Source organism: Sinohyriopsis cumingii, chromosome 16 (assembly GCF_028554795.1).
Source record: "Sinohyriopsis cumingii isolate HCF-2022 chromosome 16, ASM2855479v2, whole genome shotgun sequence".
Lineage (NCBI taxonomy): Eukaryota > Metazoa > Mollusca > Bivalvia > Unionida > Unionidae > Sinohyriopsis > Sinohyriopsis cumingii.
The window spans coordinates 49,327,921-49,400,009 of record NC_142976.1 but is presented as its reverse complement, the minus strand read 5'-3'; the positions used below and the strand labels follow the sequence as shown (position 1 = coordinate 49,400,009).

At 34.9% G+C, this 72,089-nt stretch overlaps 1 protein-coding gene across 1 annotated transcript; it reads right to left on the bottom strand.

Moving 5' to 3' along the window:
* Nucleotides 1-15,281: 15,281 nt before the first annotated feature.
* On the bottom strand, nt 15,282-59,509 carry LOC149780383 (nose resistant to fluoxetine protein 6-like). The gene is made up of 14 exons (XM_089937287.1): nt 58,943-59,509; nt 56,283-56,437; nt 51,881-52,023; nt 49,219-49,460; nt 48,483-48,650; nt 43,591-43,687; nt 39,808-39,906; nt 34,913-35,081; nt 23,349-23,428; nt 21,376-21,489; nt 20,518-20,647; nt 19,472-19,658; nt 18,505-18,647; nt 15,282-15,891 (listed from the first exon to the last, which is right to left on the bottom strand). Exons 1-14 carry the CDS (start codon nt 59,307-59,309, stop codon nt 15,772-15,774), a joined length of 2,214 nt encoding a protein of 737 aa, XP_089793413.1. The 5' UTR covers nt 59,310-59,509; the 3' UTR covers nt 15,282-15,771.
* Nucleotides 59,510-72,089: the final 12,580 nt, after the last annotated feature.

Below are 72,089 nucleotides of genomic sequence, written 5' to 3'. Positions count from 1 at the left end.
CTGATGCTTCTTTATTGGTGGTAAGGTCTGAGGCTTCATTATGCTTAGTCTCATCATTTCCAACTGAGGTGCTTGTCCTAGTTGTTGCCATATATACACGCAACAATTTCCTTTTTGTTTCATTATATACTTCATCTAAAAAATATCTTGAGGAATGGAACATCTGCTAAAGTCACAGATATCAAATGTAAGCTCGTCGAGCTTGACTCGCATTGACTCTCCATGAGGAAATAATATCTTTGATGTTACCAGTAATTTTGTCATTGTAATGTGCAAGTCAAGTTTAGGTTGTCTTGTACCACCACCATTAGCTGTTTTGACCTGCTTATAAGACTCTGTTACTGGATCAAAATCCAACCATCCAACTTCCGTCCTTTTCTGTACCTTCTTTGCATTTATATTACCAATTAATGAAAGATAGCGTCCACGAGACTGATTACGTCTTCACTAGCAACATTACATTTCATTGAAATGAGTCGATCTTTCAACCGCATCAAAAGATTACGCTTTCTGTTTTCACTTGAGCTTACTTTCTTCATGGATCCGTTCAGGAGAAGTAATGACAAGCTTTTCAAAATGGCTACTGACATCAAAATTGCACATGTTCAGTTAGGGCCAATTAGACATGATAAGTGTTTTGGTGAAAACCTCATGTCATTATGACATTCCATTCAGGAGAAGTAATGATACAATTTTTAAGATGGCTGCTGTAGTGGCCATATTGGAAGTCATATCAGCACCATTTGCTTTAAAGACCAACAAGATATCTTAAGAAGTCTTGGTGAAAATCCCATGTTTAAGTGACCATCTATTCAGCAGGATTAGTGACAGTATGGTATCCATATTCTTTTGGATGTCCATGTGGCATGCTTTTAATCAAGACCAACTTGACCATGTAATGAATGTGTGTGTAAAGTTTAATGGCAATCCTTCAAGTAGTGTAGTTGAGTAGCAATAATAAATGTACTAATGGACAGATTGTCATTTAGACGATAGACAACATGCTATCCCATAAGCTCTTCTGGTATATGAACAGTACAACTACAAAACGTTTTAAAATGTGTAAATTGCTACAAGGGTCTGGACATCTAATTGTCATTTACATAAAAATAAAAAAATAAAATATGCCTACCAGATTTTATTCATGAACTTCAAGTGACTTTATGTAAATATGATAACAGTGTCTATTCAAAAATGCCTTTAAAAAAATTAATTTTAGTGAATGTTTAAAAACTTTTAAAATTAGGTCACAGTCACTGGAACCTAATCAGGTCTTGGCATCAAATCAAATTGTTTAAAGGTACAATATGGTCTGACCAAGTTCAGTAGTTTTCTGCTGTCTTGCCTACAACACATTGTGATGGACAGATCTATCCCTCCCATTGTGTGTGATAAACTACCAATCCGGTGTAGCTGATCCATGTAAGCAAATGCAGCTGTTAGATAAACGTTATCTAACTGTTAGGAAGATGTCTGACCTTTTGAACCCCATATCCACAAGAAGTTACATTTACTCCAACGAAACAGAAAAAAATTAAATAAATAAATAAATTCGAACGTTACTCAGTGCAACATAACTAATATTTTTCACTTAGTATTTGGTGCATCTAGCATTCCTTCATCAGACCAAACATGTTTCACTTAGTATTTTGTACAATGTATACATCTCTGTATATTTGGTGTACCTTTATCAGACCAAACATTTTCTACTTAGTATTTGGTACAATGCATACATCTCTTTACATTCAGTGTACCTTCATCATACGAAACATTTTTCACTGAATTTTGGTACAATGCATACACTCTGTACATTTCGTGTACCTTTATCAGACTAAACATTTTTAACTTAGTATTTGGTACAATGCATGCATCTCTGTAAATTTGGCATACCGTCATCAGACCAACATTTGTCACTTAGTATTTATTACAATGGATACACATATGTATATTTGGTATACTTTAATTATAACAAACATTTTCACTTAGTATTTGCTACAATGCATATACTCTGTACATTTGGTGTACCCTTCATCAGACCAAACACTTAGTATGTGATGCAATGCATACATCTCTGTACAATTAGTATTTGGTATAATGCAATGATTACATCTCTGTACAATTAGTATTTGGTATAATGCAATGATTACATCTCTGTACAATTAGTATTTGGTATAATGCAATGATTACATCTCTGTACAATTAGTATTTGGTATAATGCAATGATTACATCTCGGCCTCTTCTGTACATCATTTACATCAATTAATTCCAAGCATGTTGGGGGTTGTCTCTAAAAATCGTGTTTCTTATTTTTGTTGTTGCTTCCCTCATATTTTTGTATGATGTAATATAATCTGATTCAACACATTTATCAGCTACAGCTGAGACAAAACTTCTCACTACATGTACTGATGAAATCAAATTCCCAAAGACTGTTGAATTTTCAATAGAATTTCAGGCTTCAAAGATTTTCTCCCTTGTTTTCCTGACATTTTTAGTGTTTGATATTATCTGAATTGATTTTATGCAAGAAACAAACAAGCAGACACCCTGTCAACTGAGACAATAGAAAAAGGGCTGGTTTAATGTGGACTAGTTTACTGTACTTGTTTACATCACAAGTGTTTGTTTTTTTTTACGTTTATTCTATCAGTGATGTATGTGGCACAATGCGATAATATTAGATTTAATATTTTATTTGTTTCTTTGTTTAAACAAATGTATACATAGAGATAACAATCTTGTAAGTAAAAGAAAAATGTTACAAATGTGCCATATTCGTAGAAAAAAGACTGAAATTTTTTTCGAGTGAAATACATTGATTCTCAGCTTATCTGGGACAATGATGACATGGCTAGCAATACAAGATTTGAATTTGTCAAACATTACTGGTAGCCAATGAAAATTACAGATGAAATGACCCATAACGAATGGGTAAAAAGTATATTGGAAATTATGAACAGTACACATTCATGTTGCCTGAATTTCTAAAACTGACACCATTGGCCATGGCATGATCTACTTTTCTAAGTTACTGAGACACACTCATATGTGCACTGGGGTGAAAGCAAAAATATTTAGTATCCTTGTGGGTGGGCTTAAACAAGTAGGCGAGAGGGTCTGTGGGCATCTGGAAGCTCCTACATTTGAAGCATTTCCAGGACATATTTTTCACCATCTAACTCTTCTTTAAACTTACTCTTGGAAACATTGTGTTTTCTGGACCTCATTTTTATGAGGTATTGGGCCCCCTCCCTAGTACAAACAGAATGCATCGGAACTAACGTTTTTGACTGAAATTGATTTGTATTTGAAATGGCACGTGTACATATCAAACTTCTGACTGTTAAGAAAACAGGAGTAAATTGTCTTGACTTACAAAAATTAACCGGAGCTGGTCTAGACAGGTTTTAAACTCACAACCCACTGACTCTGAGACTAGCTTGCTAACTATGAAGCAACAGTGTCCTATAGTCAACCAAAGTGGATCCATCTAATGGTAAAAATAGTCAGAGCCTCTAACATATCGATAAGAGTAAGAAAATATATGACCATCAGGTCATAGGTAAAATATTTTGCATACGTTATATCATTTGCTGAGGGTTTTAATTACGTAATTATTTGTTCAATAAAAGTCTTTACATAACTTTCTCATGGGGAGTATAAGACGATTCTATATTATTTAGGGTCACCTTCAGTCCAAATTTCTGTTGCTGGCTTCATAATGTTTATTTTCGACTATCTGAATCACAAGTTTTAAAATCGTCCTTGCCAGAATTTTTCTTTCATTCCATTCATATCCATAACACATGTTACTGGATCAGAACTGTAATTTAACCGTTTTCCTTACCGGATGGCATTTTAATCATTGACAAGCTACAGTTTTTATGTAAGCCTATTAAGTATTCTGACTATTCAAGATATGTGCATCACTTATGATCTGACAAAACAGCAGACAAATTCTTCATTTTCCTAGCTATGGATATTTATTCCTTTATTAATTAGAATATCTCTTTCAATCAGCTGTTTGGATATTTCCCCATACATACTGATGACTGTTACACACATTGTTGTTATGAATCACTTAAACTGAACACCTGGCCAGCGCCCTGGCTGCCATGCAATGCTTGGAGTCAAATATCAAGGGTGAAATGCTGATTTACTTCTAGTGAATGGAATCATAGTTTCTATGACAGCAGTTTTTTTATATAAAGGAAATGTAGTTTTTAAGAGTATTAAGTATTGTAATTTGTTGACCTGTTTGCTAAGTAAATAAGCTGCAAGTGATTTGTATCCTTTAAAAGAGAAAAAAATCTGTAATTCGATATACGTAAATAAACATATACATTTAATGACTGTGATGGTACGTTAAGGATTTGCTCTGAAAAAGCCTCAAGTATTACCATGACTGTTACTAGAAAATATAAACTTTTGTGCTAAAAAAAACAAAATTACATATCTAAATTTGGTTTAAATCAGGGGTGGGGGAACTACGGCCCGCTAAGGGCTTTCATGCGATCCGCTAAGGGTTTTCATGCGGCCTAGGAACAAGTCATCATTTGCACTGGCTCTGTTTATGTTACTCCGTTTATCAAATAAACGTGCTTCTTTTGAAGTTTAAGTTTTCAAATATTAACACCATATTAACAACTGAAAATTAATTAGATGTTATTTAGAAAAAACTGTCGTTTTTGCTATTTCAAATATTAATTATTTTACTTAATGAACTATGCGGCCCGCGACAAGGTGTAAATTTGTGTATGCGGCACTTGCACTGGAAAGTTTGCCCACCTCTGATTTAAACTGTTGATAAATCATTATAATATTGAAGATTTAGTCTGCTATAAAGGGATATATGAAAAATTTTGCAAGAACAATTACATGATTTATGCAGGATAGGAAGTTAGGAAAATCAAAAAGCCAGTGTTCGCAGTAGTACTTGTTTTGTGATTGTAAATATAATCCCAATTCATGGGAGAGAGACACACATTGTATTGTTGGAAGTAATAATGGGAGCTCTTGAAACGACAAAAAATAGACAACAAAAGCAAGGTTTGACAAGTGTATCAAGATTTCTTGAAGTAAATGTGTGACAAACCTATATAAATAACATTGGAATATACCAATATAATATTTTATGCAGTTCATTTATCTCGAACACGTTAAAGAGTCTAAGCAAGTCAAATCTTCAAAATGTCTGATGCATGTTTTAACTACTGTCAATGGCTGAAACCAATAAATTGAAGAACAACACAACCCTAACTTTTCTTTTTCCATTTTAGTTGTATTCACACACCTCCCCTTCAGACAATCATATACTAGTAGTTCTCTTCCCTGGATCATGCCTTCCATTTTGGATTGTGTTGAAGAGAAATTTGAATGCTTATTACCATTTCATAATTCAACAAGTCTGTTCAATTGAATGCCGACAGTTTAAAATTGTTGCAATTATCCGTTTTATCTTAGGTACATGTACTTTGCATCAAGAGAGCAATTAAATTAGCAAATAAAATGCATTTTATGCACTCCCTTACAAGTCCCCTCCCTATAAGGAATGGAAATGAAAGAAATTTGTACATGCCATTTCTGGTTTGCTCAATGACTTGTGATTATCATGTTGGCAGAGTACATATTTAGTGCAGATTCAAATATAATTTATGCATATGCAACCGTGCATTGCACATGCACCCAGATCTATCAGGAAGATAAGGTTCAACAGCATTTTTTGAAATTACTGGTTGAACAAACAGTATGGACCCTGCCAGTCCACTAACAACAGTCATATAACTGTTAGCATTTTGGGTGTGGGTAAATACGTGGGTAATTGTGGCAAAGTCGTATCACGCGTAACTGTTCGCATTTGGGTTGGATAAATACATATATAATTATGGCAAAGTCATATCAGCCATAACTGTATTCGGGTGTTGGTAAATACATAGGTAATTACATCAGTCATATCAGGCATAACTTTGTATTTTGGTGTGAGTAAATACATAGGTAATTAGAGCAGGCATAACTTTGCATTTTTGGGTGTGGGTAAATACATAGGTAATTATGGCAGTCATATCAGGCATACCTGTTTTAATTTTTGGGTGTGGATAAATACATGGGTAAATATGGCACAGTCATATCAGGCATAACTGTTGTAATGTTGGGTATAGGTAAATACATAGGTTTGTACCACGGTATTTCTCAACATCCTGCAATATGAACCGTGGTATACCGCAATTATATTAGGTAACAACAGTCCAATGTTCTTGAGCAGAAGTCTGACACCTTTTGTTTAATTCCAGCTTTCAAAAACTGGAAAAAAAATAACTTCCAATTTATAGCAATTAGCAACATATTATTAAGATTTTTTTTAATTATCTTGAGATAAAAGGAAATTAAATTTGTCAACTTGCAAGAAAATCACAGCCTTTCTCCACCCCTACCCCCCAATTAAATGGTCAGACCTTACAGCAGATAAAGTAGTCCGAGTTTCCTCTAACCCTTGCCACCCCATGTTTGATATTTGTACATTTATGCAAGGGTGCAGTGTGCATGTCAATTGCTGTATAAGTTGCAATCAAAAGCTGTAACTACAGTGGGATTATTAAACTTGCACTATTGTTGATACTGGTAAAGACTTAGTGCTGACATTAGACAGCCTATTGACAGAAATAGGAATTGTTGATACTGTGAAGCCAGCTGTTTATTAGCTACGCTATTGAAGTAGCAGGCTGGGAAATTTTGAGTGCGATACCAATTATTATAATAACACACAGGTATAATCATGCATGCTTATACTAACACACAAGTATAATCATGCATGCTTATACTAACACACAAGTATAATCATGCATGCTTATATATCCTGCATGTTAATAATGACACAAAGGTATAATCCTGCATGTTTATAATACGTTAACACATATATAATCCTGCATTGTTATAGTAACACACATGTATTATCCTGCATGTTAATAACACCACAAAGGTATAATCCTGCATGCTTATAATAACACACATGTATAATCTTGCACGCTTATAATTCCTGCATGTTAAAAATAACACAAATGTATAATCCTGCATGCTTATCACAACACGGGAATAATCCTGCACGCTTATAATAACACATGTATAATCCTCCATGCTTATAACAACACATGTATAAACCTGCATACTTATAATAACACACATGCATAATCCTGCATGCTTTATAATTTATGCATGTTAATAACACAAAGGTATAATCCTGCATGCTTTATAATTTATGCATGTTAATAATAGCACGGGTATAATCCTGCATGCTTATAATAACACAGGTATAATCCTGTATGCTTATAATTTATGCATGTTAATAACACAAAGGTATAATCCTGCATGCTTTATAATTTATGCATGTTAATAACACAAAGGTATAATCCTGCATGCTTATAATTTGTGCATGTTAATAATAACACGGGTATAATCATGCATGCTTATAATAACACAGGTATAATTCTGCATGCTTATAGTGTATGAGTGTTAATAATAACACAGGTATAATCCTGCATGTTTATAATAACACGGGTATAATCCTGCATGCTTATAATAACACGGGTATAATCCTGCATGATTATAATTTATGCATGTTAATAATAGCACAAAGGTATAATCCTGCATGCTTATAATAATAAAGTTTTAATTCTGCATGATTATAAAACCACACTAGTATATTCATTAATGTTTACATTAAAATAAATTTTGTCATCTTAATTTCTGATCATATTTTACAATTAGCTAAGGTTGAGTTCTTATTTTATGTTGCTAGTCTAGTTCTTCTTTAGAGCTAATGCTTTCTGATATATATATATATATATATATATATATATATATATATATAATAACATTTTTCAAGTGGTATATTCGACTTGAGTTATAATTTCCTCGAAAGGTAGTGACCCACAGCAAATATTTCATCAAACATTCCCTATTTTGCATCAATAGTTTACAATATATAGCGATTCTCACATAATCTGCCAAAAAGGACACGATTTCGTTCTCCAAATCAAGAGACTATATAATTCATATTTGCATGGTTCTCTTCAGTGCATTTTATCTATTCTATATTACCAAAGTTTGAATTTGAATTTAGTTTCAATTGTTACATTTTGTAGGAAGTTAAATATCTACACATATCTATATTTTGTCTACTGGATGTATCATCGACTTTAGACTACAATTATGTGGGAATGTTTACAAAAGACTTCACATGTTTATTTTCGATAATTAGCTATTTATACTCCTACATTGTATTATTGCGGATTAAATATTATCTCAGCAAACAGGATTTTCCAATTATTTTAGACACATGCCATCTACTTGTTGTTTACAGATGTAAACCTGTAGCCAGTACGGTCGCAAATATCTTATAGCACAATTTTAAGTCATCTAAAATGTCGATATTGGTTATAAGTTAACATTGAAAAAGAATGAACATCACCTTTTTGTAAAGTACTGCATCCAGATTCCGTTGTTCATCATATATAAAACTCCAGTTTAACTTGCTATACCTGCATTGGCTGTCATTACGAAATATATTGTTATACCTGCATTGGCTGTCATTACGAAATATATTGTTATACCTGCATTGGCTGTCATTACGAAATATATTGCTATACCTGCATTGGCTGTCATTACGAAATATATTCAGCATATCGTCTGATGTTTGATGATTATAGGTCATTTACTGATGGTGACATACATGTCCTTAAAGACCACTCAGTTGCCTAGTGTTTAGAGCGTCTGTCTCAGACATGGGAGGTCATGGGTTTGACCCCTGACAGTGTTATCACAGTATAAAATGTTTTGGTCCACAACAGACAGTGTTATGTCAGTATAAAATGTTTTGGTTCACAACTGACAGTGTTATGTCAGTGGTAAATGTTTCGGTCAACAGCTGACAGTGTCAGCAAGCTAAATGTATATATCTTTTTCTCTGGTTGATAGACATAATCTCTGTCAAGATATAGGACGTAATATAGACATAAATATCAATTGAATTAACTAAATTTAGATACGCTATAGCAAAATCATCGAATTATTGATAGTATTCAATTATTAAATCATTCTTTGAACATATTAATTGACAATGTATCATGTTCAAAAGCGTTTCCCCATTTTAAAGAAACGTAGCCTTATCTAAACTGTCAGAGGTCAGAGGTGGGAGGTCAGAGGTCAGAAGTGATCTAGTGTAAAGATCTTTATGCATATGGTTACATGGATAATGAAAACAAGTTTCAAAAAACCATTATCACTACCACAAAGGAATTTTTGTCTGATGGGGAAAGGGAATTCATCGCAAAGGATGACTTTAATTATGCTTGGAACGATTTCAAAACCTTCCATCTATAAAGTCTAGGAGACTACCATAATGTGTGCTTCCAAACAGATTTTGAACGTTCATGTGACGTTGTCGAACAATTTATAAATGGACATTGAGACCAATACAAATAAGGACCTTGTCACTTCTGCAGTTTACCAGGGTTGTTTAGGTTAGCTGATCACCAGTTATAAAAACCACTGGTGTCGTTTTGGAACAAATGTAAGTTACTGATGAGATCTAATTAATATAGACAACAATAGTTACTGCCCTCTAAAACAAGACTTTGATTTTTATAGGAGCTGATTGTTGGCACATTGTTTAACCATATCAAAATCAGTAAATCCTTCAGGTTACAATTAAATAAAGGTACAGAGACGTTTTCGAAACTACAATTACACCTTGTTCTCTATCGTATTGATGTGAATTGTAGGAGCTCAAACAATCTAATCCGTTTTCCTCGTTCTTTGAGCATTGTATTGCAAACATTGGATTTAGGCACACGTCTGAAGCAGATTTGTATCCTTTTCTGTCCGTCATTAAATATAAAATGCTGATTACATTCCTTAGTGTATTCTGTAACAAGCGTCATATTATCATGGAGTCTGCATGAGTAAAACCAAAACCGTACAGGCAGCTTAATTCTCCCCCCTACGTCAATCTGGTCATATTAGAATGTCTTATTAACATGTCATAATTATTGTTTTTGACAAAGGGAGGAAAGTAAATCGATAATCAAAAAATATATACAGATAAAGACGATTATACCGACATTTGTTCCTCTATACCGAAATAATTGACTAAGTAACGGCCATTTGGTTGTATCACACTTTATTACCCCGAGAGAGAGAGATCACTGCCTACACTCCAATTTATCTTTAAACATAAAGGGTTCCTACGATAAGTAAATAGGTGTCATGGAACGCAACTGATAATATAGACTGTACTTACCTGGTGCAAAGCTGGGGTTAAAATTTTGTATATGACACATTTCTTTACCGCTTTTAATGACGGTAAGCATAGTAAAAATACTGTGATATAATGTTAGGTTTCATTTATTATGTCAATATTGAGATTATCTCGGTATTTGGTGCTTTCAAATGCATAGTTTGCATTTGCTTTTGTTGGAACGTAGCTCCATCTATACACTGAAAAATATTTTCTAAGAGCTCATCCTCCGGCTAAGGTCTATCACACAAAGACAGAGACACAAACAGACACACACACACACACAAGTGTGGCAGTTTATTGTTATGTCATGCACTAGGACATCATGCCGCGGACATGCAGTATGATGTCCATCCTAGTCACATTATCCTGACACCAGGCAGACCAGTCCTAACACTAACATCTTACCAAGAAAGGTAGCTGTTAGTACCATTTCTATAAGTCTTTGGTATGACTCGGCCTAGGTACGAACCTGCAACCTTTCGTATCCCATTCTGACGCTCTAGGCTACCAGATAGATAGATGCATAGATAGATAGAACAGACAGACATAGAAAGATAGATACATAGATAGATGATGATGATAGATCGATACCTACCTTCCTACATACATACATACATAGAACAGACATAGATAGATAGATAGAACAGATATAGATGCATAGATAATGATGATAAATGGTTGATATTTTTCACGTGACACATGACAGAATTGTCCATGCGAAAATAACGATGGATTATATATGAATTAAACTGATGACAGACATCCTTGCCGAGACATATTGTTTTATATTCACTCACTGTTAATGAGATAAAACGCCAACAGAGTGGAAACTAATTTTGCCTCCAATTGTGTGGCTGTGGTTGTGATCGCATTCGTGATATGTATAGCCATACATTTCTTTATTCTTTTCTTTTCAGCTGGGAAGGTACCAGAATCTGTAATAGCCAAGTTTGCAGAATCGCAGGACTGTTTCCGTACATAGAAGGCTCTTTATGGACACAAATGAAATGCGTATTTTAAGATCTTCGTTTATAATACAGTAGCTGTTACCTGCACTAAAACACTGGAAAAGAGAGTATTATATCAAATATTTCCTGTTATTTGGTTTTCGAGTATAGAAATACATGTTTGGTTGAGTGATTGCCATCTTCCTGGGAATAATAGTATAGAGGCAGATCGCCATCTGATGAGTGATAAACAAAGATATCTTTAAAAAGGTCATACAGTATTTTGACATTTTTATGTGGACATCTTTGACTCTAGATATAGTTTTCAAATTCAAGAATATGTATCATATTGATCAGATCCATGTGATTTGGCGACTAATGCTTTCTCGTTTTCCTGGTCTGGCCCTATTTTTGTATCTGTTCTCTATTTTCTGTCTGGTTGGACGTGTGCGTCGGAAGATAGTAAACAACAGGACAAGGTGAATATCGCTGCACCAATGTGGAAACCTCAGGTTCCAATAACGGAACTTTCACTACTGAAAACCAGGTTAGTGGCATTCGCTTATCCATAACTCTTCATCGCGTAAAAGCATATCAGGACAAGCTGCTAATTTCATATTCGATTCCTGGAGAGAATGGTCTAGGAAAAAATATTGGACACATCGTAGTAATGGTTGTACTTTTTTGCTGGAAAACACATTGGACCCTTGGACCAACTTGTAAATTCTGCCCTATTGTTCTTAATAGAGCTTTCTGATGCAGGGTTTAGGTACAGCTACATTAACACTGATATATCTGATATATAAATGGTCCAACTGTATGACACACATCGATTTGATACTCCATCTATGATCCATATAGACATCGTGGAGAAAGTCCATCTTAGGTACGTACAAAAAAGCAAACACAGGCATGATGATTGTAATGTATACTCGTTGTGCAGGTGCAAGTCCATTTGGTAATCAAGTGAAATGATAAATGCTTTTTTTTCAGCGGATAAAAAAAATCATATTTGAGGAGCCAATGTGAAGATAAATATGACAATATGCATGTTTGAGGTCAAATGAAGTAAAATTAGAATCTTTCCGAACATCGACTAAATGCTGTGCTTCATTTTGAAATGTTCATGAACAACATGTGCTTTGAAAACTTACAGGTTAAGTACGACCCAGATGCTTCCAACATTTTTTTCTTTAAGGAATATGCTAGACAAATACTTTATACAGGCCAGTGTTATTCTCTCAACTACTCTTTTATTCAGCAGTTTATCAAGTCTTGCAATTAAGATGGATTATTTATCAAAGTGTTTGTCTCTTTTGGAATACAATATATGGACTGGGATGCAATCTAGATTCAGTCTATAATCTTTCAGAGGAGATAGAATTCATGCGTTATATGTTATCTTCTGCCAGTTCTTAGCCCACCGTCTAACCTTACCAGCAAAGAAACTTTCTGGCTTATTGTGCAATAGAACAGGGAACGCAAGTACGGACTAATCAATGTTTAAACTGGTACTTAAATTTTGTTCAAAGAAATTTCACTTCCATTGTTCAAAAATCTTGATGCTGTTGTTAGGTGACCTCTTTCTGAGGTTTTATGTCCCCATTGATATATTAGAGGTTAATTGGGCTGAGACCTGAACTTCATCGTGAATTAAAATAATTGGCTTCTGCTAGTGCATCTTTGTAATTTGGGTTTCTTCCACTATTCGAAGCTAAAAACTTTCCCCTCCATCTTATAAGCATTTGCAATATTCTTGATTTGTGTGACAGGTCTTCTTCAAACAAGAAGTAAGGGACTTTTTTGGGGTGCACATAGATATTGGTAATTATAACGAAGATCGTGTTTAGTCACTTATTTCCTGTTTGAAATATATCACAAGATCAGAAGAATACACGTAACACACTACCATCATCGGCAAGCAGCTCATTTGCATTTGTTGGTGTACCAGCTTACTTGTTGTGCAGTAATTCATCCATGAGCATGAGAAGGGGAACACAAGCTTTTGCATCCGCTCCTGGAAAGCGTTGGAGCTTTGCATCAATTTGTTTGGTAGGTTCTTTGCATTTGCACGAATCTCAGGATTCAGCTTTGGAACACCAACATTTTGTCAATGTTGTACCCTTAAATGTTTTTCACTCAAGTATTTAAATTTATACTGAGATATCTGGGACCAGAAATACCCATCCACAACTTTGTAGAAACTCTCCTGAATGGGTTGTTCAAAACGTTAGTTTTCTTCCGGAGCTGTTTTGGTTCTGCTAAGTTTGCCAACCGTGTCACACCGTAGCTGACACAATTGTCATTAATTCAAGCTGACGGTCTCACATCACTCCCACATGATTGGTGGTCGCTAGTTGTTCGAGCAGATTTTCATCTGGGCGCCGCCATTGATATGCACATGTCACATTGTCTCTTGCAGCTGCTCTCAAGAATTAAATAGAACCTTCACATTGACGTGATACACTTTTCAGTAATGGCGCAGCCAATTTATGCGTAAACTCGAGTTTTCTCCAGATTTTGGCGCCACTTAGGGCTATAACTTTGAAATGTTGTTCCCTGTTGGATAATAATTGCATTCTGGTGCAACAGTGATAAACAAATTATTGCCCTTTTCAACTAAAAGCAACTAGGCTCTGTTTGGCAATATTTCTTGCAATAGTCCATTTCCCTGCAAGTGACACAACAGTTGAAAATCATAAAACATTAAAGTAGTGGAAAAAGTATTAAAACAGTTGAGTTTTCGATGTACGCTATCTGCATCAAATCATAACGGATGTTTTTAAGATGGTATAGAGGAGACAGAAAGTTGAATAAGGAAACCAAAGAGAAAGAAAACAAGTGTAAGAAATATATGGGGTAAATAATTAAAATTAAAAGCAGGTGCCTTCAATTTGATTTTTGTGTCAAACCAAATAACTAGGAATAGACATATAAGTTGCATATGGCACTAATTATTTTGAACAAGGCAAACATTAACTGAATGATGTGTTTTACGTTACAGTTGTGATTTATTTGTCCCTCATTTACGTTATTCATTTACGATATGATATATAGAAAAACATATTCAACTTTTGGCAAAATTTTCTTTTTGTGCTTTTAATTTGACTTTATTTGCAAAAAAACTATGTCAGCCGATATGATGTGGCACATTATTATTGTAATGTTGCAAATCATTTCGCATCATCTATTTGTTTATTCATGATTTTGTTTCTCTTCTTTGCAAACAGCGATTAAATAAACCATGGATGGGATTCCTAGAGTAGCGCAAATATAAATTTATTCACTTTCACCGAAATTAATCTGCACTTTCTGATATGTCACGAAGATATAAATTATCTCTCGTTTTCGATTGTATCTTTCTACAGAAACGTAATGGCCACACATAATCAAGGCAGGTAATACTTGTCTCAAGTAGAGAGTGATTTAACATTTTACACTGAATAACATACACATTTCGCAACATAGATTTTAAAAAAAATAACTTTATCAGTGTACAACCTTCAAACATAAGCTTAATTAGAGACGTAATTGTCTGAGTCATATATGTACTCAATAGAGTGACGTGACTATAAATATTAGGAATTGCAAATCATTACTAGTCGTTTTTTATTTCAGATTGTAAAACTGGCACAGTATCTTTGTATTGCCAAAAAAACACCAGTGAACGACAGCTCCATTTTCAACTTCTTTCGAACGAAAACAGTTGTGAATATAAGAAGAAACTTTGTATGATTATGTGATACTACGAAATGATTGTTTTCTTATACAATAAACAACTCTCATAATATGAAGATGGAACAATATAATACTATTATTAATTCTAATGTTATAATATTGATATTTATTGAACTATAAAATTGTTACAGATCTTTATAATATAGTTAATATCTGTGATTAATGGCTGCAATTCTGATACAGCGTTTATTGTACGATTATTGATCTCCGAAACTTAAAATACAATATATATATATATATATATATATATATATATATATATATATATATATATATATATATATATATATATATATCTGCCAATTAATTAGAAATAATTTTCTGTCCGATTGTTCTACAATCTAAATATTAGAATACATCTAGGTATAGCATTATCTCTTAGACTGATATTGGTTTTGTTTATATGGATGTTTAACGTAAAAGATAAATGAAAATAAAAGCTAGATGAACTTGGCCAATATTCACAGTTGTGTTTATTCTGGATAATTCTTTGTTCATAGTGTATAACGGTCAAGTTTATGCACTTGATAATTAATATTTAGTCTCATATGGCACTTGTTTCAAACAGTAATGAAAGATATTGTGGAATTTACCACTGGAAATTGATTATCCCATTCCGAAATCCTCAAATTTATATCAAGGACAACAGGCTAGAGTAATGTATTCCGTCAAGAAACGTCTTGTTTTAGTTTTGCAATAGTTTGATATTCATGAATAGTCTTAACTTTTCTTCTTTCTGCATAATTGATGTGCGTTGAAAGGTCCTACGCACAACGATGATTTTTGCTTCATTACTTCCGACGCTGTCTGAAGAGAACTTTCTCTAGACCCATCATTGGGGACTCAAACGCCAAGGATATCACAAATGCCACGAGATAGGCGATAACCAAAAAGCCTAGAAAAGTATATACCTGCAAAAAGATAAATTTTCATTTAGTCACGTACTAAGAGATTATTGCAGAATGGACGGTAGGTGGGTATGTTAGAAGGTAGATGATTACATGTATGTAGTTGGGTAGTTAGGCTCGTAGAAGGATGGGTCGGTAGGTAGGTGGGTGGAAGGGTATGTAGGTAGTTAGTTAGGTAAGTAGAAAAGAAGTAGGTGGTATAAAGCTATTTCAGTGAGCTAAGGTACATATAGCCAGCACATAGCCGGTATCAAAAGACGTATGCAGATACAAGAAACGTTGTTGAAATGTATGGAGGTATTCACGCATTTTGTTGAAATTTAGGGAAGTATACACGTATGTTGTTGAAAATTTTGTTGGGTATGCATACGTTTTGCACGCATGTTGTTGAAATTTAGGCTGGTATACACGTATGTTGAAAATTTTGGGAGGTATGCATACGTTGTTGAAATTTAGGGAGGTTGCATGTACGTTGGTGGATTCAAAGGTAGTTGTTAATATCGGTAATGTAGTAGGAACGTTAACATTATTATTTGTAATTTGGCTGGTTGGTACAAAACATTACAAACGTTTTAGTACGTTAGTTGGTACGTACGTTATTGACGGTACGTTGCTACACACGTTTTCAATATTGCAGGTACTTTTGTATGTACCTAGGTTATACACAAATTATCCGTTAGTTGGTGGGCAATACAGTTGTCAATATTATCAATACATTGTTTCATTCGAAAATAATAAATGTCGTCAGTGCTTTGCAAGGTGTTAACCGTATGAATATTGTTGGCACATTGATAAGTGCGTTGATCAATATAATTGTAGTTTGCTAGCGATAAATAGTATCAATACTGTTATCATGTTGGTAGGTACGAACATAATCTTTATTGTCGGTACGTAGGCTGGTATTTATGATATCAATATTTCTGGTATGTTGGTAGGTACGACCGTTATCCAATTATATTTGCATGTTAGTAGGCACGATCGGTATCAGTAATATCATTACTTTGATAGGCACGAATTTTATGGATAATGTCGTTAAGTTGGTAGGTAGGTATGTTGCCAGTATTGTTATACGCTGGTAGGTACGAATGTTATTAATACTTTTGCAACGCTACTAGGTACGACTTATCAATATCATTGGCACGTTGGTAGGTACGACCGTTATCTATATTTGTACGTTAGTAGGTACGAACTTTATCACTTTTGTCGGTAAGTTCATAGGTACGAAGTTTAAGGATATTGTCGTTCAGTTGGTAAGTACGTATACTATCAATATTGTTGCAAATACAAACATGGTCAAAACTATAGGTCCGTTGAAAGGTAACTGGCTTTTATTTGGTAGGTATATACATTGCATGTGCGTTATCAATAGTGAAGCTGCGTTAGTAGCGGCAAACGTTATCAATATTCTTAGGTACCATTCCATAGGTGCTGACATTGTCAGTGCATTCATCTGAATACGGATACCTCTTTCTAAGCATGAGTACTGTGCAATTATTTTCATTGGAACTACAACTGCAAACATATTGGCACTCATAATGTGTCGTAGTATTTCTACCGCAGCCCTCCCATATCATTATAGCATGTATTTCGTTTTTATTTTACCATTCTTTCTGTTGTTTTATTTTGTTTTTTGTTTGAAAAAGAAAAGCATATTGGACAGTATAAATAATTTTATCGTTGTTACGCAGATCTTACTGCATGTTAGCAAATTCAATGGCTTTTTACGAAAGAGAGAGAGAGCAGAAAAAATCAAATATACGAAATTAATTAATGTGTAGAAGCAATTATTAGTACGACTCTATGGTCTTAAACGAAGTAACTATAGAGAATGAATCCATCAAGTTTTGTACAATTCAACATACATTGTAATTTCACTAAAATAGAAAGTGCAAAATATTTAAATAAAGTAAATCATGGTGAGTAAAATCATAAATAGTCCTAATTGTTCTATCAAAAGTAAAAACTGTCGAGTAAACCAACTAATTCCAATGGTAATCCAAACGAAGTTCACTATATAATGTTGATGCTAATTCCAGTGAATAATTCATAATTATTTAAACAAAATCCACTAAGAAGATCACGACTGTTTGACTCTTTCGATACTCGTGTTAATGCAAGGAATAACTAATTTCCAGTAAAACATTTATTATTTCAAAACTGCGACACAAAACACAAAGTAGAATGCGGCTAGCATCAATTATTTCGAAATCACGTTTGTCATTAAATTCAAGTAGTTTCGCAACTAGTCAATCAGCAATTAGGTCAGCTTGACTTCCCTTGTGGGGACTCCAATGACCTGACCTGAACTCATCCGCACGGTGTTTACTAATAGAAGTACAGATCAGGACCATGGACCTACGTATTGTGTCTAGGAATTACTTCATCTAAGAGAACAGAATCACAATCCTAACGAATATTGGTATTTAATGTTATTTAGTAAATGATCATTTTAATCGATGCCATGAAAGTTACAACACATAATATATATCTATATCTATCTATCTATCTATCTATATATATATATATATATATATATATATATATATATATATATATATATATATATATATATATATATAAAGAAGAATAATACAAATAGACAGTGAGACATCTTACCAGTTCAGGAAATGCCAAATATATGGTTGTACGCCGTGTTGTATAGAAATACAAAATTATCACGGGATGCACCAGGTAAGCACAGTAGGTCAGTCGGCTCAAAGGTACGAACGGGGCCCATGACAACAAGGTGTTGATAGGGCCTGAAAAATCCACATGTAGTCAAATAAAATTACGATTTGTGGAAGAGAAACCACCTTTTTTACAGCCTAGGTAAAGGTCATACGTGTTCTACTGCAGTGCTTAAAAAACTATTCCCTTCCCTCTTCTCTCTGATTCTTAATAAACTTCATTGTAATTTTATTTTTTAACACGAATATAAAGGACAATCACATCTCTATCAGGTACGAATCATGCTTTCTTTCATGCAATTAAAAGAAATCATAAATAGTCTAATGGCGGAACCAGAAAAAGGTGCAAGTTTTTTAGTTACTGTCTGTCCTGTTGCAGAAACATAAACATCATTACAAATATCGCAACTGACAAAGATACTTTTTGTCGGTAGTAAATTTAGGCTAGCTTTTGACATGACACTTAGGATGTCAGTGGTCAGATGTCTAAAACCCTATTGATATCCTAATATCGTACGCGTTGCATTCAAACCGTTTGCGGAATAGTTAGGGTTCATGTTTGATTTTTGCACAGACAAGGTCATGTAAACCTTTATGGTGGTTTTGTTGGCAGGGCACTCCATTCCGATTGTCTCTGTACTAAATAATCTTTCATACAGTGAATGAATGAATGAATGAATGAATGAATGAATGAGTGAATGAATTTATGAATGAATGAATGAACCGTTAGTCAGTGAATCAATGAGTCAACCAATGAATCAATGAATCAATCAATGAATTAATCAAGGAATCTATGAATCAGTCAATCAATCAATCAAAAACCGATCTAAGCATGTTCCAGAATTGCAGCGGGGATTGGTCGAGGTGTAAGAAAATGAGGGAGGAAACACCGCTACCTCCATTTCCTGTTGCACATGCGAAGACGACCCAGCATACGCCAATTGCCCAGGCTGTGCGGGCAAGGGCAGTGTAGGCCGCCGATTCCGGTTCGCTTAGGACATGTTTGTTGTCCGGGTTATACAGTCCATACAGAACTGCAATGTTCATACACGCCGCCACCAGCCACCCCAGCAGGTTTAGGGCCTTAATAATAATAATAATAATAATAATAATAATAATAATGAGGCAAATCATGGTACATAAATGTGACGTATCACGTGAACGGGATGACCAAGTATTAGTATAGGTAACTTGCAAAAGGTTTAAATTATATTCTAATTTGTGTAGCAGCAATGCAACTATTTCAAACGAACCAATGATGTCATAAAAAATATGTTATCATCACAAAAGTACGACATTGATAGCTAGATTATATGAAGTGTGTCTAACAACAGTGACTCATTTGTATAAGTGTTAATGCTGCGAGTACTTCGACGCCCGGCAAAACCCTTAAAGTGATCTACAGCTATATTACAGTTGTCATATTTTGCATCACGGAAGGTGTCACAAGCAGAAAACGTTTGAAAGTGTATATCCGAGGCTCGGTTGATACCGTTTAAACTGTTTCTGGCGCTCCAGTATTGTTAAAACTATTTCTGGTGGCCATTGTTAGAGTTCCGACGGAAGCTTGGCTATGGAGTGGTTGCATTAGTTATCCAGTTATGTAGCGAAGGATTTAACAAATTGTAGAAACTGATGACACAAATATGCTAGAGAGAATGCTACTTAATTCCAATCATATTTTAGTTGATGCTATGGTATGGTTATTGGCATTTATTCAAATGTAACCAATAAACCTATAGGATTAAATAGTTCCAGGGTAGTTAAAGAGTAAAATATAGTTTTCATATTTTTGGGATTTGGCGGTGAAATCTTTTTTCATTCTTGGACAGAAAACAGATATGTATGTATGTATGTATGTATGTATGTATGTATATATGTATGTATGAATATATCAATAGGGTTTATTAGCACATTAGCACAAATCTGGCTTTATATTTACCTTGGGTATGTTGACTTGACGTTTGGTCCGGTAAAGAAGGTAACCGGTAATTAATCCAATAAGATAAGGACCCATTCTGCAGTACGGCGTAATATAGACTTTCTCAAAATAATCCACCATAGCTGGGTTTCTGATATATATATATATATATATATATATATATATATATATATATATAGTATCGTCGCTGATTATTATTATTATTATTATTATTATTATTATTATTAGTTCCAAGTCGGTCTAGGCAGAGCTCGTGCTTCACAGTTAAATGAACAGGCTCCATAATGATGGGAGGAGAGAAACACGGACGAACCTCATCAATCACAATATAATGGTTAAAGAGATATAACAAACAAAAACAAACGTAAATACAGAAAATCTTTTAAAAAATCTCAGTTAACAACTATCACATTATCTAGATTGGTAACGTATTATATGACTTAGGATATTTTCATTTAAATACCTAAATTAGGAATGCTATCAAGAAACAACCTTTTTAATTTGTGCATAAAATAAGTATTTTTGTGAATTAATTGTGCTTTCAGTGTCAACTTCTATGGTACATATCATTGCATTGTTTAAGATAGTGAACCGAGATTTACGAATAAACCTATCTGCACTGTTTGTATACAACCACCGTCTAAGAAGGACTTATTTGATGTGAATTTATACTTGCACCTTCTAACAATTACTTATTTAATGTGATTGTATACTTGCACCGTCTAAGAATGATTTATTTAATGCCATTGCGTGCTTGAGGTTTGCCTAGCCTATTGCTAATCAAGGCTTTAAGCAATGCAGGAGGATTTATATATGAAAATAAAGCACCTGGTATAGTATTATCTCCATCATTCTTACCCACTAATGTCAGGGAAAAGGGGACCGTAATGTTTCTGAGCAGCAATTACTCCAGGTGTAACTGTTGTGGCGACCAGAAACATCAGGGACATAATCACACCGGCTGCAGGCGATCTGCAAAAGCAACATGCATACGTAGGAACGTACATATATAGCAGAGTTGTAATGTCGTACTTGTAGTCATGTATTATACTATTAATTTCATTTCACCTTGTCCTCGAACACAAACATGTAATGCCATTTATGCCCCATGTGAATAAAACTGTATATATATATATATATATATATATATATATATATATATATATATATATATATATATATATCACATAGTGAGTACACTTTGTCTAAAGCGTGTGCAGTTTCATATATTTTGATCTTATACATGTGAATATATCACTTTATGTGATTCTGATTGGTCTAAAAAGCCTATGAAATTGTTGTGCAGTGTACTCTTTACTGATTGGCTGCGATCGTGGCAAAACCTTTTAACCCCGCATTTTGTATTTTTTTTTTTTTTGTTTTTGTTTTAATTGAACATTTTTGGCTGCCATTTTCTGATTCGCCTTGCGAAAGGGAATTGGGGGAAAATGGTCTCGTCTGTTTCAATATTGCCAATTTACCCCCACAAGGGTTTATTATATTTAAATGTAAAGTTACTGAAGTAAATAAACAAGCTTTTGTTCACAGAAGAATGTAAACATAACCCGGTCTGACCAACCGACAGAACTTTATACAACAACAGCATATTTACGCGGTAAATATGTGATGCAAGTCCGACTCAAAAAGAGATTTGTTTACGTCTTCTATACAATCAAATGTTCCAAATCAAATCATGCAAATTTCCGGTCACAAATACTTTACAATAACTATGTGTATTTATGCATCTAGTAATCTTTTCACAAAAAATAGCGCAACACTGTAATGTTTGGTTATGATGTGAAATTTCAACATAAACACTTGTCACTGTGTTTTGTAGGCCAACTCAAACCGGTACTGTGCACCGTATTAAAACCTTTGACAACACACGCACTGGAAATTTTGTGGTGACAAATGTTTTGTCCTTTTACAAACGTTCTGTTCATTTTGATTGACGCTTATTCTTTGATTTACAGTTTTCAAAAATGTATAATATACTTTTACTATTTCAGCTTTTTTTGGGTCTATTTTGTATGCACAACAAATGAAAGGTATAACATCTGTCAGAATGAACGAAAATATTTGTTTTTCATTCTATCTAAAACATTCTTACTGAAATTAAACTCTGTGATAAAAAGAATCTCAAATGGGTAAAGATTTAAAATTAAATTTATGAAACTCTTTAAATAATGTCCAGCTTTTCCTCGCCAAGTTTGGTAAAAGCTTGCCATTATTCAGCTTGTCTCAAAACTCAATATTGCATCATTACCCATTTGAGATCATATATATATATATATATATATATATATATATATATATATATATATATATATATATATATATAAGAGAGGGACAAACCAACATAGACAGACATACTGATAGATAGATAGATAGATAAAGAGATATATACATATATAGATACAGATATAGACTTTTATCATATTGTAGTATCAGTCAGAGTTGGAAAACCTTTAGTTCTCCCGTACAGCAACCATCGCTTGAAATGCACTCACACAATGCACTACACCACCCTCTCCCAAAATTTAGACAAAATGAACTGTTCATTAGTTCAGAAAGAAATATTCAAAGAAATCTTACATCTACACTCACACACGAGTATATATATATATATATATATATATATATATATATATATATATATATATATATATATATATATATATATATATATATATATATTAATTGCTGTAGTTATGCTGGTATCCGTTGCCTCGCGCAAGACGAAGAATGACCTTAGTGCAGAACGAAGTAGACAAAGTATCGGAAGAAGACTAAAATGAAGCAGAAGTGGAAAGAAAGAAGTTTACACTTACAAAAAGAATGGAATCAGTATCAGAGGACTTAGGATATAGAACTGCATGTCATTTGCAAGGTACCAACTCCATCCCATACACTGAAAAAGAAAATAAAGGCATGTTATTTGCAAGGTATGATCTTCATCCCATACACTCCATCCATTTGAAGAAAAGATCGTATGCATTTCATTTACAATATGACAAATTCATTCCATACGCTGCAATAAAACGACAACTGCATGACAGTGCAAGATACCATCTCCATCCCAAACACTGGAGAAAAGAAATAACAACTGAGTATAAATTGCAAGGTATCATCTTCATGCCATATACTAAAAAAAGCCAAAAATCCCCAACTGCATATCATTTGCAAGGAATCAATTGCATCCCACACACGGAACGAACGGAAAAAACCAACGACTGAGTATCACTTGGAAAGTACCAACACCCATCATAATGTACACTGAACGAAAATATTATCTACCTATAAAGTTGTCTGGCTTCCAACAATTGAAGAAACTTGCAATTTCTACATTCTAGGAGTGTATATCTATGAATTAAATTAATGAATGGAAAATTTATGTACAGCCTTTGCACAGTTCCATCTTTTCTTATATGTACAAATATGCATACCGCTACGGCTACCACCACTACTACTGCTGGAATATTTTGTCAGAAAACAATGATACAAATAGTAGCACATTAGTTTGCAGTATCCATGGGAACAGCGACATCAGCACGGTATTTAATTATTTTTTTTTTTCTTATAAGCTTAACACTCTAAAGACACTTGCATTAAGTTGATAAAAATGGCTGTTATTCATGTATCGGGAGGAGGGAGGTTTTAATAAAAGCAGATATCCCCGTTCCACTATGTGGTTAAATTTAATCTGTAAATTCTACATATTGTGATCAAATACAATGAAATTATGCTATAGTATATACTGTTATCTTTCATTATTGAATAGGAAGACGAATAAATCTGTAAAGAAACTAGTATTACCCTTGTTTTATGACTGCGTGTCTGGCCTCACCCTCTGATCATAACGTCCGCATGTTTTGAGGTCTTTGACCCCATATTCACCCATATACTTTCCTGACATGAGAAGAAACCTAAATGGGACGTCGATACATTGCATAGGAATGGAGGGTGTGTGTGGATGCGTTTAGAAAGAGTGAAGGTTTCCGTATGGGAAGGGCCGTCTGTTAATACGTACGTACGTTCTTAACCCTATGTATTTACATTTACCTTGTATACACATTCATGACTATTTTGTATAAACTTAATGCTACGTTTGATAGTTGACATTAATGCTTTAGCTTTCAAGTATGAAAATAATTATGGTTCACTTATATAGCATTAAAGTTTACTTTGCTTAGTTTTAACGAATGTATTAAACTTCACCTTTCAAAGTTGTCACAGCTGTTGATGGAAGTGCGTTCATGCCCAAGCGTTCGTACGTGATGAGGAATTTACAAACTTTTAAATTTTGCAAATGATAGGGCCATGGGGTCAAAACTGGCAATGTTTACATATGTAATTTATTGACGTCTCCCAACGGAACCGTGCCTTGCCCATATGGACACTAGAAGACATGCACTGTGTCTTAACTTGGAAACAGTTTATACCCAAAACCGTAATGGAAGACACATACTAACTTGACATGAAATGGGAATGATAGCTAATGCAATCAGCCTTATTTTATGAACGTGAACTTACTTATATGGTATGAGCTTTCGATCATCACGTGGAAAATATATATCCTAATTCTCAACGTGGATAATATTTATCCTAATTCTCAACATGGATAACATGTCCTAATTCTCTAAGTGGATAATGTATTATCTTAATTCTAAACTTGGATAATACATATCTCAATTCTCAACGTGGAAAATATCTATCGTATTTCTCAACGTGGATAAAATCTGTCCTAATTATCGACATGGATAACATATATCCTAATTCTTACCGTGGATAGTATATATCTCAATTCTCAACGTGGATAATATATATCCTAATTCTCAACGTGGATAATATCTATCCTAATTCTCAACGTGGATAATATCTATCCTGCCATAACAAAACTTATAGACCAATAGCTACTAGCAGTAGAATCAGGTGAACTTACTAGTGCAATCTTCACTGATTTTAAAAAAGCATTCGATTTGGTTGACCATTCGGTGCTCATTAAAAAACTTTCAGCCTACAAGTTTTCTCCAAATTCAGTTGCCTGGTTCACGTCGTACCTCACAAACAGACACCAGGTTGTTCGCACGGGTAAACATGTATCCAAACCAAGTCATATCTTAAGTGGTGTTCCTCTAGGATCTATATTAGGGCCTCTTCTTTTTCTACTATTTATCAATGACATGGCCTTGTATCCAGCGCATGCTAACACAGATCTTTTCGCTGACGATTCCATATTGCATTTATTTGATAAATCTCTAGACTACATTAAAAATAAACTTCAAATCGACCTCAATATATCAGTTTGGTGTCATCAAAACAAAATGCATATTAACATCTCTAAAACGAATAGTATGACAATTGGAACAAGGCAGCGTCTTTCTACTAACATGGATTTACTTCTAACTCAAAATGGCTTAGATGTATCTATTGTCAAAAATCATAAACTTCTTGGTATCTACATTGAACAACACCTCAGCTGGAATGCGCATATCGATCACTTATGTGCAATGGTAGTCAAAAGAATAACTATTAAAATCGCTTGCGAAATTTCTACCTCCACAATCACTTGAAATTTATTTTTCGGGTTATATACTACCACTGATAGATTACGGCTCTACCATATGGAGAAACACGTCAAATTATAATCGGTCCAGAATTGATAGACTCCAGAAAAGGGCAGCTCGAATAATACTGAAAAGTCCTGTTGTGACTCCCTCAAATATTTTGTTTTCACGTCTGAAATGGCTACCTATTCAAAAATGTATTCTTTATTTTAAAGGAATCATGACATACAAGTCTTTAAACGGTCTTTCTCCAGATTATATCTCTAACATAACTGAACTAAGATCATCGAATACTGAGCGTAATCTCCGATCGACGACTAACAACGATCTCCAGATTCCTTGGTCGAAAACCAATCATTGCAAAAGCTCATTTGCTGTATCAGCACCTACTGTATGGAATTCCTTACCAATGAGGATACGTAATTCAACTTCTCTTGCTTCTTTTAAAATATCATTAAAGAAATTCCTTCTAGACCAGCTGGAATGACATATTAAAAGCTCTGAATAGAAAACTTTATAATCATATCCATAATTTATATATTTGTATGTTTCCCAGTATAGTCACACATAGTCATTCATGTCAAATATGTACGACTGAGTGTGCGACGATACATGGTAATGTGCATGGTCTTCTATTTTCTTTTTATTACAGAACTTGAGGAAAATATGGCAGATGGGTTAGCCATGACCAAATGTGTTATCCTCGTTAAAGATAGTTTATTACTGTTATTCTTCTTCTTCTTCTTCTTCTTCTTCTTATTATTATTATTATTATTATCCTAATTCTCAACGTGGGTAATATCTAACATAATTCTCAACCTAGATAACATATATCCTAATTCTCTAAGTGGATAATATTTATCCTAATTATCAACGAGGATAAAAGCAATGCTAATTATCAACGTGGATAAAATATAGTCTAATTCTCAACGTGGATAATATCTATCCTCATTCCCAACGTGGACAATATATATCCTAATTTCTAACGTGGATAATACCTATCCTAATTCCCAGTGTAGATAATATGTATTCTAATTCTCAACGTGGATAATATCTATCCCAATTCTCAAAGTGGATAATATCTATCCTAATTCTGAACGTGGATAATATCTATCCTAATTTTCAACGTGGATAATATCTATCCTAATTTTCAAACTGGATAAAATCTATCCTAATTCTCAACGTGGATAATATCTATCCTAATTCTCATCGTAAATAATATCTATCCTAATTCTCAAAGTGGATCATATCTATCCTACTTCTCAACGTGGATAATATATATCCTAATTCTCAACGTGGATAATATATATCCTAATTCTCAATGTGGATACTATCTATCCTAATTCTCATCGTAAATAATATATATCCTAATTCTCAAAGTGGATAATATCTATCCTCATTCCCAACGTGGACAATATATATCCTAATTTCCAACGTGGATAATACCTATCCTAATTCTCAAAGTGGACAATATATATCCTAATTCTCAACGTGGTTAATATATATCCTAATTCTCAACGTGGATATCTATCTTAATTCTCAACGTGGATAGTATATATCCTAATTCTCAACGTGGATAATATATATCCTAATTCTCAACGTGGCTAATATATATCCTAATTCTCAAAGTGGATAATATATATCCTAATTCTCAACGTGGATAATATATATCTTAATTCTCAACGTGGATAATATCTATCCTAATTCTCAAAGTGGATAATATCTATCCTAATTCTCAACGTGGATAATATATATCCTAATTCTCAAAGTGGATAATATATATCCTAATTCTCAACGTGCATAATATATATCCTAATTCTCAACGTGGATAATATCTATCCTAATACTCAACATGGATAATATATATCCTAATTCTCAACGTGGATAATATATATCCTAATTCTCAAAGGGGATAATATATATCCTAATTCTCAACGTGGATAATATATATGCTAATTCTCAACGTGGTTAATATATATCCTAATTCTCAACGTGGATATCTATCTTAATTCTCAACGTGGATAGTATATATCCTAATTCTCAACATGGATAATATATATCCTAATTCTCAACGTGGCTAATATATATCCTAATTCTCAAAGTGGATAATATATATCCTAATTCTCAACGTGGATAATATATATCCTAATTCTCAACGTGGATAATATCTATCCTAATTCTCAAAGTGGATAATATCTATCCTAATTCTCAACGTGGATAATATATATCCTAATTCTCAAAGTGGATAATATATATCCTAATTCTCAACGTGCATAATATATATCCTAATTCTCAACGTGGATAATATCTATCCTAATACTCAACATGGATAATATATATCCTAATTCTCAACGTGGATAATATATATCCTAATTCTCAACGTGGATAATATATATCCTAATTCTCAACGTGGATAATATATATCCTAATTCTCAACGGGGATATCTATCTTAATTCTCAACGTGGATAATATCTATCCTAATTCTCAACGTGGATAATAAATATCCTAATTCTCATCGTGGATAATATATAACCTAATTCTCAACGTGGATAATATCTATTCCAATTCTCAACGTGGATAATATATATCCTAATTTCCAACGTGGATAATACCTATCCTAATTCTCAAAGTGGATAATATATATCCTAATTCTCGACGTGGATAATATATATCCTAATTCTCAACGTGGTTAATATATATCCTAATTCTCAACGTGGATATCTATCTTAATTCTCAACGTGGATAGTATATATCCTAATTCTCAACGTGGATAATATATATCCTAATTCTCAACGTGGCTAATATATATCCTAATTCTCAACGTGGATAATATCTATTCCAATTCTCAACGTGGACAATATATATCCTAATTTCCAACGTGGATAATATATATCCTAATTCTCAAAGTGGATAATATATATCCTAATTCTCGACGTGGATAATATCTATCCTAATTCTCAACGTGGTTAATATATATCCTAATTCTCAACGTGGATATCTATCTTAATTCTCAACGTGGATAGTATATATCCTAATTCTCAACGTGGATAATATATATCCTAATTCTCAACGTGGCTAATATATATCCTAATTCTCAAAGTGGATAATATATATCCTAATTCTCAACGTGGATAATATCTATCCTAAGTCTCAACGTGGATAATATCTATCCTAATTCTCAACGTGGATAATATATATCCTAATTCTCAACGTGGATAATATCTATCCTAATACTCAACATGGAAAATATATATCCTAATTCTCAACGTGGATAATATCTATCCTAATTCTCAAAGTGGATAATATATATCCTAATTCTCAACGTGGATAATATCTATCCTAATTCTCAACGTGGATAATATCTATCCTAATTCTCAACGTGGATAATATATATCCTAATTCTCAACGTGGATAATATCTATCCTAATACTCAACATGGATAATATATATCCTAATTCGCAACGTGGATAATATATATCCTAATTCCCAACGGGGATATCTATCTTAATTCTCAACGTGGATAATATCTATCCTAATTCTCAAAGTGGATAATAAATATCCTAATTCTCATCGTGGATAATATATAACCTAATTCTCAACGTGGATAATATCTATTCCAATTCTCAACGTGGATAATATATATCCTAATTCTCAACGTGGATAACATCTATCCTAATTAGTAACGTGGATAAGATCTATTCTAATTCTCAACGTGGATAATATATATCCTAATTCTCTACGTGGATAATATCTATCCTAATTATCATCGTAAATAATATATATCCTCATTCTCAAAGTGGATACCATCTATCCTAATTCCCAACGTGGATAATATATATCCTAATTCTCAAAATGGATAATATATATCCTATTTCTCAACGTGGATAATATATATCCCAATTCTCAAATTGGATATCATCTACCTAATTGTCATCGTGAATAATATCTATTCCAAATCTCAAAGTGCATAATATATATCGTAATTCTCAACGTGGATAATATACATCCTAATTCTCAACGTGGATAATATCTATCCCAATTATCAAATTGGATAATATCTATCCTAATTATAATCGTGCATAATATCTATCCTAATTCCCAACGTGGATGATATATATCTTAATTCTCAAAGTGGACAACATCTATACTAATTCCCAACGTGGATAATATCTATCCTAATTCTCAAAGTGGATACTATCTATCCTACGTCTCAACGTGGATAATATCTCTCCTAATTTTCAAAATGGATAATATATATCCTAATTTTAAAAGTGGATAAAATCTATCCTAAGTCTCAAAGAGGATAATATCTATCCTAATTGTCAAAGTGGAAAATATATATCCTAATTCTCAAAGTACATAATATCTATCTTAATTCTCAAAGTGGATAATGTCTATCCTAATTCTCAACGTGGATAATAAATATCCTAATTCTCAACGTGGATAATATATATCCTAATTCTCAACGTGGATAATATCTATTCCAATTCTCAACGTGGAAAATATATATCCTTATTCTCGACGTGGATAATATCTATCCTAATTCTGAACCTGGGTAACGTCTATTCTAATTCTCAAAGTGGATAATATCTATCCTAATTCTCAACGTGGATAACATATATCCTATTTCTCAACGTGGATAATATATATCTTAGTTCTCAACGTGGATAATATATATCCTAATTCTCAACGTGGATAATATATATCCTAATTCTAAACATGGATAATATATATTCTAATTCTCAACGTGAATAATATATATCCTAATTCTCAACTGGGAAAATAGATATCCTTATTCTCGACGTGGATAATATCTATCCTAATTCTCAAAGTGGATAACACCTATCCTAATTCTCAAAGTGGATAATATCTTTCCCAATTCTCAACGTGGATAATATATATCTTAGTTCTCAACGTGCATAATATCTATCCTAATTCTTAAAGTGGATAATATATATCCTAATTCTCAACGTGGATATCTGTCTTAATTCTCAACGTGGATAATATCTATCCTAATTCTCAACGTGGATAATATATATTCCAATTCTCAACGTGGATAATATATATCCTAATTCTCAACGTGGAAAATATATATCCTTATTCTCGACGTGGATAATGTCTATCCTAATTCTAAACCTGGGTAACGTCTATTCTAATTCTCAAAGTGGATAATATCTATCCTAATTCTCAACGTGGATAACATATATCGTATTTCTCAACCTGGATAATATATATCTTAGTTCTCAACGTGGATAATATATATCCTAATTCTCAACGTGGATAATATATATCCTAATTCTAAACATGGATAATATATATTCTAATTCTCAACGTGAATAATATATATCCTAATTCTCAACGTGGATAATATCTTTCCTATTTCTCAACGAGGATAATTTATATCATAATTCTCAACGTGGATAATCCATATCCTAATTCTCAACGTGGATAATATATATCCTAATTCTCAACGTGGATAACATCTATCCTAATTCTAAAAGTGGATAATATCTATCCTAAATCTCAACGTGGATAATATATATCTTAGTTCTCAACGTGTATAATATCTTTCCTAATTCTCAACGTAGATAATATATATCCTAATTCTCAACGTGGATAATATATATCTTAGTTCTCACCGTACATAATATCTATGTTAATTCTGAACGTGTATAATATATATCCTAATTCTCAACGTGAATAATATCTATCCTAATTCTCAATGTGGATAACATCTATCCTAATTCTAAAAGTGCATAATATATATCCTAATTCTGAACGTGTATAATATCTGTCCTAATTCTCAACGTAGATAATATATATCCTAATTCTCAACGTGGATAATATATATCCTAATTCTCAACGTGGATAATATATATCCTAATTCTCAACGTGGATAATATATATCCTAATTCTCAACGTGCATAATATATATCCTAATTCTCAACGTGCATAATATATATCTTATTTCTAAACGTGGATAATATCTATCCTAATATTCAACGTGGATAAAATATATCTTAATTCCGAACGTTGATAGTATCTATCTTAATTCTCAACCTCTGTAGTATCTGTCATAATTCTCAACATGGATCATATCTATCCTAATTCTCAACGTCTATAATATCTATCCTAATTCTCAACGCGGATAATATCTATCCTAATTTTCAACCTGTGTAGTATCTATCATAATTCTCAACATCGTTAATATCTATCCTAATTCTCAAAGTGGATAATATCTATCCTAATTCTCAACGTGGATAATTTATGTCCTGATTCTCAACGTGGATAATATTTATCTTAATTCTAAACGTGGATAATATCTATCCTAATTCTCAACGTGGAAAATATATATTCTAATTTTCAACGTGGATAATATCTATCCTAATTCTCAACGTGGATAATATCCATCCTAATTCTGAACGTGGATAATTTATATCGTAATTCTAAACGTGGATAATATCTATCCTAATTCTCAACGTGGATAATATCTTTCTTATTTCTCAACGTGGATAATTTATATCATAATTCTCAACGTGGATAATCCATATCCTAATTCTCAACGTGGATAATATATATCCTAATTCTCAACGTGGATAATATCTATCCTAATTCTCATCCTGGATAATATCTATCCCAATTCTCAACGTGGATGATACATATCATAATTCACATCGTGGATAATATATATCTTAATTCTAAACGTGTATAGTATCTATCCTAATTCTCAACGTGGCTAGTATCTATCCCAATTCTCAACGTGGATAATATATATCCTAATTCTAAACGTGGATAATATCTTTCCTAATTCTCAACGTGGATAATATCTATACTAATTCTCAACGTGGATAATATATATCCTAATTCTGAACATGAATAATATATGTCCTAACTCTCAAAGTCTATATAAATTTTTATTGCAATGATGTAGTTAGAATTGTTTTTGTTCGTCTTATTAAGAACGATTTCATAGCTCAGGTTAATGGAGAGAGAGAGAGAGACAGTGTGTCTGTGTGTGTGTGTGATCAGAATTTTTAACGTATCTTTATCAATGTTCAATCAAATCGATACGATGTATACCATGTGGCAGTTTATAATGATGATTAACACTGAGGCACCATGCCGCAGACAAGTAGCATGATGTCCCACTCAGTCACATTACCCTGACACCAGGCCGACCAGTCCTCACACTAACCTCTTAATGCTGAGCGCCAAGCGAGGCAACTGTATTACCCTTTTAATAAGTCTAATTTGACTCGGCTGTGGTTCGAACCCACGACCTTCCGCCTCTGAGACGAAGGCTCTAACTACTAGGATACTGGTGAGGTCTAATTTAATGTAGATCGAAATAAATATAAATAAATAAATAAATAAATATATATATATATATATATATATATATATATATATATATATATATATTCCTCCACCAGTTATGCGGCCATGCATAGCCTATTTGTGCTGAAAAATAGCGTTTAACCATACAACAACAGCAACTAACACTACTACAATATCAAGCAACAATTAAACTTACTACTACAACTACCAATATTATTATGTGGTACAATACTTTACTTTTTTTTTGCAATTATTACACATGGCTTTAAATTATAAAGAATATCATTAATTAGATTTTGCTTACGTAACCTGAGTATGTTAAGTACGTAAAATTACAAAGGATCTATAAATAGATGCTTGTATGTACAGACAAGTAGTAAAAATGACCTTAAATGGAGATTTTATGCTAATTTGTCGTTGGCTGATGTGGTAGGACGGTTCAATACGAACTATTAATATGGCTATTGTCTGTGCAAGGTCTGGTGAATAGGAAATTTTATAATAAAATGAATATAATGATCTTTCTTATTTCTGGCCATTCCTGCTGAAAGTCTGCAGATGTGTGTTGTATTGTACTTAATTATTATTCAAAAGGACTGTTGTAAATTATTGAAAGGAATTATGGACATTTCCATCTTGACAACGTCACATTTTTTAACGGACAGATATATTTCTGATCTTGAAATTTATACAGAACATCTTTATTTAGGACTTTCATAGAACTTAACAGAATTATTCTGTATTCACTTCAAAATACTGTAAGTTTTTAAAAAAAAAACTTTTTGGTTTTGCTTTATTCTTTTACATAGTTTATGGTCACAGAGTCGTAATAATATCCCTCCTCCTCCTCCTCCTACTACAATGGCGGCCGTGGGTGCCTGAGTGGTCTAAGTCTCTTGTCATTACAGATTAATGTCAGCGTGGATTCGAGTCTCTGCTCGGCGAACTTTGATATGTGAGAAAGGTTGCCATTATCGTCCCTTGTTTTAATTGCTCTTTCCGGATTTAATCTGGATCCTTTTTCCGCTAAATAAACTGGCTGCTATGTATTGTCTATTATATGCTGAACAATGGCGTCAAACAAGTAAGGACATCACGAACTACTACCACTACTACAATCACATGCAGCAATAACCACACTTGCTACTAGTGCAAACAAGGACAACTACAGCTGCTACACTACTACGAATATACTTGTACTACCACTACTGCTATTACTACTACAATTACAATATTACTGGGGCACATGACAATTGAGCAGTCTAATGCACATTTACGATGACTGCCATCTAACCTTTGTCTGCATGGGGGTCAGTCTACTGCTAGGTCTATGTGGGTAAGTGAGAAAGCTTGCCAGTTTTTTCCGGGATTTTCTATCCAAAGTTGTACTGGCCGACATGTATACCTGTCATGTGCTGAAAACAACAACAACAACTACTACCACTACTACTAATATTACTACTACTACTATCAATCCACTAATTGTTACCATTTTATCTGTTTTGACCAGGTTGTTAACATAGAGTAAGTTGGTCCACCAGGATTCTTTACAAATGTCCCAATCCCGATGACTCCCCGGAAACCAGAAAGGTCCATTGCCAAAGTATGGATAGAGAATCGAATAGAAAAAGAGAAATAACATGTACGGTGGAGTCAGTCTGAAACGAGACAGATGGGAATCGTAGTTATTTTACGGTCGATACAAATATGCTCCCGATTGTTATAAAGTGTTCGCGTTTGTTTAGTAACAAATGAATAGCTACAAGTTCTTCTAACATCAATATAAGATATGTGACTTCCATATTGATACCAAATATTGTTAGCAAATATACATAGGCACAATAATAATAATAATAATAATAATAATAATAATAATAATAATAATAAATCTTACGTATATTTGATATAATTTATATTTAATTTAATTTAAGTGTTTGTTTAAAAAAATTATTTTTAATTTCATTATTCGTCAAACAAGAGTAATTTTGTTTACTAGGAACTCGATAATTTTCCAGAAAAATGTTTGACCTTTACTGTTCATTAGTGAACATCTTAAGCTGACCTAGTTTCCGAACTTAATTCATAAATCAGTGAGAGAAGTAAACAACTTTTTATTGTATCTTATTCTTAGAGTACAACGATTGGTTCTTGTCAAGGTCATACATGTTTTTATACGAAAATACTTCACAAAATTTATGGAAAGTCGACCCTCATCCAAAAATTTGCTTTGCGTTTCGGGTTACTGTGTAATCATTGTGAATAAAGATTTTTGTCAGTTTGGCTTCTAAACACTGGTACGTAAAGGTGTGTTTTGTTTGTCATGTCATTTTAGGAATTACATTTTAATGTTTATTCAAAGTATTTGTATTAAAAATGATTAATTATTTTTTCCTGGAAATATATGAGTGCTCATAAAGAATTCTTGGACAAAGACACTTCATTAAATTGTATTGGGAAATTCAAACACCCGATTATTGTTTGTGAATAACACAGAACTGTAGACTTTACAACACCACAAAGGATACGGCATACCTGATCGTCTTCCATTTTGGAATTTTTGTCGGGACTCGAACTTGAGTTCATTACAACATTTCATTATTAGGACTTCCTAACTTTAGGTCGTGGATTATTCTTGGCTTATTTTTTGGATTTGAGTGTTGGATTTGTTAAATATTTCAAAGCTTGTTCTTCTCACTTTTTCTTGTTCTACTGTTTATTGGAGCATGAACAAGTAACATACGATAATGCTAATACTAATAATGCTAATAATAATAATAATAATAATAATAATAATAATAATAATAGTGTTTATTGGTAATAAATTCCACTGATCCATGATATATATTAATACATCATGTGGTAAAAATATATATTATAGTACATAATAAAAGACCATCGTATCAATTGGACGCGATATATATGAAAGTAAAAGTGTTTGCATTTTTCGAATTGGGTGAGAAACAAGTATATATTTTTAAGTAATCACTGTCATGGTATTGAATAAATCATTTTATTTATTAAATACATGTACTCGGGTTTCGTTTTTTGTGTACAACGATACCCGAGGGTAATTTATGTACATTCTACAAAGATGGAAAATTTACATTAACGGACTACATAATCGTGTGATTACGAAATTGCTACAATTTATGGACTACAATAGGTCATTCTTGGTTACGGAAAACAAAACAAACGTACTACGCCACAAACAGGCAATTTAACAGAACACTTACTATTTCTCTACTAATCACAAAGATGCAAGCACCAAACAACCATACACACTATTAGTTACCGTTATTTATTTATTTATTTGTTCTAGAAAATTACTCTCAAAACTGCCCGAATTACATTAGAATTGCCTCGATATTACTCCTAAAATATATATTTGTATATATTTGTTACTGACCACCAGATTTACTATTAATTACCATAACTCGAATTTCCTGAACTAATACCTACATACGGTGTGCAAAACCATAATCCAAATTAATAAATCTCAAAATTCATTTTGAACATACACGCATTGCACATACTATTGGAGCAAGAAAACATATAATCATTTAAATTTCGGCAGTAGGGAGTCTTCACTATGATGGAATCTGAGAAGGACCACACCAGTAAATTTAAGGACTTGCATATCTTCAGCTGTAGAGGTATGTGAGTTATTAATATATGTATATGTATAAGTTACAACTATTGTACTACCACGTTGTGTTTTTATTTTTAAAAAAAATGGGGGGTATTTTTTCTGTGTTGCTTCGGCTTACGTAATATCTTGCAAATGTTTCCTATTCTTGCTTGTGATTTAACAAGAGGTTTATATCAGCAATATATAACGTTGCATTTTTAAGAAAATTTTTGTACCGTAGGATTCTTGTCGGGCGTGGTTAGGTTCACTTCTGAACTTGAGTATTGTTTTGTAATTATTGTGCATATAATGTAATCTGTGTAGCTTACCGTACATAACGTCATTACCTTTTATCGTGTATGACCGTGTCATGCATATTACAAGGTGTTAGATGCATTTACAGCTGACCAGACTGATCGGATGCGCAGCTGTATAGCTGACCAGACTGATGAGAGTTATCGGAGTGATTGGAGTCGACATGGTACCAGCTGCAGCGCTAACCATAGAAGTTGATGATAGCAGCTCTGAAGCTGAACCATAGCAGCCGTAGAGCTGAGTAAACAGTTTCGCTGGTTGAGTTGCAGGTGATTGGGCGCTGCTGACTGAGATTGGTGGGCGCTGTTTGCTTGATTGACCAACCTGCAAAACTTACCGCTTGATTGACCAGCTTAACTGGTAGCCAAGTATACAGGTGATGGAGTGAGCAACTCCATACATTTAATTTTTTAGCCATAGGCTAATCTTTGGGGTTTGTAATAGCCAGCGTGTTTTAGGGACTGTACAGACATTTTGTACACCTGCCCCTTTGTTTTCATCATTTTCACTATTTGAGTGAGTACATTGTTTATATGAGTAAAATACCAGTTATACTATTTTAGTAAAACACATTATTGTTTCGTTGTGAAATCATTGTGAATTATTCACCCCTTGTCTTTGTACTATGTAAGGTCATTTATTTGTAGTTTCATTATTTACTTAGTACATATTATGTTAATTGATTCAATATTTGGATATTATTCGCACGTATTAATCATAATTATTTTCTCATTCAAGTCATTCGCCATTAAACATTGTTTTTGAATCACCATCAAAAGTGTTCTGTTGTAAATCCTAGATCCCACCAGGTTATCTTGTTACAATCACACAAACGAACTTAACGGGAACCATACAATCTGCATGGAGCAAGTATAGTGGTATTGATCTAGAGTATAAGGTGGCTGATAAAACGGTTTATCTAATCTTTATAGGAAACATAGCAAAATCAGTCATCAGAATTTTACCAGCATTATTTGAATAAACTATGTACATTTTTCTAAAGCTGGATTTTTATATACAAAGCTGGGTAAATATTTCATTCGTATTTCTCACGATAACGGACAAGCAGTAATATAATGGAATTCATTTTCAATGTTAACGTTACATATTTGACAGAATACTACTACTAATACTACTATTACTATTACTACTACTACTAATAATAATAATAATAAAATACTACGATGAAAAAGGATGGTTTGATAATTTTTCGTTTCGTACAAAAATGAATCTATATAGTAAAAACAGCATAAAAGCTTTATTTTCTTTGTTTCAAAAAAGATGGTATGCTTATGAATATTTAATTAGAAGAAAACCTTAATAACTGCTAGTTTTTTATCAGTTATTAATTAGTTAGTTAATTAATCTAGTACTAAATATAACAATTAAACGATTAATGATAAGTACAAGTATTCTTGTCTTTTAAATATATGTACATTTTGTGTAATACATTCCTGTTTCAAGATCTTTCTTCACCCCTCATAAAAATGTCAGTAACTGTAAAACTAATACCCATCATGCATATTCTTAGAAATATTTTGTAGATATCTGTGAATGTTTATAAAAACGAACATTCCGTAGTTTTCGTTTCTTCCATTGTTAGATAGAAAATGAAAAGAAGACAAAATTCAGAGAAGTTTGAAAGAAACGAGCTAGATAATGGGAGATTCACCATTTTCGCCGTGTTGTCCGGTAGGTTTTCATAGACGAGGGCAATACAGTATTTGGATTAATTTTAGATATCGTGCCAACATGTTGGCAGAGATTTTACATATGGTTTTGTTCTACAGATATATTAATTACGTTTCTTCACTGTACTTGATAATGCTTGACAATTTGTACACTTTTATGCACTGAAGCAAAGGGGATAATATCGTTCTTGTTGCTCACGTGCTAAATTCTTCGTCAAATATTCCAAAAGAAGTTACCGCTGATACGTATCGAGCAGAAAATAAACACTGTAAAGTACAGACGTTCCAAGTGGGTCCGAGATCGTTCATCTGGATTATGTTTGCATGAAATCAAGAAGGGCCTGCCATTAGCTATTAGTCTGAGATGAAAAATCTGGTTGACAGAATAATACAGATAAATTTCGAAAAAAACATGGTCATGGTCACTTGACATGTCGTTTGATGTGTTTTGGTAATTTTGCTATTTCGCTTTAATAGTAACTGCGGAGATTTCATCACGCTTAATGTGGGAAAAGCCCTTTATAAGATAAACTAGATCTTTATGTGCAATTGGAATTAGATAAATACTAAACTGAATACTGGGAATAGTTAGTTTCTGGTATCTGATCGCAGATCAGTTAATAACTAACATAGAACGTAATCGACTAAATTGTCCCTTGAGTGAAAGTGAGCAATTTTCATAAAGACAAATGTATTAATCGGAACAGCACTAGTTAAAGTAGGCTTACACCCTTGTTTTGGATTACTTACCTCCAAAATCTATGGAAGTAGTACATGATCCAGTTAAATTTCTTGAAGCCGCCGACTTTCTGCATTTCTCGCAAGCTGAGATACGCCACGAGGAGACCACTGCATACAAATCAGACTTGTTAAAGCGATAATGGTTAGGTTTCGTTGTAGTCATTTATGTAAATTTTATGTAGTAACAAAAGTAGCAAACATTCACATAACTGTTGCATACGTAACGTAATAATCATTCCAATACCGTCGAACACCTGTAAAGAAACGACACGGGCTGGTTTACTTGCCTATTGTTCATTTAAAGCAATGACATTTACGTGCCATTTGCATCTAGGAATTCCCAATGCAAGGAAAATTTGATCCATCAAATCTAAGCATTATTATAATTTGGAATTTTGAATACAACATTATAATATGGCATTCTGAATAAAATATAATAATTTGGCATTATGAAAACATCATTACGATTTGGCATTTTGAATATAAAATTATAATTTGGCAATCTGAATATAACATTATAATTTGGGGTTCTAAATATGAGATTAAAATTTAACATTAACGTTATAATTTGGCATTCTGAATAAGACATTATAATTTGGCATTCTGAATATAACCTTATAATTTGGCCTTCTGAATTTGACATCATAACTTGGCATTCTGAATTTGACATCATAACTTGGCATTCTGAATAAGAATTATAATTTGGCATTCTGAATATATCCTTATAATCTGGCCTTCTGAATTTGACATCATAATTTGGCAATCTGAATTTGACATAATTTGGCAATCTGAATTTGACATCATAATTTGGCATTCTGAATTTGACATCATAATTTGGCAATCTGAATTTGACATCATAACTTGGCAGTCTGAAGATGAAAATAGTTTGGCATTCTGAACATCATATTTCTCAGTGACAAGGATTTACTTTTATCAAACAACTTGAGATATTGTAATAAATCTGGAGTAACGCATTTGCTTCTTGCGCTCCGTTTGAAATATTTCTTAGATGTTAGTGATAACTTATTTCGACTATGGGAGATAATCCTCAGACCAAATAATTGGCCAATTACTAGGGGCACAAATCACATAGTGACTTTCCATGATGCTTTGGTTTACTTGTGGTGAATTGAGGTTAGAGCCGCATGAGTGTCCTTGTCGTTCAATAGTCCCTATTATAACCAAGTTGTGTACATTGACTGTGTGACTCCCAATGCAGTATTTATGATTGGTGACTGGTAAATTACGCAATGGAATAAACAAGAAGGGACTGTTCCGTCGTCGGCAGACGCCTTTTCTTGTTGCTATAGTTGTAAATGTGATGTAATTTTGCAGGCAAAATGTGGCTTGAAACCATGATTTGATTGGGTGTGGTAAAACTTTGTTCTTTGTATTAAGGGGAGTTGTATAGTTTACGGCGTGAAATGATGACGCTACGTTACGGAAAGAAAATGAAGAGAAACCATGCAGTTGTGCGATTGCTATACAATTGGGAAGTTGTGAGATGTGTGGTCTTGTATTAGAGTACCATTATTTATAGAATGGACACATTTAACTTTCCACTTTACAACAGTAGTTGTATAGGGGTCTTTGGAATTAAGGGAAATCTAGCGGAATTGCGTTATGGTTTGACATCACTCAGTCAAATAAAACCACTTGGATTGCTATAATACTATAACTGTAATATGTGTTTATGTTTCGGTTTTGTGTGTGTGTGTGTGTGAGAGAGAGAGAGAGAGAGAGAAATGATGAATTGTTGGATTTGTATCGGTTAAAAGGTTTACAAAGAATAGTACGCACCTCCCCGAGACATTACCGCTATCTGTTACGTGACACAAACATATCTTCAGACAAAAAACGAATTCATTTCCGCCCAGAATGTAACTGCCTGTGTGTCCAACTATGGATTATGGTACATTGTATATTGCCATTCAGTATATAAAATGGTTTTGCCAAATTAGCGGTTTAAACCTGATTTGAAACATAACTTCCTTGACAACACTTCCCGGTATATATAAGAGCGTGTGTAGTTTGTATCACATCCCAACGATAAAAATAGATTTTCTTAGATAGGAAGATTAAGTTATATGGAAAGTTAATCAGTGGTCCGATCCTTACATATATAGGGAGCTTTTGGTCATCCATAACAACTATGTGCATATCTGCATTCGCTTCAGTTTCGTTATTTCATTGATGATAATTTGCAATACAGTGAATCATTTTGGGAGGAATTTGGCATACAAAAAGGCAAACATCCAAATAATATTGAAAAATAAGTCTAAGCAAGTTTTACCGCTGCCCCGAAGATATTACAATCTGGGATAATTGTTACAATATTTTAACATCCACGTGAGATTGAAATTTAAATTCTAATAGAACATTTCATTGACCGCGAATTTTCATCACTAATTTTCTTTTAGTGGCACAGCTCACAACGTCCTGACAGGCATAGTGGCAGAGTTTGGTTTTGGTCACAACATTAGTAGCTTTGTTACATTTATTTACCTATTCTACATTGAAAAATTGAAGAGTGGAACGGTGTTTTCACAACTAATAAATTGACTGAATTATTGTACGAATCATTACAACGCATTTCTCAACTATTTTCGCATTATCTTGCAACAGATTCCATTGTATTCTTTGATTTCGGAACTTCCGTACTGTGCAGTGTATGGATGTTTGGTCTTTTTGTACACATACACTCTAGAATATATCATATGTTATGTTCATCAGTGCTCTTAAAATGCCGTAATTTATATCGCATTGACAACTCCTTGTGACAAGTATTGGTCAGAGTGAATATCTCTCTCAACTTTTAACACTGAAATGTGCCCCACCCATTGTGTATATATATATTTGCAAGAAGACGGTACCTTCCCTCCAAATGTATATTATATTGTGCTATTAAGAAATCCTTATTTATATTTTTCTGACTTATTCATCCTTGTTATGATTCAATTTGTGACTGCATTAACTGACATTCTTTAACGGTTTGAATTATAGTCCGTATCATTTATGTTGTTTAAATTATACATTTGCATGAATAATTATTATTATCAGTTTACAGTCTGGCCAGATGTAATTGTTTCATTGTTTGTAGCCCAAAACATTTATATTTTGCGATGCACTCATTGGCTGGACAATGGTTATGATTTTCTGACATTATAAACTCCATAAACTTCAAGCTGTAGACTAAAGCAGACACGCACATATTTACTTTTATTCTGATATTCTGCATTTAATTTCTGTTGTCAAGATAGCGTGTGGAATGTATGTGCGCGGCATTGTTATTGGATGTACAAAAGGACGTCCCGCCCCCACGCCTGCCCATTAGCATAGGTATAAAAAATGCTCGGAATGATCCACTTTTCATGGGTCCAAACATACTCTGGATCCAATGACCAAAAAAGCATGTTTGATTTATGTGCGAATCCAGAGAGAAAAAACATTTACATTTTTAAATATATTAACATAAAGATCTATGGATGATGAATACATGGTCAGGACAGTCTGTCTGGTCGTCAGTCCATATATATATATATATATATATATATATATATATATATATATATATATATATATATATATATACAATCACTTTGTTTATCATTTTCTGAAGGAAATATTTCAAGAACATGCAAATTTTGGCGGTATATGAGCATGTAAGCACACATACACATAGGGATACAAATGGATAATTATATTTCTCTGTCTCTGTCTGTCTGTCTCTCTCTCTCTCTCTCTCTCTCTCTCTCTCTTGTGCTCGGTATCTCTATATCACATGTCACTTACCTGAGCGCGAAGAATGTATCCACTGACACTGTCGCGTTTGATATAGCCATAAATGACCACTCATTGTATGCCTTTGGTACAAATGATCCAGCGTTTGCTGACAAAATAAATGATTAACAAACATTAACGAACTGAAATAAAGAACTGTTAGTGATATAAAGGGTAAGCATAATTATTTACTTGTTTGGTAACCGCTCCATTGGTCTAGTAGTTAGTGCGTCAGCCTCGGATGGAGAGGTCTGGGTTCGATCCCCGTCCTTGTCATACCAAAGACTTATACAAATGGTTGTTCTTGTTGCTTTTGTTGGGTTTAACGCCAATTTTCAGCACACGATAGGTTATATATGTCGGCCAGTATTAATGGTGGAGGAAGAACGCGGGAAAACCCGGGAAGAACCACCGACCCACGAGAAGCTACTGACCAGCTTTCTCACATAACACATTGGCCGAATCCTAGACTCGAACCCACGCAGACAGAGGTGAGATGGCAGTGATCCGTAATGGTACTAACAGCTGCCTCGCTTGGCGCTCAGCATTAAGAGGATAATGTTAGGACTGGTAGGTCTGGTGTCAGGATAATGTGACTGGGTGAAAGATGATGGTACATGCCTGCAGCATGATGCCCCATAGCTATTTCACTATAAACTGCCACACTGCAGACATCGTAGCGATATGACTGAAACATTGTTAATGCTACGTTATACATTCCATATCACACATACACACACACATCACTCTTGTTTCGCAATTCACACTTGTTTTGCAATTCCCTTTCGATTCGTGACTTTTCAAGAAATGTTCACTCATTTTTCCATGTTTGAGCAAAAACAACATCAAAGAACTTAACCACATACATATAAGCTACTATACAATTAATTAATCAACTAAATAATTTGAAATATAAATAAAAACAAAATAAACAAATCAAGCTTTAGCATGCTAGGGTGAACAGATGATTACATAGTGAAATAAATCAAGATATAGCATGCTAGAGTTATCGGATAATTACAACGTGGGGTGTGTGCCAGGTCTGGGCCTGACGTACCGCTCGTTAAAGGAAAGTGAATAGTCCCTCACAGTCTCTCCTTTCCAGGTATAGTGATCTGACTCTGCTGGGCAACAGGTTACTTGCATATTGGTGTCTCCTACACTATTTTGTCCACAGCAGCACTTTCATGCGGGGCCCCTGTTTTCACAGAGCCTGCCGTATGACGCGACCGAGTTCTCGGAGGTAAAACTGGGTTGGCAGACTGGGCTCGTTAGCCTTGGCAGGCAGCCAGTCTAAGAGAAGGAAAACTCTGACTCCTAACCCGATCAGATGGAGGTCGTTAGCCATGTCAGACAGTTTTCGTCTAGGAGAAGGAAACTCTGATTCCAAACCCACCAAGCCCCAACCATTGTATAATGGCTGCACGGCTGTGCTGCCTTGCGGATATCCGTGGGAGAAGGAAAGGCTATGGGGGTAAACCCAGACAGAGAATTCGGAGTGTAGCCCTTAAGGCGGCTGTGTGTCAACTATGACTTCCTTCCGACAGATCCTGTATTTGAAATGGTGAAAATTGTCAGGCTCAGCATTCCTTTGGACCCCACCAGCAAAGACAATAGGGGGATCCTGACGTCTGGGCAGCCCAGGATCTCCATATGCCACGCCCAGAGCTTTGCACCTTACGAGGCCACTTCAGCCTTGCTACTGAGTCAGGAAACAACACGGAAGTTGGCAGTCTACGGGTTACAAGTACCACCCTTTTTGGCGTAATGGGCGCCACGGGTAAACTTTGACACTTGGTGCGATCATCGTGCCCCACTAGCCGACTACCGCCCGCCTCAAGCCGAGCAGCACCGGTCAATAATGTGTTGACCCGCCAGCGTCTGCCTACTAAAGTGGATGTCTGGAGCTCAGTGTGTTGCTCAGCATGACAAGCAGACAGAAATTGCACATCAGACATAAGAAACAAGAAACCATCAAAGAAGACTTCAGCTCTTCGATTCGCAAGCTGAAACGTGAGCACCATGTGCACGGGCATCTCTGACAACCTCGGGGAGGTTGACGACACCAGGAACACGGCCATCATCGATAGAGAACTCACCAGACTAAATGTCAGCATCTGGCCCCGGTTGAGCCTTCCTCAGGTGGCTCTGAGCGTCTCTTGTTTATACGCCTTATAACTGATGCAGGTCCTGTCACTATCCTCAGTGTCTAAGCCCTCCACCAACACGTCTTCAGATGACGCAAAGGAACAGCTATATGGTCAGCTGGATAAACAGATCAAAGGATGCCACAAAGACGAGCCACTATTCCTACTCGGCGACTTTAATGCCAGAGTAGGTGCAGAACACGAGTCATGGTCTATCTAACTCGGACATCATGGCACTGGAAAGACAAACGAAAACGGTCAGAGACTGCTAGAGCTGTGCACCTACCATGACCTGTGTATTGCAAACATCTTTTTAAAGTGAAAGCCACAACACAAAATGTCATGGAAACACCCCAGGTCTCATCGCTGCATCAGCTTGACTTGATCAGTACGAGGGGCTCTGCCCTTAACAGCGTCATCTCCAACATAAGCTACCACAGTGTAGAATGGGACTCCAACCACTCCGTTGTGACCAGCAGGGTGTACATATAGCCAAACACACTACACCGCTCAAAACCAAAAGGTCGCCCTCGCATCAACACTGCGTAGATGTCGGTCCCTTCCAAGGTGGATGAGTATGTGTTCTTCCTGGACCAGGTCTTTGTGACCTGCCAGAGCACGATGCCAAAGTCAAGTGGAATGCAATGAAGGGTTCCATCTACATCACAGCCATGTTCAGGTTTTGCTAGAAGGAGCAGCACAGCCAGGACTGCTTCAACACACACCTTTCAAGAATGGAACCAATAATCGAGGACAAACGAAAAGCCTTCATAGCTTACAAAAAATTCCCCAATGAATGGACGCTTGTTTCCCTCAGAAGTGCCCAAAGCATCAACCAACGCATCGCTACACAGTGCGCGAACGACTACTGTCAGCAACTGCGAAAAGGAATCCAGCGCAGTACCAAGTCTGGAAACATCCAAGGTATGTACAATGGCATCAAGAAGACCCTAGACCCTACAGTGAAAGGGGTCGGTCGCCCCCTCTTGAAATCTCTGACGGGATACAAGATCACAGACCATGAGCAAAGAAACCGCCCATCATGGAGAAGCTCGAGAAAGTGTATACCTTAGGGGAAATCAGCACAGTAATCGACTCCCTCCCAAACGACAAAGCACCAGGTAGCAACAGCACCCCACTCAAAGCTATCAAACGTGAGAAACAAGCATTGCTTCAGTCGCTGAACGAGCTACTATGCCTCTGCTAGAAAGAAGGAGCAGTCCCGCAAGACATGCGTGACTCCACGATTGTGTTACTTTATAAAATCAAGGGCGACCGCATTGACTGTAATAATTACGCAGGGGTCATGCTTCTGAGCATCCATGGCAAAGTGTACGCTTGCATCATACTCAACAGGCTGCAGCTTTTGCCGGACCACGTGTATCCGGAATCCCAGTGCGGCTCAGATCAGGCATGTTGACAACATACATAATCTTCTCCCTCCGCCAACGCCAAGAGAAGAATAGAGATCAAGGTCAGACACTCTACATGATGTTCAACGACCTCACCAAGGCCTTCAACCTGGTCAGCAGGAAGGGCCTATTTGGGCTTCTCAGCGGGACTAACAAAGAGGGTTTAGGAAAACAATGTGCTGACAGTGCACATCAAGATCCAAGTTTACCAGGCATGTGTTTTTAGCATCCTTGTATATAGAAGTGAGACCTGGAGCACCCACATAGTGAAAATCAGCTGACAATACCACGTCCCGCACAGCGAGATCCTGCAGCGTGCAAGTATCCCCATGTACTCCTTGCTTAGCAAACGCCGCCTTGGATTGCTGAGACACATACGACGCATGGAGAATGAGAGGTTGTAAAAGGGCATCCTATATGGACAGCTAGCCACTGGTACCAGACGAGTCGGCCGCCCCTCACTCTGTTTCAAGGATGTGTGCAAGAGGGACATAAAGGCATGCAACATTTCGCCCAACAGCTGGGAAGTGTTGTCCGAGGACCGAAGCACCTGGAGACTGACGGTAAGCATGGACATATCAGACGCTGATGTGAGGAGTGGCCTGCTGGCGGCAGAGAAACGTGAGAGAAAGAAGAGCATGGCAGAAACCTCAACAACACAGACTTCTCAGTATGTCTGCATCAACTGCAGTAGGGACTGTCACTCGCGCATTGACCTGCACAGCCACAGCAGATAATACCAAAACCCCAGAGACAGACAACACTCCAAGGGCACTATTCGCATTGTCTCCAGAGACTGAGCCGCCAATGACAGTGAAAGGTAAGCAAGAATTTGGTAACAGACAAAAGAAAAAAGAAAAATATTTTTAACATACATTCCGAGTAATGCAACATCAACTATTAATCTGGATATACTGCCAAAAAGTTTAATGTAATTGTGACGTTATTACTATCCATTTAATACGAAATAAATCATTTTCTTACAAGTTTCCAACGTAAGTCAGAATCGTTGCATTAATTTTGTGTTGGACGATTTGGGTCTTAAATGAACTGATGTGGTAGATACCCGTTGTAATGTCGACTCGTCACACAGGTGCGATAGTAAATTCATCAGTAGCATCCTCATATATCTTACATCTCCGTTAATTTCAAATAATCAGTCCTGGACTATCCACACATTGTTCTGTTTGTCAGTCATTTTCAAACAGTCCGATCTTGACCCACCACACATTGTTCAACCTTGTCCGTCGTTTTCAATCAATCAGTAACTGGTAAAGCTAAGAAGAACGGTTAACTTTGAAAGATTTATTGTTTGACAGAAACAAAAATAAAGCTGGATGCATACCTTGAAAGTAATAGGCAAACGACAAAGTATGCCCAAGTATGACCCAGGTCATGCTGAGGAAACGGATGCCGTTTACTGCAGTAAGACTTTCTGATGTCTGCTGAGTGCTTAGAAGCTTTGTGCCATTTGTATAAATGGAAAATGAAAGTAACAGTTTTCCGATGATTCCTGCAGGTAGAAAGAACAGAAGTATCAATACAATATTACCTAGAGCTAACTTTTCGAAGACTAGGAAACTCGTTATTTTTAAATACACATAATGGAAGTGATCTCAGGGTATTCATGGCCAAAAGGGTGCTACATGATTGCTTATTGCACGTTTTATAAACCAGATAGCCACATTATTAATCATTAACAGAGAAGCCGAAGTCATGATTCGAATTGAAAACTATGTTAAAATGTAACCTATCTGAAATCTATCAACAACATATTTGCAAACTATGAACTGGAAGTAGATTTTATTTCTTCCAATATTTAGACATGTTGCTTCTTTCAAAACTATTGCTCTTCTGAAATGACTTTACTGATCCTATATAGATCGTACACTATTTCATATTAAGTCTCCAGCTCTTTTTTATTTCAAGAAAAAATAAGTATTTTTTCATCCATTTTTATTCGTTTTCAAGATAACTTGACGAAGTCAATATAAAATCAGATCGAATATATCAAAATGAAAGTGATGGTATAATAAGTAAATAAATAAATAAATAAATAAATAAATCTGTACATAACAAACCAGGTTCTCCTTTCTCGCGTTCTCCCGGCTTCAGATCATACTTATTTGATGAGGGCTTGTCCGCGGATGTTTCGGATTTATTTGGTGAATTAGTGTAGCCATTCATATGCATCTCTGGTGCCGAAGCCACGAAATCCATTTCAGTAACCTGAGACTTTTTGGGAGTTTTGGTCATATGTTGTCTGATGATATCATACATCGTTCCGAAGAGTATAATAATACCAATTACTGAGACCGCCGCTCTACAATATATATGGTGTTACACACTGTACATGTAGGCATCATTTGTTTCGTCTGGATACTTATTATTTACTAGTATGACATACATTTGGAGGACAAAATATAAAAGAAGAATTAGTAACTAAACAAAACCTTTTGGCTCTATTTTAAGAAGTAAATAATTAAGGCCTGCAAGGAAACACTGGATGCGTGGCCTGACAATTCCTCTCCTACTGACAAATCGGTCGAGCTTTTAACTCATGTTAAATTCCTATTCACCTCATAATGGACCACCAGTTAAATTGACATTGAGACCATATTGACCCATGCGTAATGTTATTGTACGACCCTTATCATCCCATAATGTTACATTTCCATAGTGTTTTAGCGTCGAGATTATTTCCACATATGCCAATAGTATCCACACGCAATATTAAATTCAGATAATGTTAAACAATTACATACAGCCTCACGATGATACATTTCCATAATCCTCTTCTTGGCACCCATAATGCTAACTTCCCAAGTCACCCTTTAATGCTAATATTTACATAGAGAGCCTATGTGCTATCCGTATTGTTAATTTACATAAGTCCTGTCAGTGTCCGATCTGTGATGTTAAATTTCCATATGTCTCCATACCGCCCAAAAGTTGCTTTTATATATTGGTCATCTGGTCTCCAAGACAAGATAATTTCTCGCATGGAAATTCGTAATTAAAACCAAAGTATTAAAACGGTTACCTGCTTTTCATTGTAAAATACTAGGAGTTTCCTAACTAAAGAATTACATCCTACTGATCTAAGCAGCCTCTGGAGCTCATCGACCGTGACCATTCTATATATTTAACTGAAGCGTAAATTTTCCAAGAAAGGTTTGATTTTGGTAAAGAAATACCATGTGGTTTGATGTGAAAGATGCCTAGCAAAGCTTATATTCGTTGTTTCAGTGTGTCTTTTTGTGTATCAACAGGCCAAGCTCTCCATTAATACTGTGAAAATTTGAATTAAGACACAATTTTGCTTAAATTTTTTATTGCGGACGAAAGTTGTCGATGTGGTTCGTATACCATACCCCATTTTGGAATATGTCGATGGCCGCTCTCAATGTATTCATTATTTAATAGAGACACAATTGTAACCAGAATATAGTTTCTTTTAATCAAATTGGACAGATTGAACATTGCATATCATTGTTTACATTATCATCCAAACTTGGGAAGCAAAGTATTTCACATTTAAAAACTGCACATTTATGTACGATTGGTGGCAACTATTTATCGTAAAAACTCCCACTGCCAAACAAAACAAATCTATAAAGTAAAACGAAAACCAAATCTAAATATATAAAAAATCAAGCCTAAAAAGAAGAATAACAACAGCATCAAGATTAAAAATTAAAAGAAAACAAAACAAATTTAAAGGTATGGTAAAGTCTACCTAAATCCGAATGCAAATTTGTATTCTGGTCCAAAGCAACGATCCTAGTCGTAATGTACGCATCAGATAATCCAAGTTTCAAACGAAAATAGTAATACACAGTTAAACAGTAGGTCATGTTTTAATCCAAGAATAAATAATAGACTGAGTTTACAACATTGTTTTCTTTATATAATGTTAATTTTGCCAGTTACGTTAAGCCACGAAGAAAGAACAGAGAACCGAGGACGAAACTGGTGCAAATTTGGTAGCAAATACATGATGGGGCATATCACAAGTCTCGGACAACAGGGTGAGTTGTTAATCGTATTCCTAAATCTGCTCCTTCTGAGACAGCCGACAGCAGTTGCAACATATAAGTTTTGAGCTAGCTACCTCATCACCATACATGTAAGCAAACTTATATTACATGAGGGAACGACAGCTGAATGGATAGTTTTAAGGGCACGTTTAACACTTTATTAGGTAAATCGTGCCAAGAAACGAGAGCCAAGCGTCTTTCCCCAAGGACACTCAGACGCAGTATAGCCCGGTTGGACGTGCCGGATATCGAACTCGCGATGCATGGATTACAAGTCTGACGCTGTAGTAAATGTGATACCGCTGCTGGTTTGTAAAATGCAAGTAGAAAGACCATAAAGAAATTAATGAATAAGATCTTATGCCATCAATAATCCCAAGGACAAATATATATGGTGAATTCGTTGAACAGGAAATCATGACGACCGCTTGAAAAAAAATTATAAAAAGAAATCTAATATTGCTCTTCCAGTGATGAGCAAAGAAAATGTACTGATGAACCTAATGACATCGAAAACAAAATAAACAACCATACTAATACTACTACTACTACTACTAATAATAATAATAATAATAATAATACAATCTAATGTACTATATTAATTTCTAACCCAGGTTTGATACATTAACCGCCAATCAGAGATCTTACGTGTGAAAAGAAACCACTAATATATATGAATAGCAAGTAGATAGTTAATACGCACGTAATAGCAATAGCACTTTGATCCTGTACAAAGTTTTCCTTCATATCACATAACACTGGAAGTCCAAGACCATTTAGCTGACATGAGTCCGGTACACAGAAACCGACGGTGATTTTGGCCGGTTGGCCTGGCATGCTTGGAACCTTAATAATAATAATAATAATAATAATAATAATAACGATAATAATAATAATAATAGTAATAATAATAATAATAGAAATAACAACGATAATAATAATGATAATAATAATGACAACAATAATAATAAATAATAAACAATGATAATAATAATATTAATAATAATAATAATAACGATACTGATAATAATACTAACGACAATACTAATAATAATAATAATAATAACGATAATGATAATAATACTAACGACAATAATAATAATAATAATAATGTGTCTATATTGTATACAGATACAACGAATATTGTGAAAAGAAAGTAGGAAATTCAACTACTTTTAACCTTTGTCATCAGGATATGTTTGCATGAGGATAACGTCGTAGCTGTGAATATATTTTAAAATATGCAGTTCAAGTAATTATTTTCATTGTGGTTTAGATGCATTAAAAACCTCATGATATACTGTCTGTGTTAATGTTGATAGCTACTTAAAAAAGATTATTGTACGACCATCTGTTTTTTTAAAGAAAGGTATGGAAATTATCTATAAAAAATCAATTGCCATCCCCCTCCCAAGAAATCAATCAACCTAACTTAAGGACTAATTGGACTCTCGACGTGAATCACGTAAATAACTTGTAGATACATTTTTTTTTTCAAGAAAATCTTTGACATAAGCTTCAGCAAGAAGTACAGTCTGAATATGGAAGGAAAATATAAAATATAAACTGTATTATCTTGTCTTTTTAAGAGTAACTATGTCTTTGTTTCATGTTTCCTTTATGTGTGTGTTGGGGGGGGGGGGTGTTTCAACAGTTACCGTTGTTTTACATAGTTTTGAAGATTGCATACAGAGAGAGTCTGTATACTGAGAGAAATTAAATCATCAAAAATGAAAGGTTATACTTGGAACCGTATACGTCGTTCAAGCTGATGATGCTTTTTATTTCACATTGTATTTCTGTAAATGTTGAATTTCGATGACCTGCCAAGTTCATATGCATTTAAAAGACAAAATATGATTCCTTCAGAGAAATGCATTGAATATATTACTTAAACTGGCAGCATTGCGACACTAGATAAGTATTGGATTAAAAAGATGGAGGAAAAAAAAGAAAGAAAAAATAGTACAGTATTTGACCATATTATACCTATCTCTGCCCGAGAGTATGTTAAACTGTTGGAATGTGCAGGTGATAGGAAATAAGCCATGTGGAAAGATATATCCCTATCCAAAATTCCCATTCATACGTACATCAAGGGGCCAGGGAGTTCAAACCATGAATTTGGGCTTTGATATTTATCTCTGATATGAGATAAATTAGAAAGGAATACTGATTATATTGCAGCAAAGAACTTTGACAATAAAGGACTGTGGCTACTATTAAATGCTATTTGATTTATTTGTATACTCATACAGTCTGATCCTTCCTTTGACTCATTACAAAATGTAAATTAAGTAATACGTTTACAGAATTTAAACATCTCTAACTTGTATGATACATCCTGCTTATGTTTATTTGGATATCTTTCTCTTCAGAGAGGCGTTTGCATTTCTTTGTATTTACATTTTGAGAACTTTACGTTAATCAGGATCATATAGCCATTATCGAGCGTGCGTCCTGGTAAGCATTATTACATACATGCACATCAAACTAAAACGTATACTATTAATACAATTAAAAATATAAATAAACACAAACACACATTACAAGTTTTTTTTTTGCTTATATGTTCGAACAAATGGCGCCAGTTAATTTATTTCCAATAAATTAAAAAAATTCTGACCAATGTTTCTTAGAGGCCAAATGGAATTATGAACAATGATATATTGGGTGATGTTTTCCGTCTGTCCTTCCGCCAGCCCATTACCAAATATTCTCCTAAATTGCAATGTGAAAATTCCAGAAACTAATAAGATACACCTCCCTTATTATAACCGTTTGTGAACGAGATATCATTAAAGGTACCTTAAGCTGGTATACCTAGGAAAGATTCAAAGGTAGAAGGAAAATAACATGAGAAGTACAATGACAGTATCAAACAGCGAATGGCCAGACTTTATATATAATAATAATAATGAGGACTTTGTATAGCGCCTAATCTTTAGAAACTCTAAGCGCTTATATGTAGGTATCGCAGACAACCTAACTATAAAACTGACCTATCAACTATGATATCCTTATCCAATGCGAAATATGTCTCATCGTTGTTGGGGTTTTATCTACGTCATTTCTACAAGAACCTTGATTAACTGACTACTGTCATACCACGACCAGTTGTAAGTAAAGTGAGGAATTAATTTTGTTTCAAGGAATGTTTTTATGGAGTATTTATATCAATCCAATGGCATAGAAACGAACAAACTGACAAGCAAAGAAACACAAAGGAGAAACAAACAAACAAACAAATAAATTAAGCAAAACAAAACAAACAACAAACATGAAAATGAAAACCCAAACAAATCAAAACAAACTTTTATGATAATACAAAATTGTCTGTACTTGATCCCATCTGTCAAGTCTATAAACTTATTTCCAGTCTAATATACTGACGGCTGTCAAACATCCCTCTTGTACTTTTGCATATGCCACGACCAAAGTTTTTTAAGTATGATATCGTGTTAAAGTTGAAAGACATCATCTCTTTCACGTCTATTTAATAAGTGCATATATCGTTTTCTGCGCAACAATCATCCGTCCTCATCCTTGTCTGCTGCTTGCCATGGGCTTTGCATAGGCTTCGCCATCTACATATGCATAAATCTGATAGTATGCTGTTAAAAATATGTTATAATGTCTAAGAAATTCATGTTAAATCGTGATTGCTGCCGATGTAAAATCTCTACTTATTTACAGTTCTTCTTGAACGAATTTCTAATATTGTTTTAGATGATTCCATTTCAGTTTTGCTTATTCGTATGTTTCAGTTTTTGTCCTGTGGGTCACCGTAATAGATGACCCCTTACTTTACGTTTTACAACTTGGTCTGGACTAGGCAAATACATAAAGTAATCATCTGTATGCTTCAAGATTGCAACACATCTTCCCATTAATACTGATATGCGAAACCAATTACAAATCTTAGATGCTGAGCATCATTTTCGGTGTCATCATGTTTGTTTATTACAAGAACAATTTTACAATTACTTTCAAACTGTCACACGAGCAGCTATTATACTTTCTTTACAAATGAGCTGGCTTTGGTTTACATGCCTATAAAAAAATTCAGTGATGGCACCTTACCCTCTGACATATTCAGGCAAAAAATACATTTCATTGCAGAGTATTTCGAAAATGTTTTCCAAACATCTTACTGTAGAATTTATTAAAAATCTATAAACACAAACATTTGGGAAAATTAAGCCATGTCTTATATACACAGAGAAGACGTCAACAGAATAACTTCGAACGTCAGGTGTTGTAAAAACTCTTTGCGGAACTCTCTGCCTTTGAAATAGTTTTTAGGACTTGAAAGGGCGCTAGCGTTACTTTGTCTACCATATACTCAGTTTCCTTTACTATGAAGGCTAGCCTAGCCATAAAGTTGTGTATTGGTGTGTGAAATGTATTACAACAGTGACCTGTCCTGATCTTAGATAGCAGGAAAACATATATTAATTGAATTGAACTAATTATGTATGTCCCCATAGTGTGTCTCAAACTGAAGTACTTTGTTCGAGCTTCTGTGGTTTGTAACAAACTATATAGCAATATAAATTTGTTTTCTTTATGTCCAAATGATCTAAAAGCACAAATATCTGACCAGAATCACGCTTTAAAATTAGAATTGATACGTTATTTGTAAAATTATGAACATATCGGAAAAATATATTGACATTATTTTCTAAATATGGTTCTATATTTCACACATAGTACACACACACACACACACACACACACACACATATATATATATATATATATATATATATATATATATATATATATATATATATATATATATATATATATATATATATATATATATATATATATATATTGTAAAGAAAGTATAATAGCTGCTCGTGCGACACATATATATATTCTACAAAATTTCATACTTAATGTAATTATGCTAAGTGTGTAATAAAGGTACCCTATGAGACAGAGAGATAGTGTTAGGCAGATATTTTGATGTACTAGTAGCAACGTGGACAGACAGAAACAGACGGGGGGAGGGGGGCAAGCAGAAATGCACCGATAGATAGATAAACATATATAGAGAGAGAGATAGAGACAGAGATAAATGGATATATATCACCTACAATTCCAGTCATCGGAATGTCAGCTAGGCAGTACTGTCCTCGGAACTTTGTTGCATTATTTAAGGTCTTGGTATCAACGCACTGATCATATGATCCTAACCAAAGGAACTGTCCGTCTGAGATCGCACTGGGCGGTTTTCCAATGGCGTCAAGATCTAGGAAAAAAGAGACATAGTTGAAACCTGCTCTTAGTCACCAACGTAGTACAGTAGAATTTGTATAACCATTTTTACAGAGTGAACTTAACTTGCTGTTTATAAATTGAATCAGCATACGACAATAACACTATATATATATATATATATATATATATATATATATATATATATATATATATATATATATATATATATAATAATCATGCACAAACAACATATAACACATCTCATATTTGTCCATGAGTGTAGGTCTATTTCCAGATTATGAGCCATAATAGGTTGTTTACTTGGATTTGGTTTGTATACCCAGCTTGGTTATGTCCTTAGAAGGTTCGAGAAATAAGCTGTGAAATGTTTCTGGTAATTTTCTGATTGGATGGGTGTAGTATTGCGACATATGTCACGTTAAGGTGTAAATTTGGTTTAGCACTGCACGACATGTTGGTTGTTTAGTGTTGTGGCAATTGGAATAGAGTTCCGAGTCCAAAATCGCACCATGGTAGTCAAGACGAGCTTATCCAATGATTTAATTCGAAGCCCCACACGTTCTGACGTGAGTCCGCCACCCGGACCACTGAGCCACTGTGGTTCATGTAGTGCATATAAAAAGAAAACTTCATATAAGCGAATAGATCATGCATTATCCTATCCACTGCTTGTATATATGCACGCTTGCAGATATATTGTGATAGATTATATAAGTCCATTCGTCAGTCAGTCCGTATCTCTGTCTGGCCATTCTTTTTCCCGTCACTCAGTTCTGGTAACCTAAACTCCGTCAAAGCGACTGACAGAGAGTGACCGTATTTCCTGCCGTGGAGGATCGAGGATGAGAATAACGGCTTACGACCATGGAAGCAGACCACTGAGTAGGAAATGGGCTTCCATTTCATGTTTCTCAGTATAAGACCATATATGCGTAAGCATACACCCCACCCAAAAAAAAAAAAACCATATTGTTTGACTACGTCGGAATGCACAATATTTTTGCAATCCAATCATTTTATCCCTTGAGTTTTCTTTCTTCACTCAATCTATTAATGATCGCTTTGGCTGTATATATATATATATATATATATATATATATATATATATATATATATGGTAAATCATATCAATTCTTACCGGCGCTGCACATTTCATAACCTATCACAAATTCCTTCCAGTTAAATTTGAACGTTAGTAACTCATTTTTCTATTGATATGTCATTTTTGATACACATCAGGGACATGAAACGCTTGGGACAACTTTTGTGAAGGTCACATTTTGAAGGCAATAATTTTAAGGTTGCAATGCAATTTTGTTAGAACATTGAATATGTAAGATTTAAGCAAGTTCAATCAGACACTACCATATTTGACTTTTACGGGTGAGTTTCTACCGTTATCCTATTGAAAGTGACCTTTCAAGACCAAAGTCCAAAGTTAATTGTTAACAAAATATCCCAACCACAGTCGAATATTTTATGTCTGATTTAGAAGGTGGTATGGGAGAGGGTGGTATGTTTGAGGGTGGAAAGGGAAACAGTGGTATGGGAGAAGGAAGCATTTAAAAGGGTAGCATGGGATTGGTAGTATAGGATTTGGTGTTATAAGACAGGTTGGAATGGGAGAGAGTGGTACGGGATATGGTGATACGGAAGAGAGTGATATTGGAAAGGTTTGTATGGAAGAAGATGGTCAAGCTAGGATGATAAATATCCTGTTTTCATTACATTCAAAATAATTGAAAGTCTGATGTATCACCATGTCTCACAGAGTTAAATTTATTTCCCCAACCTGCTGTATACACAGCCGCAGCTCGTCGTCTTCTACTGGACCAATTTGCACGTTCAAGTAATATTGTTCAATTTGCTAAAATGTTTATGAAAATCATCTTCTCTATTCTATCTTGTCGAAGTTACCCTGTATACATGAGTACCAGAGAGGAATATATTAAAATGCTAAAACATTATGTGTCCGTTACAAGTCTATAATCAAAGTTTAGAAAAGAACCCTCTAGCACCCTAAAAGATGGGCGTAAGCATTTCACACTTTACTAAATTGATACAGCAAGTGAGGCCTCGTGCTACACGGCATGTGTATAGCATATCATGTAATAGTTCATGCCCTGTAATTTGTCACTCACCATTAGTCAATAATGTTGTTAATCGCATTGTTTCCCTTATGAATGTGTATTATAACAGTTTTCAGTCATGAAATCGTAGTCAATGTAAGAAACTAGTTAATATGTTTTCATAAAATTATTTATACACCTGATTAAAAATATAAGTTTACCTGACCGGCAACTTCTTCCATGAAAGTAACAGATTCGTATAAATTGGAAAAGGAAAGTTATCATCGCTCTCGAAATTTCAAACAAGCTTTGAAAACAAAAGTTAAAAAATCATTCATCATTTGTTATTCTAATCCTGCTTACTACACCTTCACATATTCATAAAACATTTTCTATTTCATATTACCATTTAATGAATAAAAAGAGAGATGATTATTTTTACTTACATTTTAAAGCCCATCCTTCCCCCATCGAAATAGACCCCAGTAAAATCTGAACATCGTTTTGGCATTGAGTACTCAATCTACTCAATGCAGATGTCAGGTATTTTCCTGGCCCGCCATCCGTTAGTATCCCTTGGAGCTGCTGACCGATTGGAGAGGCAAGAAGCATGGCAATTTGTGGGGATTTGAGGATCTGCTCTACGATGGAACTGGCTAACAAGTTGAGTTCATTGTTATTAGGTGGCAATTGTGGCACGGAGGCATTTGAGTTGCTAGTCTGATTGGTAGGGTTTGAATCCAGAGATTTAACTGGTCTATGCAGCAACATAATGAACATAATACATTCTACCACGGACTTTCTATCCGCCATTGCTGATTAAATTCGGAAGTTCAATTTCAATCTAACAGTAGCACTAAAAGGTCTATATACACTTGTTTGTGTGGCTGTTTAACTTGTGTAAATGTGGCAGGGTAGAGCCGTCGGGACACCGTATGAAGAGAGATAACACAATACACTGATTATATAGCACTGTGACGACACACGCCACCCTGTTAATCATATCTGCATTTGGAAGTCAGGATAGACAACGAGTGAGCGAGTGAGTCATAATTATATATATATATAACAATTGAATACGTGACGTAAATCACGGACAGCCATAGTTGGAAATTCGAAAGTCTCATAGCCTAATCACATAAGTCTAGTCATGCAATTTTCCGAACCTTGTACGGATCAATTAAAGGTTTAGTCAACTTTATAATATATACCTTTCTCTTTGAATGCTCGTGCCATCAGAAACACACAGACTTTCGAGGGCGGATATATATATATATATATATATATATATATATATATATATATATATATATATATCGTAGGTACGTATATTGTTTTCTAGGGATTTTGCATTGTATTTTGCAGCTATTTCGCGATCTTGTGTGTTGTATCAGTTGCATCGTATTGCTTTGACATGAACAATTGACTGGCTCTGCTCACAGAAGATAGTTTGAATTACATAACTGTATCACGACAGAGGTTTATTCTTTTGGCATATAGAATAAAAGAAAGTCCTATGCCGTGCAGTGGTATAATTCGGAACGTTCAGCAGAAAAACATGTGGCGTGTAATACGCAAGGAAATCAGCTGCGCGTGTAATATGCCGAGAAGTCAGTCAGGCGTGTAATACACCAATTAGTCGGTTAATATATAAAGAATTATTAATTACTTGTAGCTGATGATAATTATTCGCTAACCTATTGTATTTAAATGTGTGGGTGGTTGCTTAATTACTAATGTACCAATTGCTTTCGAAGTCAATGACAAATGGGATTCTGACGCATGGGTTGATTTCAAGATATATTATATATATAGTATATATATATACCTATGTCTGTAAGTGGGTAAACTTCATCCAATTTTGGCAAATGGACCGCTAATGATTATAGTGAAGATGAAACAATTCAGTCAATGTGTTAGTATGAGCATTGTACCAACAAATATCCTGTGAGAACAATTAGATTTTAATTGTGTGGTTCTATGTTGCTATAGAATGTCCCATACAATCTAACCATCTTCGTAATGCAACAATGATAAAGAATTAATACAATTTGTTTCAATATTAATGCGTATAGAACGCTTAGTTGTGGAGATTTAATCCGTCAATTTCTTTGTATAACTGTATCCAAGTAAGTCGGGATTTAATACTACATTTCTTGTGTGCAAAGATGAGTTTATTTCAGATGATTACAAATTAACGTAAAGTGGGAATTTAGCCTTTCTCCATTCTGTACAATTCATAACGAAACATGTAGGTGTTCGAAATGGAGCCATATACATAACGGAATTTAAGAGAAACGTTTCATAAATTGTGTTTTCTTTATCCCGATAACTTGGGTTATATAAATTTTCATTATTTGTTAAATAAAAATAACATGGAAATTTAAATCTAAAGTTAAGTCTTTAGTGGCACCTTTCGCATACAATATCAAGTTTATCTGGATGTACTGTTGATATAAACGTTTTCTTAAGTTTCAGCATTCGTACATATGAAAACAGTAAATTTTATTTTGTGGCTGCTTGAAAGCGTCGATTTCGGAGGAGTTAAAATTTGTACTACAGTAGTATAACTGTTATTGGTGTCCTTAAATTAACGGTTTGTAGTAACCCGAAAATGCACGACCATTGGTATCCCATTACCATTGGTACCCCACCCCCCTTACAATTATTATCTATTAGTACCCCAAATTGTATTAATGGACACATACCTGTGTAATACGCGCGTGACTATTTGTATGATATCATTGTCAATATGTGTATCTGTCCTTTCGAACAAGATATCAACATTTGATCTGTCCTATGGATTGGCACAGTATTTGACCCATACAAAAATCAATAAATTATACAGGTTACAATCACTGAAGATATATGTTGTTGTTGTTCTTGTTGTTTTAGGGTTTAACACCGTTTTTTAGCACAAAATAGCCTATACATGGCGGCCAGTATAAATGGTGGAGGAAGAACCCAGGAAAACCCTGGAAGGAACCACCAACCCATGAGAAGCTACTGGCAAGCTTTCTCACATACCCACATTGGCCGAATCCGAGACTCGAACCCTAGCAGACAGAGGTGAAATGGCAATGATCCGTAACGGTGAGCGCTTTAGGCCACTCGACCACTAGGGGCCCCAAAGAGCATTTATGAAACTACAATGAGACAATTCTTCATTGCCATGAAATACATTTTACGAGTATAAACAATTCAATCCGTCCTCTTCTAAAGCGAATAGGTTGCCAAGATTGTCTTGAAAATGTCTGATTGAAGCATACTTTATAGCTATAACATGTCAGAACCGGCTTTAATTCTTGCATGTGTATCATTAAATGTAATACAATGTTCACATTAAACATCAAATTGCCGTTCAAAATATACATCGAATTTCCGCCATGTACAAGGTATGCTCTGGAGATTTCTCTTATGTATTGATGTATTGCGTTAAGCTTAGTTAGTCAGATGTTATTGACTGACACGACATCTTACACTTTCGAAATGGATGCCCTTTCATTCTAGAAATTAACGCACACAAAGTATATATATATATATATATATATATATATATATATATATATATATATATATATATATATTCTTCATCTCTATCGCTCTGTCACTATATCAATAATAATAAATATTAAAATTCACAACTTTACTGTAAAGTAAAGCATGGCAAGTGATTCGGTTTACTCTGTCTCTCTGTCTCTCTATGTCTCTGTCTGTCTGTCTGTCTGTCTGTCTCTCTCTCTCTCTCTCTCTCTCTCTCTCTATATATATATATATATATATATATATATAGTGTGTGTGTGTGTGTGTGTGTGTGTGTGTGTGTTTGTGTGCACTCTTTCCAGTCAGCGTCTACCAATAAACAAGCAAATAACACTTGTGAAATGTAAAAACCTCATCATTGCTTGGCGTGAGTCTAATAGCATAGTGCAGACACTATTTCAATAGGACTGGATATTTAATTCGTCCAGTCCGACTACGTGTGAAAGATATTATGATTCGTAGATGATATAGGATTTTGTTTCGCCGGATACATAATCTAAATACAGATCTGTTAGACAAACAAGCATCACTCCTGCCAGTTCAAAATAATGCCATCATCTTGATAAAACACTAAGACTTCGGTTGATGTAAGCGGTCAACAAAAAATTCAGAAATTTTCTCCGCCTCTGCAAGTCCATGAAATTTCCCGCCTGCATATACATTTTCTGCAATGAAGTCAATGTAGAGAAACGACGTCAGAACATACAACGTGTCAAAGCCTACGGTTGTCTCCAGATGTTATTTTACCACTAATTTTACATCGTTATTGCAGTGTTATTATCCTTCCATAAGGAGGTAACCCAATGTGAGGCGTATTATATTTCCAATGATTTTTTTCTGGTAATTTTCGGAAATAACCGAACGTGTTCGGATAGGAATTAAGGACAGTCAATCAACGGACAGGATAGACGGATGAGTTATATTCAATGAATTCATTCGATGTTGCTTTGGACTCCTAATTCAAGCACATTCCGCCAACCTAGCGCACTTGCTCAAACGTTTTTGACTTCAATATTAAATGTATCTTTGAAATGGTATTATTTATATAACATGCAAAACAGCCACTTTAGAAAATGAGTCTTTCCGAAATAGTGGAATTAGAAACTTGCCTATAATATCCGCTTTTACAAGAATTGCGATACCTAACCCTTTAATCAGCATTACAATAAACTTACACTGCTGAATGTAAGAGATGCAAGCGTGGTTTTGCCTTCTTTCACTCAGTTGTCTGACAACAAGATCTTACATTCATTCACTGTCATTCGAAAAAACCAACATAGCTTCGACCGTGGCGCACTGTCATCTGCAGCGCGTCTGTGACTGTTCTGGAATCGTCATGATTAAAACAATAATCTGACTCATGCAGCAGCCGAATTTTCTAAATTGGAAATGATGGAAATGAAACAATTTCTTGTAATAAATATTAACTATTTATTGTTAATTTCATATAACATCCATATATTAAATGTGATAATACCTCAACACTATGCAACGTTTTATGACACGGTCACACCACAGTTCTCATAAACATATTTGTATTAATGCACCGCAGGTAAACATTTGCGAGTGAACTATATTGCAAAAGTGAGAAGTTCTTTTTAACTTTAAAATAAATTATTGCGTGAGAAAAAGAACCTACTTTTGAGTTTGGGACCGAAACAAGGAAATCCCAGTCGCAGGGTTACATTATGTCTCCCCCTCGGCAAGCTTCGAGGGGAGACAAATAATGTAACCCCTTGACTGTGATTTCCTTGTCTCGGTCCAAACTCCGGCATAGATTCTTTATGTCCACCTCGACTAAGTCTAATTTTTCGACCTAGAAACCGTGACATGCACATTAAGATCCCATCGCTACTTACGGAACTATCCCTTTAACCCTGGCGGTAAAAACGGCCATTTTCACCAAATATTACTATATTTCTAACATCACAACCGCGTGTTGGCATTTTAAATAATATAAAATGTATAGCAATAAATGATTCCGGATATTTTGTAAGTGGATCATTATTTAATATTTAAAGTGGCAAAAGTAGTCCCAGGTTGCGATACGGACATTTTATTTGTGCTATATGGAATGTGCGATACCGAATTACATATTGAATATCTATATCGAACGCCATATGAGCCCTTTAAGATTAAACGGGTATGTATTGCAACCTTTCACACCACTAGCGAGCACAGGTTTTAGAGTGAATGTATATAATGACGTTCTAAAGAATTAATTATGCACCTATGTCACATAAGTCGAGTTAACTAGTCATTTTCCTAGTGAAAGAAGTTCTATAGATCAGTTGTTTTGCTTCAACAATTGAAGAAATTTAAACATTTTTTTGTTGGGAGGGGATATTTAGCAAAGATGAATGTAACAACAAGCATGTTCTCATCTTTCATATCGTAAAAATATTCATTTTAGAAAATGTTGTACAGACATTACAGTAGAAAAATAGTCCTTGTGAATGTTGGTGAAGGGAAGACGGAAGACACTCGGCAATGGGTATACATTTTTACAGAATATTGTGTGTGTGTGATTTGGATTTTTAACATAGATTTTAAAACATTCAGTCATATCTCTACGATATATGCATTGTGACAGGTTATAGTGATGCTTAGCAATGGGGCATCATGCCGCAGACATGTAGCATCATGTCCCACCCAGTCACATTATCCTGACACCAGGCCGAACAGTCTTAACACTAACCTCTTAATGCTGAGCACCTATCGAGGCAGCTGCTATTACCATTTTTATAAGTCTTTGGTATAATTCGGCCTGGGTTCGAAACCACAACATCTAGCATTCGAGGCGGACACTCTAACCACTCACTAGGCCACCGGAGCGGTCCTTTTAGCATAGAAACCAAATATATATATATATATATATATATATATATACATATATATATATAGTAGTATTATACCCTCAATTATGGTTAAGATACGACAGTCATATGTCCAAACGTGCCTGTCATCTAATGGGTTTTATACAAATATACAATTTGATCAGCAGGTGTGTAAATACACAATTTAATGCTGTAAATAGTTACAAGTCATGAATGATCTCTTAAATTCATAATTTATAGAAGTACTTTATAGCGGTTTATTAAACCTTGTAACAAGAGATAATTCATGTCTAATACGAAAGTAAATTTATAATCTCCATTCCGTTATAATATCATATTGGTAGTTACTGAGAGGTCAGTTCGACGACAGTAGAATCCAACATCAAAGAATATTCGTTACCTCAATACCGACCGAGATATGCGAGAAATGGTGTAGGAGTTAGATTATTACCTTATTTTAATGTAAGAGGTCACTGCTGTTAACATCAGTGAAGAAAATGAGAGTTCTTGACCTCGTTAGGTTTTAAGTTCGAATAAGATAACGTTGTTTGTACTGTGCAAACAATTTTGATGTTGGTGACGTGCCTCTTTTAGTCACATTCAAGTCAATACGGTTTAGTTACTTGTGTGGAATAGCTACACATATCACTGTATCCCAGTGGTGGGCAAAGGTTTTTGAGATTTGATACCCCGACACATATCTTGACCTTTTAAAGAATTTGCTTTGCACATCGGTCAGATGACAGGAGGTAACCCGTTCGTTTTATAGATTCGATGTTTCGCTTTAAAGAAAGTTGACTCTCTGAGGACATTGAAATTCATTACAACATAATTTATTTTAAATAATGCTTTACAGACATGACAAAGTACCCATTCACCCATAAGATGCTGACAGTGTTGGGAAAAAGCTCTGCAAAGTATATAAATAATGTATACACTCTTCAATATTTTGATAGAATTAGAACTATTATCAAGCAGCAGACAGCTGTTTAACACCTCCCATTAACAATTTCACAACAATACGTTGTTACTCATGGAATAAACCCACATTCAGATACTTCTTACATCTCGTACCAATTCTCGACAATCTTATTGCATATATATACTATATGTACTATATATATATATATATATATATATATATATATATATATATATATATATATCTTGTTGGTTTCCCATGACAAATGGTTTACCAGTCTTAGAAAGATAAACTTGGTTGTTTCTTGCTTTTGAATAGATAATGCCGCTTGCCAACTGTGATTTAAGTGCCATTGTCCAATTTATTTGGAGAAATTGGATCATGTGATAATACATTACACGTAAATGAGACTATTAGTACATATAAAATTAAGCAATATTTGTTATGGAAAAGATGCTGGCAATATTTTGATAACGATATATCAGGTCAATATCTTATATAATTAATATATTATATACTCGTTCGGTAGTATTTCACAACTTAGCAACATTTTGTCTAAAAAAAATACCTGGACGGCCAGGCATTCTGCATTTAAAATAACACGCATAACACTATCTTGACAGAGCAACTAAGTGGTGAGATTTGCAGTCTTTGCGCATATTATCCGATCCAGACTCTTATATGTCCACTTGAGTCGGTTTATCACCCACCCCTACCCCCAGGAAATCAATGTTTCATCGCCTGTTTTAGTCTCATTCAAACCTTTCTGGTCAGTCTTTTAATATTTGTCGAGGAGCATTATGGCGAATCAAATCCATTTTGTTTCATACTTGCTGTCAACATATGATGGATCCATTTTGCAGCAGCCCTTTTGAGCTTCTTCGGTTGAATCAGAACAACGGACGAATTAGCAACCGTGACTGAACTATTTTTCACTGTGTATCAAACTGCTTCCATTCCAACATGTACTTTCCGCTAATCAATCGGAAACAACGGTCTTCCAGCAAGTGGGTCCTCTTCCATGGATTCTTAGATATCTCTGAAACGACCAAATAACATCAAACTTATGATATGACAGAAAACTGCATCGGCAATGTGTATGCATGTCGGCCTTTTTATAAGTGAGAGCGTACCCTACGAGCGTCGGAATCGTATAGCATACTCGATGCAAAAGACGAGGAGTGTGCTCCGTCATTAAGATCATTGGCATTTAACTACGTTACGTCACACGCAAACATCTACATTGTCGGGCGTACTGCTAATTGTATAGAACGTTATAGAACACCCTTCAACAACACAGTCATACAGTTATATCCACCAACATCAAAATTAGATCCACATTCAACACAGTTGTGACTAGTACAGTAAGCGAGATCGTTGGCAAATGTCGTCGAACAAAGAACCACTGGATCACAACAGATGTCTTTGACTTATGTGACAAAAGAATAAAACTGAAATAGGCGAACAGACATTATGAATGAACTATAAAATACAGAGACTTAAACAACATGATTAAGAAAAACATCAAAAAGGCAAAGGAGTCCTGGATAGAAGGAAAATGCTGTGAAATCAAAGACAGTCTGAGCAAGAACAACAGCAAGATGGCATATCAACTGGAGAAAGATCTCAAATCCCACGAACAATAGAAAACAACCACCATTCAAGACAAATCAGGAAAATTCCTCACTGAAGATCAAGAAATCCTCAATCCTCAGAATCATACACTTATAATATCTTTTTAGAACATACATCATTAAATTGCTTTCAAGCGGAAGCAAATGATGACAACCCCATTATTCGTGAGGAAGTAGAGATTGCAATAAGGTCATTATAGAAATGAAAGACGGCTGGCGTTGACAACATATCAGCATAGCTCATTCAAGCAGGAAGAGAAGAGATAATCACGATCCTAACATCAATCTGCATCAAGATATGGTAGACAGGAGAATGGCCAAGAATGGCCAACCACTTAGACTTAATATTAGGGCATCGTGCTCTCCAAGGAAAGAAACATACAGCTATGCCAAAACCACAGAGTCGTCAGTCTGATGAGCCACTTAAGCAAAGTCATGATGAAGATAATTATTAGCTGACTTAAGCCTCAAACAGAGAAAAGTACTGCTGCAGAATAGGCAGGCATCGAGCAGGTAGGAGTACCACCGAAAAGGCCCATTTGCGAGACATTCCTTCAGTATCAGCAAAATCTATACCATGCCTATAGATTTCAAGAGGACCTTTGACAGAGTATGGCATGCAGCCTTATGGGCAACTTCCAGGAAATACATCAACTCAAAGCAGGTACAGGTTTTTGAGCACCTCGATGACAAAGCCATCAGTGCTGTCCTCGACAATGGCAGCAAGGAGATTGGTTCCGAACAACAGTTGGAGTCAGACAGGAATGTATACTGTCACCTACAGCCTTCAACATTTTTCTGGAAAGGATCATGGAGGATGCCTCTGAAGACACAAGGACACTGTCAGCATCGGAGGAAGAACAATCGCCAATCTTCAACTCGCAGATGACATTAATGGTTTACAGTAGATGGAAAAAATCTGGCTGACTTGATTGAGCACATCGACAGACTACGATATGGAGATTGCGTCGGAAAACACCAAACTGATGACAAGTAACGCCAATGGCATCACTGCAAAAATAAAGGTCAGTGAACAGAAGCTGGAAACACTCTCAAGCTTCAAGTACTTGGGATCAATTATCACAGCTGAGGACTCCAAACCAGAACTACTTTGCAGGATTGTCCAGAAAACGGCAGCAATAACAAAACTGAGACCGATATGGAAAGAAACCAACATTGTTCTTGGTTCCAAAATAAAGCTGCTGCATTCGAAACATGTTTGTGACATGGACGATCACACCACAAATGCAAAGAAGGATTCAACGCTTAGAAATGAGATGCTACCTCCAGTGCCTTGTTAAGGCATGGGCACAATGGGCAGTTGCCCAGGGCCTCACGCTTCTAGGGGCATCATGAAGCCCATATTGTTAATGAATATTGAAAGATATTTTGACAATTTAATTTGCTTTAAAAGTACAGTGGGAAGCACGTTTCCCAATTAAAAATATAATGACATCTAGCGGAATTCCTGTGGGTAGGTAGGGCCGGTAGGGGACCCCAGTGCATTTCTTTGCCCATAGCCTACAATGTTGTTAAGACGGCTCTGGCTACCACAAGATCTTGGGCATCTCACACATTGAACATGTAACCAACAAAGAGGTCCACTACAAGATCCAAATGAGTCATATGACCATGTTAAGACCTCCTGACCACAATGAATAAAAGCAAACTGAAGTGGTACGATCATGTCTCAGTATCATCTGGACTAGCAAAAACAACTTTGCAATGCACAGTGCGATGGTGCAGAAGAAGATGCAGACAAAAAATGAGGTGGGAAGACAACATTAAAGAGTGGACAGTTATGTGGCTTGGAGATTCCCAAAGTGCAGCAGAGAACTAGGAAATGTGGAGAGAATTCCCTATAATTAATCCTTTATACATTTATTTATTTCATACGAATCAGAAATGACTGTTTAGGTAGATTAAAATTAATTACTAGGTCGTCATGCGAGTGTATCTACTACATACGAGTTCAAATAACACTGACTCAGATGCATCATTGTTTTGGTACTTAGTCGTGATGGAATGTGGACTGGTGTGTGCATTCAAGGTGATGTGTGCAGTTTACCCGCGGATCTGAGTTCGAATCTCCGTTGAGTATGAATTAGGTATGATAGTTATATATATATATATATATATATATATATATATATATATATATATATATATATATATATATATATATATATATATATATATATATATATTGGTGAGGTAGGGGATTGTTTTCAAATTTCAAATTTTGGGTAGGCCCTGATTTGATAAAGCGACAAAGCTAAAGCTAGGGCAGGAAACCTTTTTTTCGTGCCTCAGTATGCCACCACCTTACAATTGTTGTTATGCCAGAAACATCAAAGCAACAAACCCAAAGCTTCTGTACCTCATCTTTTAGTAAAAAATAAGTTTAACGTTTCAGTCCTGAAAGAAAGCTGAGAAGGGAAAACTTAAAATGCTTAGCGATTTTGATTTAGTTTTCGTAATTACTGAATGTTGGCGACTGATTGGACAACCACATAAGCAGCGCATGCATCAATTAATGCCTTAAACTAATTCACGTTTACAGAGACATTTACTGTTCACGCCAAACTTTGCCATAACGTTTGAAGTATTCCGAGTGAGCATAACAATCTTACAACATAATGGCAATGTTGCTACACGAAAGTATATCATATGTATGCAATGCAATATTAACGAAGATAAATAAACAATGACGACCTCAAAATAAAATAAAAAACAGTACAGAATGAGTTGACAAGAGTACATAATAACAAACTAACATAATTATATGAAAAACGAAAGACCAGAATGGAACTATGATACTATACCGTAATGAATGAAAATAATATCATCGAATGTCAAACTCATTACATGAATGGAATAGATTATGACCTTAACAAAGATAAGACAACATGAACCACTATAATGATAGTGATTTATGATGTAGAGGCAGCATCGAAAACTGAAATTTTGTCTGTGTCCAGGACGTACCAGAGTCTTACCATGGCTTTGTTGTCCTACTCCACGTTCAGATGACCTTATACTTTAGACTAATTCAGGCTGATGTTTCGAGAACATGGTAGCAGTCGTTTGGCTATTTGTGGGCTAAGTTCTTCATATTTTCCATAAATACAATACCCAAAGAAAGTTCACCCATAGTACAAGAACATAGAGACATGCCAATATTCTGTCCACTGTCCATGTTGCAAATGCAAACAACTTTATCTTACATTTGTCACTCTCTCAGAAGTTCAAAATAGCTGATGTGCCCTCCCCCCCCCCCCCCGCCCCAATGAACTACTAGTTTAACGGCAAATTATTCACTCTTAATTTAATAAGTTTTGTTATCAGTTTGTAGTGATTAGGGAAAACATACTGATCATAATGATTGTTTTTGTGAATTGTAGAACGTAACTAATTTGAACAACAATAAATTAATTAAATCTTAATGCCCAACCGGGCTTAACCAATTATAACTGACACAATCCCACGTTTAATGCGTGATCTTCTATCTATGTCATCGGAAGCAGTTACATGTCCGATGGTACTCCGCCCTTCACTCTAATAACATCAGTGTCAGAAAATACTCAGACCGATTTTAACAAGGGAGTCGTACAATGTAGACGGGACGTCAGCTTTTATAAGATACAGGTAAATTAAGAATTCTCACAGAATTACACCATAAAATGCATCAGTTTCTACCAGGTTAGTGTCCTTAAATGACTTTCGTATCATCATAGACTTAGACCGACTAAACAATCTACTATGCGCTAGTATAGATGGTGGCAAAACCTATCATTGCGACTCCACAATTCGATCAAAGCTCTTGTTTATTCTCTGAAGCTCTTTGAAACTCTTAATTTATCATTACTATCAACTTTCTTTTATCGATCGCAACGAACGTTAGTAGTAAATGGGGTCACCCTAGCGACAATGGGAATTAGCATTACAGAGACCCCTGGGTCACTCTAGCGACAATGGAAATTTAACGTGGAGAAAAATCGTGGGTCACTCTGGCGACAAGGGAAATTTAACATAGAGAAAAATCGTGGGTCACTCTGGCGACAAGGGGAATTGAACATGGAGAAAAATCGTGGGTCACTCTAGGGACAAGGGGAATTGAACATGGGGAATAGAGTTTGGGTCTGTCTAGGGACAAGGGGAATTGAATATGGGATTTTTTTATTTTTTAATTTTTTTAAATTTAAATTTAAATTTAAATTTAAAAAAAGGGTAGGCAATGGAAAGGCTATCTCTTTTCGAGAAAAATGGCTGGCCCTGAAAAGGGCCTTTGGGTTTATGTTAATATTAACATAGATGGCATCTGTCACATCTTCTTCTTCTTCTTCTTAAACTCCTTCTAACTGCCGGTCCATACACAAGTACCCTCTTGAGACATCCTTGTCTTTCTATGTAAACTCTCCTCATCCATTGACTAGTATCTGTCCTATCAACAACAGTCCACTTGGACCTGACATACATGAGCATGTCCGTCCTAAACATCATGGAAGACACAAGGGTGGATGACTCAACTGTGGTCCACATCTTGAAGCGACGAGAATAGGTGAATCAATGCAGTGAACTGCGCTTATTTATAGGTACAGGAAGGATTGAAACGGATTGAATTCATTCACCAATCCGAACACGCGTTACAAAATTC

Coding starts and splice junctions, on each gene's coding strand:
- LOC149780383 (XM_089937287.1), bottom strand. CDS start 59,309: ATGGCGGATAGAAAGTCCGTGGTAGAATGTATTATGTTCATTATGTTG. Junction 48,651..49,218: donor ACGCGAGAAAGGAGAACCTG/GTTTGTTATGTA, acceptor TTCTACCTGCAG/GAATCATCGGAAAACTGTTA. Junction 19,659..20,517: donor GTCAAGTCAACATACCCAAG/GTAAATATAAAG, acceptor ATTATTATTAAG/GCCCTAAACCTGCTGGGGTG.